Source organism: Macaca fascicularis, chromosome 4, assembly GCF_037993035.2.
Source record: "Macaca fascicularis isolate 582-1 chromosome 4, T2T-MFA8v1.1".
NCBI classification, from domain to species: Eukaryota; Metazoa; Chordata; class Mammalia; order Primates; family Cercopithecidae; genus Macaca; species Macaca fascicularis.
The window spans coordinates 6883048-6955136 of NC_088378.1; the positions used below are offsets into that span (position 1 = coordinate 6883048).

General features: G+C 40.8%; 2 long non-coding RNA genes across 2 annotated transcripts; both read left to right on the forward strand.

The window, feature by feature from the left end:
* Positions 1–20287: 20287 nt before the first annotated feature.
* On the forward strand, positions 20288–54901 carry LOC123573073 (uncharacterized). The gene is made up of 5 exons (XR_010586170.2): positions 20288–20703; positions 41156–41253; positions 42714–42845; positions 50602–50818; positions 52050–54901. It is a non-coding gene; the product is annotated as an uncharacterized lncRNA (long non-coding RNA).
* Positions 54902–56037: 1136 nt separating this feature from the next.
* LOC141410206 (uncharacterized) lies at positions 56038–59391 on the forward strand. Its single transcript, XR_012434391.1, has 3 exons — positions 56038–56306; positions 59016–59154; positions 59255–59391. It is a non-coding gene; the product is annotated as an uncharacterized lncRNA (long non-coding RNA).
* The last annotated feature ends 12698 nt before the right edge of the window (positions 59392–72089 follow it).

Consider the following 72089-nt stretch of genomic DNA (forward strand, 5'->3'; position numbering starts at 1 on the left):
CACTCAGTATTAACCATCACAACCAGGTATATCATTCCCTAACATTTGTTTCAAGAAAAGAAAAACAACAGCAACAACAAAAAACAATGTACATTAGTTGATGAAAAGAGTCAAATTCTGTAAAATATTGGAAGAAATTTATTCTGAGTCAAATATCAGCGACCGATGGCCTGTGACACAGCCCTCAGGAGGTCCTTAGAACATGTGCCCAAGGTGGTTGGGCTACAACTTGAACTTGGTTTTATACATCTTAGGGAGACATAAGTCATCAGTCAATACATGTAAGATGTACTTTGGTTCCATCTGGAAAGGTGGGACAACTGGAAGTGAAGTCTTCCAGGTCATAGGCAGATTCAAAGATCTTCTGATTGGCAATTGGTTGAAAGAGTTATTGTCTAACAACCTGGAATCAATATAAAGGAATGTCTGGATTCAGATAAGGAGTTGTGGAGACCAAGGTTTTACCAAACAGATGAAGCCTCCAGGTAGCAGGCTTCTGAGAGAATAGATTGTAAATGTCTCTTATCAGACTTAAAGGATCTGCTCTCTTAGTCTCAAGGTCTGTGTTGATATTAACACTGGTCAGCTGGACCTGCATTTGAAAAGAAGGAAGATATAATGAAGCACATTCAATGCCCCCTTTCCATCAGGGCCGGGATTAGTTTTTAGGTTAACTTTGGAATTCCCTTGGCCAAGAAGAGGTCCATTCTGATGGTTGAGGCGCTTAGAATTTTACTTTTGTTTTACAAACTGATTTAGTTAATATATCTTATCTCAATATCATCTCCTTGAATCCTCAAACATTGAGAAAAGTGCTGTCAGATTTTTTTTATAGTTGTAAGCAATATAAGAGAGATGAAGTGTTGCCCTCATCTGCACAGCTGCTCACTGCAGATCTGGATCTAAAAGGGGGTCCTGTGGTCCTGAGTTCTTTCTATGATGGCAGGGACCTCCCTGAGTTAGCCCCCAGGCTGACATTTTGATATGCTAAATAAAGCAACGCAAGGTACCCTTAATATCTGATGAAGAAATCTAAAATGTGAAAGTGGATCATATCTGTCAGTGACAAAGACAAATGAAACACTTTGTTATAAAAGTTTAATGGAGTAAAAATGAAAAATGTACACTTATTATTGCATAGCTCAATGGGCTTGTTGCAAAATTGGGTTTGCTTCCTGAGAGCCTATGCACTCCAATTGGGATCACAGCAAGTTGAGAGAATGAATTACAGGGAAGCATGGCCTGGGGAATGTACATCCCCTCAGTCCCTTCCTGCAGGCTCCTACTGTCAGAAACACGCCTTGCTGTTAAAACAAATAATTCAAAGTTATTGAAGTCCAACAACTTGTACACTGTCTAAAATTTTCAGCAGCTTCCAGGTTGGTGGAGCCGCACCTCAGTCTCACGTCATCCATACCCTTCATATCTGTTCCTTGGACCCCAGCCTCATGGCACAGCCACAGGGTCTCCATTCTGTAGCCTGGGTCCACCTACCACCAGGCATGTATGTGCTCCCGCCAACATCTGGGGATCGAACTGATACTCTCCCATGACAGGGGTAAATTCCTCTCTTTGGGAGAGGATTGGCACTGTTAAGAGAACAGCATTTGGAATCTGTCAGACCTGGTTTTAAATGCCAGTGTCATCAGTTACAAGCTGACCACGTCGCTTAGTCTTTCTGTCTTAGCCCCTTGTAAATTGTGGAAAACCATACTCACTTAAAAGATATGTTGTGATTAAGTTTTATAGTGAAGGAAAAGCACTTAGAAATCATTTATTATTATCAGATATTATCTAATAATGAAGTATTAGATAGTATCTTTATCATTACCAATGACATTGTGTATTGATAATATCAATTAATATATCAATTCAATGATATGATTCATTAAGTATTAGATAGTATCTTTATTATTATTATTTTAGACCCAGCTCAAGCCTTCCTTTTTCTGGAAAGATGCGTCCAGTATTTCATTTCTCCTCACATAGCACCTTAACCCACCTATATGAAATCACCTCTCATATTAACTCATTCAACAACACATGTGCTATTCACCTTCCACTGCACAGAGAGATCATAAATGCACAGATGTACTTTTGCCAGAATGTTGCACAGACCTTGACACATATTACATGTTCAACGCTTGCTGAGTTAGTAAATAAACACACAGGATTCAGAAAAATAAGCATAGATGTACATGTCCACATGAGTAGAAAACATCACAATTTTCTAACATTTTTAAGTGTTTTAAGTATATTTTTAAAACTTCACACCTTCTCCTCAGATGTTTCCTCATTGTACTACCTTGTTAGGGTAAAGGCTCAGCAAAGATACCACATTCCCAGGAACTGGAGTAAATGTTTTAATTGCTCAATTTTCTTTTCTGCCTTTTTTTTTTTTTTTTTTTTTTTTTGGAGTTAATTGCATTAACTTCTTCTTTTCTTACTAGCTTGCAATTCCCAGAGGATAACTCTGGGAAGTTTTTATGCAACTCTGTGTCTCCCACAGCATCTGGTACATGGCAATTCTCAGTTAAATATTTGGTGAAGAACTTGTTAACTGACTGAAAAAGGATAAGTGAAGAGTTAGGTAAGTTAGAAAAACAGAGTATTTGTCTGTAATTAGGTGAGTAGCTGACAGGAAAGCAATAGCAGCATGCTTTTGGCTCACTTATCTTTTACAAAAATCTTTTGACAGTTGTACAAAAAGTAAAAGAGTACAACGTTTTTGCCTACAAAATCTACAACACACTACGATGCTCTTTTATTATAAAAAAAAATACGCATTGCGTGACTGTGGGAATGGCCTCTTCTGTCTCCGCAGGATCTCCAGGGCGTAGGTCAAATGCTGGAGAACTATTTTCTGATTCTCATCATGCTTTCTTGTTAGGCACCAACGGGAATCTTTACAGGGAAAGTGTTTAGTTTTTGCTCTTTGAGAACAACATGTCTGTAGCAACTATTCTTAGAACCCTCCGTAGGAGGCAGAGATCCACCTCTGTGGAGAGTGATTCACTAATTATGCATCAGCCCTACCACAGATGATGAGGCTGAATATCAAAAAACCAAATCCAAGGAACCTGGAGGCTAATTGGGCTGAAAGCATTCCTTTGCTAAAGCCCGCAGGCAGGAGATGCAGTCAATTAAGCTCTAACCGGCAAACCCAGACAACCATGGCTCCCTTGGCCTCCCCAGCACTGCCAGGGTCCACATGCCAGCCGCGACACCAGGCAAGGTAACCGTGCCCCCTTCATTCCCTCGGCCATTTCCTGCTAAGTTCTGCTGCTCTTTCGCTGTGCTTTCCTCTTCCAAAATATCATTTCATAGCATTTTTTGCAACAAGCACTATTTGTGGGCCCCATGATAACTCCTGAGGTAAACAGGAAAGAGCATTTACCCTGCAGATTTGTCTTCTAACAGGGAAGAGACAAACATTGAAACACACAATTAGAAAGAGTTTCCAGCAGAGGATAAGAGACAAGAGAGGCACGTGCAGAACAGTCTAAGCCTTCACCTCCAGACTCAAATCCAGGGGTTAAGGTAAGGGCCTCCTTCCCTTTCCGGGGTCTTACAGAGGACCCAGGGCAATGGGAAACTTCAGGCAGAGCTTCCTTTTCTGCTCCTCTCACGTAAGCTTCTGTTTACATCCACATAAAGACTTGCTTTTCAAACTCACACTCTGCTGAAAGCATAGCCAGGAGCCAAGATGTAAGCAGGCCAGAGGACAGGTAAGGTGCCCAGAACATTCACTTACCCTGATGGAAAGTCCAAACAGCATTGTAGAGAGACAAACATATGTATTCACTCGACACTACGGTCCAGGTCCTGTTCTAAGCACTGGGGATACAGCACTGGGCTAAGTCAGCAAAGACCCTGCTGATATGAAATGTCATTCACAGGGAGAGAAGAGTGGAGGAAAATGGACCACAAACAAGTAAGTAAGAAAATGTAAAGGACTCCAGACAGTGTGTGCCATATAACACTATGAAGCAGGACGCAGTCTTAGCTAGAGTCCAGGGAATGTTTGCTATATTCTACAGCTTGATCAGAGAAGGTCTCTCTAATAAATGCTATTTAATTATAGCTGGGAAGGGAGAGAGCAAACCATGCCAGGAACTGGAGGAAGAATGTTCCAAGTAGAGGTCACAGCAGGCGCCAAGGCTCTGAGCTGGAGCCTGCCTGGAGTGTACAGGCAGCATTAAGAAGTGCAGTGTGACTGGTTGCTCAGAATAGACTGTAGGTGAAAAGAGAGGAAGAAGGAAAGTTTGAAAAGTAGGACACTTTGGCAAAAAGATGACAGTAGTTCAGATAATGATGGCATCAGTGGAAGTGATGAAAAATATTTGGATTCTGAATATTTTTGAAAGTCAAACTGAAGAGCTTTTATTGTTAAAATTGAGTCTGTTGACCAACCATCCGATTGACCTACAACTGAAGAGTTTCCTGTGACATGGAGTTTCAGTGCAACACTGTGGGAGTCCTGGGAAAACCGGAAGGAGCTGGTCATCCTAGGTGTGGGAACATGGAGGCATCAAAGGTGACTCTAGGGATTTGGCCTTGGCCAATGTTAGGATGGACTTGCCAATTAACAGAAATGGAGATGTCCAGGGGTTTGCAGGGAGGGCAAAAGAACAGGAGCAGAATCAGGAAGTGACATATGTTATGGTTTGGCTGTGTCCCCACCCAAAATCTTATCTTGAATTGTAATCGCCATAATCCCCACATGTCAAGGGAGAGACCAGGTGGAAGTAACTGACACATGCAGGTGGCTTCTCCCATGCTGTTCTTATGAGAGTGAGTGAGTTCTCACTGGATCTCATGGTTTTATCAGTGTTCGGTAGTTCCTCCTGCATTCATCCTCCTTCCTGCCACCTTGTGAAGAGGTCCTTCCACGAAGATTGTACATTTCCTGAGGCCTCCTCAGCCATGCTGAACTCTGAGTCAATTAAACTTCATTCCTTTATTATTGACCCAGTCTTGGGCAGTTCTTTACAGCAGTGTGAAAATGAAATGATACAGCATATTTAGTTTAAGATGCTTATTAAAGCTTCAAGTGGTTATGTTGGATTCAGAATGAGATACAAGCATCTGAATTTCAGGAAAGAAATCCAGGTAAGAGAAATAAATCTGAGTGTCATCAGAATATAAATACCTAGTATTTATTGTCTCAAAGCCATTGGGCTGAATGACATCACTGAGGGAGTAAATACAGATCCAGGAGAGATGAGAAGCTGGAGATCCAGGGCCCTCCAACATTGAGAAGTTGAAGGTGGAGTCAAATGGGGTAGCCCTGGAGCAAGAAGGGAATCCAGAGAGTAATGCCCCAGAACCTAGGGGGAGTGAGGCCTTTTACATGCAAGGCATGTCTTCCCCTTCATGATGTCATTCTTTGTGGCACCAACCTCCAAAATCCTTCCTGGGCTTGCCTGAAGTGACAAGGTGAAGCAAATTAGATACATGTGTTTCTAATCAGCCTTTACTTTGACGGAAGGTACCAAGTAAGATGGGGACTGGGAACTGAACCCTCAGCCATATCACTGTGGCAATCGGGAGAAACAACGTTGAGCTGATTGGATCTGGAGAAAATCAGAGGGAAGCCCATAATAAGGGGGGTGTTGTGCTGGAAAAGCAGCCAAGAGTTAGAAGTCGCCATCTCTGTGGAAGGATGGCAGGTGATTTGGGCTCTGTGGCTAACTATGCCAGGGACGGGTAGGACACTGTGGATCCGCCAGCATAGGAGGGAATGTGAGTTGGAGTTTGCAAAGAGGATGAAGCTAGAAATCTTCCTCTGCCCTAACGTAGGGTGAGAGGTGTGGAGAGAAAGCAGACACCGGGGCGACTACAGGGGAAGTCCTGTCCTCGGGGAGGAATCATGCTGCAGACTGCGAAATGCACATGCAATTTCAAGATAAATGTAGGAGCCATCAGAGAAATTGTCATTTATAAATAGGGAATTTGGTAGATTCCCTCCAGGCTGACAACAGCTTGTGTTCATTCTCCCTTGCTCTTAGGGTATTTTTTATTTTGAGTGCCCACTAAGTCCTTGATAGTCATTATTATATTTTCAGAAAAGCCATATGCACTAAGAATCATTATAATTTTAGTGATAAGGAGACCGAGACACAGCACTTTTATTTTCTAAGATTCTGTCTTAGCCCGTGGCAGAGGCAAAATTAGAATGCACAGCGGGCTGACCACACAGCCCATGCTCTTCTTCCCACGCCGCCTCGTGGGTCTGAAAGGTCTTGCACACCAACTCGCAGCACAGCCCTAGACGGAGCTCTAAGGGGCGGCTGCTCACGAGCTTTGCCCACATTGAACGTCAACAAACATCTTAAGAGTCAGCTGGTGTCCATCAGGTCTGACATTAGTAGACAGCATGGCATAGTTCATTGCTCTCTATCCAGACTGCAGGAAGAAGACAAAATGATTCATTAGGGATGACTGCATAGGAATAGCGAGGTTTTTATTGTACGTATTTTTGAACCACCTACAAAGGCCTTGTAGTGGTTACCGTATTAGTCAGGGTTCTCTAGAGGAACAGAACTAATAGGATAGATGTACATATAAAGGGGAGTTGATTAAGGAGTATTGACTCACACGGTCACAGCGTGAGGTCCCACCATCGGCTGTCTGCAAGCTGAGGAGCAAGGAAGCCAGACCGAGTCCCAAAGCTAAAGAACTTGGCATCCGATGTTCAAAGGCAGGAAGCATCCAGCATGGGAGAAAGATGGAAGCCAAAAAACTAAACCAATCTAGTCTTTCCACGTTCTTCTGTCTGTTTTCATTCTGGCCTTGCTGGCAGCTGATTAGATGGTGCCCACCCAGATTGAGGGTGGGTCTGCCTCTCCCAGTCCACTGGCTCACATGTTAAGCTCCTTTGGCAACACCCTCACAGATACACCCAGGAACAATGCTTTGCATCCTTCAATCCAATCAAGTTGACACTCAGTATGAACCATCACAGGTACTCACTCCCTTCTCCAGCTCCTTATGAGAGCAGAGCAGTGATCGTGGTGATTGAACACCTCCCCACAGCAAGGAGAGCAGAGCAGCCGATGCGTGGCTGCATCCAGCAACATGAGCCCTGATGTAGGTACCAGGAGCATCTCAGCCACTGCTCCCTTCGAAAACTGCAGACTTCTGATTTCTTCTTCCAAGCTGTAGTGTCCCAGTAAATAGAAACAAGAAGGGGACACACAGTCACCTAGCTTATAACTCAGCAGCAATTCTGCAACAGACACACTGGGTACCCCGGCCCTGGAAGGACTCTCAAGACAGCTGGGGCTCATTTTAAACCTTTTGCATACAAGGCGCGTCTTTCCCTTGGTGATATCATTCTTTGTGGCACAAACCTCCAAAATCTTTCCTGGGCTTTCCTGAAGAGACTAGGTGGAACAAATTAGTTACATGTGTGTCCGACGCTGTTCTCTTTGTAATGTTACTATAAGGAATTAGGGGTCTTGTTGCCAGGAGAAATGGGAGAGGAGTTTACCCAGCACAGGAGGGAGAGAGAGCTGCGCTTTTACTTGGGGGCAATTGCTTTACTTTTGTGCTTAAAAGGAAACAAAGCATTCCACTGTGGTGTTCATTTTCCCTCTCTCAAAGACAGTTGACCTCTACTGTGCTCCTGAATTTAACAATTTAAATCCATTTACTTCTCCCTGATAACCTTGATCCTCCTCCCCCTTTTCAGTTATAATTCATCCCCATCAATACATCTCACTCCACAAGAAACACAATTCATGTTGATCACTGAGTCATGTTCTGGATTCTGTTCCTGTCCCATTCTGAGGACCTACTTTTTGTACCTCTGTGATCTCAGATTCAGTGATGTTTCACACATTAAGAGCTGAGTTACTAGCAGTGCATTTGTTTTATGGAAGGTCGACTTCCCCTCAAAACGTGTTGCAAATTCTGGTCATCTGTTGTGTTTGTTTCCTAGGGATGCCACACATATCGCCAAAATTTTGGTGTCATAAAATAAGACTAATTGATTTTCTCAGGGTTCTGGAGACCAAAGGTCAAAAAGCGAGGTGTGGACAGGATCGCACTCCCTCCAAAGTCTCCACGGGAGGATTCCACCTACCCTTTACAGTTTCTGGTGTTGCTGGCAAGCCTTGGCATTGGGGCTTGTGGCTGCATCACTCCCATCTCTGCTTCCATCCTCACATGGCCTGCTCCCCTGTGGCTGCCTCTGCATCTCCTTTTCTGCCTCATATAAGTCACCTGTCAGTGGATTTAGGGTCCACCCTTAATCTAGGATGATCCTGTCTCAAGATCCTCACCTTAATCTGCAAAAATATCTACAAAGACCCTTATTCCAAAAAAGGCCACATTCTGAGGTTCCAGGTGGAGGTACCTCTGGGGGGACCACTCTTCAACCTGCTGTCCTGGTGTTAGTGGTTGACAGACGCCTACGCAATGCTGCAGCTCCTTGTGTGCTGAGCAGTCACCTCTGAGGTTGATTCTCAGCTGTGTTCTTTGTTCTCCTTGTCATGTCACACAGGTGCTTTGACTTCTGGAAGAAACTTTTATTTTTATTTATTTATTTATTTATTTATTTTTTTTGAGATAGAATCTCACTCTGTCGGCCAGGCTGGAGTGCAGTGGTGCTATCTTGGCTCACTGCAACCTCCACCTCCCGGGTTCAAGCGATTCTCCTGCCTCAGCCTCCCGAGTAGCTGGGACTACAGTCACTCATCACCACGCCTGGCTAATTTTTGTATTTTTAGTAGAGATGGGGGATGAGGTTTCACCATGTTGGCCAGGATGGTCTCAATCTCTTGACCTCATGATCCGCCCACCTCAGCCTCCCAAAGTGCTGGGATTACAGGCATGAGTCACTGCACCCGGCCTCTGGAAGACAATTTTAAGTCCCTTTTGGGAGAAAAAAAAAGTCACTTCTTGTGATATTGTTTGGCTGTATCCCCACCCAAATCTCATCTTGAATTGTAGCTCCCATAATTCCCATGTGTTGTGGGAGGGACTCAGTGAGAGAGAACTGAATCATGGGAGCAATTTCCCCCATACTGTTTTTGTGGTAGTGAATAAGTCTCATGAGATCTGATGATTTTATAAGGGATTTCCCTTCACTTGGCTGTCATTCTCTCCTGCCTGCCGCCAATTAAGACGTGCCTTTTACCTTCCGCTGTGATTGTAAGGCCATGTTCCCACAATCTCACAGTTCCCAGCCATGTGGAACTGTGAGTCCATTAAACCTCTTTGTCTTTATAAACTACCCAGTCATGGATATATATTCATCAGCAGAATGAAAACGGACTGATAACACCTTGCTTCAAAATCAAGCTGGAAATAGCAGGACCATAAATTCATGTATGCACATGCATGTATGCATGTGTGTGTGTGCCCCTGTGCAAGTGTATATGCACGTATGCCTGTGTGTGTGTATGCCTCTGTGTGTGTGCATATGCTCATACATATGTATGGATAAATAATAGGTGGATACGCATTATGGTTATTTCTGTACAAAACCATTAATTAAACATTCACCAGGAAGCAGAGGTTAGGGAGCTACCTCAGGGTGTTGCTGTTAATCACTTCGTTTTTGAGGTATCATGGACTGCACACTTCAAACCTAAAGTGCATGGAACCCAGATTAATGGTGATAATGGTGGGGGAAGCTTTTAAAATTCAGGAACTCAGAGGGGTTTCAGTCATCCGCGCTACTTGAGATGTCCGGGCACACATCATTAACATCATGTTTCTTTCTCGCACCTGCTCCTTCCTTATGCTGCTCATAATTCTAAGTGAGGTCATGAGAATCTCGTCGAATTTGATCTCTTGACATAAAGAACCCAGCTACCTGAATGAAAGCTGAACAGAGAGAGCTAGTAAGGAGGCTGTAGGAGTGATAAAATAATTTGTTCCCTTGAGAATGTGCACACCTTCTTGATTTTTTTTTTAAGTAAGTGTTAATTTGTACATTTGCACAAGAAAGTTGGCCACCTAAAATCTGGGTTATTTGATGAAAATACTTTTTACCATCAGCTATAGATTCAGTTCTGACACCTTCCATGCACAGTTTCACTCGAAGCCATATGGGTAACCGTAAGTGAATCACATCCATGAATCTCAGGCTTTAAAAAAAAATTCTGATAATTCACTTATTCAACAAATGTATGTTGAAAACTCCCCGTGTGGCAGGCACTAAGTGTTTGGGATACAACAGGGGATGAGACAAAGACCCTGCCTTGATGAGACTCACTGTTGGGTGGGAGGACCCAGAAAATAAACAATAACCACAATAAATACATGCATTGCATATATGACAGAATTATAGATGTGTTTTAGGAGAAAAAGATGGAATAAAGGTTATCAGGATTGCCAGGCTGGGAGGCATATGTAATTAAACAAAGAGCCCAGAGTGGAAGACTCTATGTGGACGGCTGTAGCAGCCCCTTCAACAGGATTATGGCGGTGATGCACTGTAAATGACAAAGCCACGTCTCTGCCCATCTGCTTCAGGTGATGGGGTATGGCTGACGGTGCACCTTGTGGTTGCTATTTTCTTTCCAAATGAATGTGGCTCCGTTGTCATGCGTTCCAATGGTTCCACTCACTCCCCCATTAATTGGCAATCATTTATTCAGTGCTTACTCTATGCCAAGTCTTTTGCCTGGCACTGGGAATACAGACAAATAAGATGCCCTTACCTAAAGGAAGAGTCAAATAAACCTATGACTACAAAGCAGCATGATGAAGTCACAGAGAAGAATGTGTGTGTGCTGAAGCATTTGGAACTCAAGGCGCCCAGCACAGACTAGGGAATCCATGAAATGCTTCCCCCTGGGTGAGGCATGGGCTGAGCTACAGGGCACTTGGTGGAGCCCACCAGGGGACAAGAGCAAGCGTGAAGGGACAGACAGGAGGGACTGCCCAGGCTGAGGGAGTGAAATAGGCAAACACAGAGAGAAGAGGGCTTGGGACAGTTCTGGAAACTGGAAGTCATCTGGAATGAACAGAACATAGAATATAATCAGGGAACTGAGTAAAGATGGAACTATAGAGGTGAAGAGAGAAGCTTGGTCTTGCAAAGTCCCTGAAGGATTTTACACAGGGGAATGATGTGGCTGGTGTCTTCTAGAAGCCACACTTTGGAGGTAGCAAGTCAAGAATGGATGGGAGGGAGGGAGGCTGGAAGTGCGAAGGCCAGCTACCAAGTTGGATTTTTTCAAGCAGTATCCACTGACTAAGATCGTTATGTTGCCGAGGGGTTAGAAATCATGGATGCTGCATTGATCCAGGGTTGGAGATTCATGAGAGTTGGGTGTGATGGTTGAGGACAAAGGCAAGACAGTGGTTGAGGTAAAGGATTGCAAGTCTCTAGGCCAGGTATGAAAGGAAGCTCATATGGAAAGAAAAATGGGTAGTGTGGGGTGTGTGGGGAGTTATGGACCCTCATGCCTTTGGCATAGGGATCTGGAAGACAACAGCAAAATTATATTTTGCAGGCAATGGGAAAATGAACTATTATGTTTTTGTAGAAAGATTTTCAGGCAGTGCTGGAGACATCTATATTAGTTTATTATGGCTGCCATAACAAAATACTGCAGGTTAGGTTGCTTAAACACCAGAAATTAATTTTTTTTTTACAGTTCTGGGAACCAGAATTTCAAGATTAGTGTGCCAGCAGGTTTGGAAAATCCAAACACTCTTCTCCTTGGCTCTCTGGTAGCTCTTTCTTGCTGTGTCTCTTATGGTTTTTCCTCTGTGTATGCAACGCCTTGGTGTCTCTTTCTTTTCTTACAAGGACACCAGTCTGGATTAGGGTTCTGCCCTTATGATCCCATTTCACCTTAAGTACCTCTTTCAAGGCCTTATCTCTAAATACAGTCACAGAAAGAATTGTGGCTTCAATGTATGAAATTTAGGGTGACCCAACTCAGTCCATAGCACTCTGTGCTCTGAACCCCCAAATTTATGCCTTTCTCATATGCCAATACAAACACTCCCAGCCCAACAGCTCCCCAAAGTCTTAACCCATTTTAGTATTAACTCTAACCCCAAAGTCCCATCTAAATATCACCTAAATCAGGTATGGGTGGGAAATGAAGTGTGATTCACCCTGAGGCAAAGTTCCTTTCCCGCTGGTAACACATGAAACCAGACACATTATGTGTTCCAAAATATAATGGTGGCACAGCCATAGGATAGACATTCTCACCCCAAAAAAGAGAAATTGGAAAAAAGAAATGGGTGACATGTCCCAAACAAGTTCAAAACCTAGCAAGGCAAGCTCATTAGATTTTAAGGTTCAAGAATAACCCTTTTTGGCTTGATGCTGTGCCCCATGGGCCCCTTACGGTGGAAGCTCCACCTTCTGCGACTGCAGTGGCAGCAGCATCCCCAACGGGTTTGGGTGACAGCCTCATCTGTGGAGTGAGGAGCAACGTTATCCTGAGGCCCCAGGTGGTGGCAGCCTGGCCTACTGACCCTGAGGAGGTGGAAGACAGTCTTGTCCACCAGGCCTGTGTGCTCTGGGCCTGTGGTGGGAGAAACATCCCTGAGAATCTCGGAATCACTTTTAGGGCCGTGTTTCCTTCTTCTTGAAGAATAACACATGTTATATTAGTCTGTTCTTGTGTAGCTAATAAAGACATACCCAAGACTGGGTAATTTATAAAGGAAAGAGGCTTAATGGGCTCACAGTTTCACGTGGCTGGGGAGTCATCACAATCACAGTGGAAGGCAAATGAGGAAAAAGACACATCTTATGTGGCAGCAGGCAAGAGAAAGCATGCGCAGGGGAACTGCCCTGTAAAAAAACGTCAGAGATTTATTCACTATCACGAGAATAGCAAGGAACAAACCCGCCCTCATGATTAAATTATCTCCCACCAGGTTCCTTTCAAAACACGTGGGGATTACTACATTTCAAGGTGGGATTTGGGTGGGGACACAGCGCCAAACCATATCACATGTCCACAGCTAGATAGCTCCATTGTGCCATCCTGCAGAATTCCGGAACTCGGACAGCCTTCCTTCATTTTATCTAACCTCTGCCTCCTTCAGTGCAAACTGGCTATATTTCTGCTGCTATTACCGCACCTCTATCCCTGAATTCCACTGAGATGACTGCATAGCTTCTTGAATTACACCTATAATCTCTTTATCAAGTGATTTTCCAGCCACCCTCTTGGTGTTCTGTCCAGAACATGCTTTCTCATTTTTTGCGATATGGATAGGCTGAGGATTTCTCAAATTTTCAAGTTCTGGTTCATTTTTGCTTAACAATTCTCCTTCTTCATTTTCTCTCCTCTAGATTGTACTATAAACAGTAAGGAAAATCCAGGCCATAACTGAACACTTTGCTTGGAAATCTCAGCTAAATACTCAAGTTCAGCACAAACAAGCTCTACTTTCCACAGAACACTAGAACACAATTCAGACAAGTTATTTGCCAGTTTATACCAAGGATTATCTTTATTCTAGTTTCCAATAATATGTTCCTCATTTCTATCTGAGACTGCACCAGAATAGGCTTTAACATCCATATTTCTACCAACAGTCTCTCTCTACAAGGCAATCCAGGCTTTTTAAATACACTCCTCAAAACTTACCTATGCTCTACCAAAGCCACTTCCATATTTTTCAGTATTGGTTACAGTAGCATCCATGGTACCCAAATCTGTATTACTTGGTTTGCCTAGGGTTGCCATAAAAAATACTGAAGGCTGCATTGTTAAGCAACTGAGATTGATTTTCCTATAGTTCTTGAGACTAGAAGTCCAAGATCAGGGTGTCAGCAGCTATGACTTCTCCTGAGGCCTCTCCTAGGCTTGTAGACGGCCACCTTCTTGCTGTGTTCTCACATGGCTCTTCCTCAGTGTGGATGCACTCCTGGTGTCCCTTCCTCTTTTTAAAAGGACTTTAGTTCTATTGGATAAGTTCCCACCTTTGTGACCTCCTTTAACTCTAATTACCTCTTTCAAGGCTCTATCTCTAAGTGTAGTCACATTGAAGGTTAGTGCTTCAACATATGAATTTTGGGAGAACACAATTCTGTCCATAACAATATCAATGACTACACAACACCAGAATGAAGAGCATATACAAAATTCTGTTTTTAGCTGATGAACAAAGGTTCAGAGAACACTTCCTGTATATGATGCATTCACATACATGACTGAGAAGTGTGCAAGTAGGAACTTCTTCAGGTGGCAGACATTCAATCAAAACTGAAATCCTGGAGGCAAAAGAATGTAGGAGCCAGAATTTGTCCTACAGGTTCTTCCCCTTCCTAGTGGCTTACAGTATGACTTTTTAACAGTCTCCAAAAACAAGGATGGGGAATAAAAGTTGAGATTTGAACAGGAAATAAAGTCAAGTTAGAAACACTTACTTAATGCAAAGACTTCCAAAAGAAGGAATTCATTGGCTGAATCAGGAAAATCTGTTATGCAAGACTGAAGAGGGGCAAATGAGCCTGTCACATCTTGACTGTGGACAGGCGGGGAAAGGGGACTCTCCTCTGAGGGTTGCTAACCCCATGCCATCCTCATGAGAGTACAGGGGCTGCATTCACATGTCCTGAGGGCCCCACAAAATCCCAAGGAAGTTTAAAGTTCTTCTATGTGAAGACATTCTAAGGGATCTTGTGGATCAAATACAAATCTCTCTGAAAATATATTCTTTAAGCCCAGGTATCTTAGAACTCATACAGTTGAAGTTCCAGGGAACTCAAAGTCAAATTCAAAAAGCACTGGCCTCATGAGGACACAGATTGCCATGAGTGTGATTTATGTGAAATGAAAATTCACTTATTCTAATCAGATATTAGAATTTGTTGATGCAGATAAAATACTATTTAATATTTTTAAAGAAATAAAAGTAAACGTTAAAGGTAATGATGAGGGAACCGAAAATACTATTTAAATAATAAGAGTCATTTGAAAAAGAGCCAAATACAAGTTCTATAAATGAAAGATATAGTAGCTAAATTTAGAAAAAAATTCTGGGCAGAAGTATGGCATAGTATGTGTAAAAGTGACCAAATAATTTCCTTACCATATCTATGTTCTCAGGTAGTCCCTTTTCACATTGACTCTGAGTGTGGCCATCTGACACACTTTAGCCAATAGAACAAGAGTCAACATGATTTAAGCAGAGACTAAAAAACAGCTTACACATTAGGGTGATTCTCTTGATGTTACTGGGAATCCTGCACCTACAATTGTGTCAATGAGCCCAGGCTAACCTGCTTGGTGATGAAAAAGACACAGCTGAGTGATGCCCAATACTCCAACTAATATAAAGCCAACCTCCAGACATCTGAGTGAGGTGTTATTAGGCACATGAGACCCAAGGGAGCTACTGGCTGACTACAGAAACCAAACAACCTATCTCAGACCAGGGGAACAACTCAGCCAATCCAGAAGACTGTGATGAATGCTAAACATTTGTTGTTTTAAGCCACTGTTTTTGCATAACACACCAGACACTAATGGATACAACAACCAACATATGAGACAATCAGATCAGACACAGTTGAAGAGAAGGTTAGTGATATAGAAGATCAGAAGAAAGTATTCAGAATGCACCATAAAGAAACAAAGAGGTGAAAAAATGAGAGAATAATCCATGCAGGATAGAGTGAGGAAGTCCAACATATGTCTAATGAGAGTTCCAGAATGAGACAATAGAGAACGTAGGGACAAGAAAATATTTGGAGATATAATGGCTGATAATTTTCCAGAATTATTGAATAACACTGATCCTTAATGAAGCATCAATTTAGGAAGTCCAGTGAATTCTAAGGAGAAAAAAAAACTGAATGACATCAGCACCTAAATGCATCATGGTTAAAGTGCAGAACACCTAAAGAAAAGGTCACAACAAATCCCAAATTGAGGAAAGGCTGCAAAATCACTGAGTTTTACCCTTCAAACATGTGAAGGTCATAAAAGACAAAGAAAGATCAAGAATACTTTCTAATTAAAGGAGACTAAAAGGCATAATTAAAAATTAAAAATAACTAGAACTGAATTCTAATAGTAACGCTAATGAAGACTTGTGGGATTTGGCTAAGCAGATACTTAAACACTGCTCTCCTTAAATGTTTTACTAAGAGAGAAGACAGGCTGTAACAAATGACCTAAGTATCCACCTTATCATGCAGTTTTTTAAAAAATTAATCCATAGAAGACAGAAAAAGGTGATCATAAATATGAGAACAGAACTTCATGTAATGGACAAGAAGCATCAGAAGAATCAGCAGAATCCAAAATCTGGTTTCCAAAAAGACTGCTAGAATTGACAAATCCTTGAAAATATTAATCAAGAATAAAACAAGGCAGGAAACAGTGGCTTACACCTGTAATCCCAGCACTTTAGCAAGCACAGGCTGGAGGATTGTTTGACCCCAGGAGTTTGAGACCAGCCTGGGCAATATAGCAAGACCCCATCTCTACAAAAACTAAAAGTTAGCTGGGCGTGGTTGCATGACTGTAGTCCCAGCTGCTCTGGAAGCTGAGGCAAGAGAATTGCTTTAGCCCAGGAGTCTGAGGTGCTACGTTTGCATGATGGCATTCCGGGCAGGGTGACAGAGGGAGAATTTGTCTATTAAAAAAAAAAAAGAATAAAACAGAATGCACAAAATAAGCCATATTGGGAATTTTTGAGGGGCATATCTCTAGATATAGCTAAGATTAAAATAGTTATAAGCAAACCTATGAACACTTTAGGTTGGTATATTAGAAAATTTAGTTTTAAGATTTCTAGGAAAAAATCAAATTACCAAAATTGATTTAAGAGCATAAAGAAAATATGATCATTAAAGAAATTAAATAAGTTCTTAAAAATCTTCCCCCAAACAAACAAACAAACAAAAAGACCCACAAAGGTTTTATGAGGAAATTCTAACAAACATTCAAGGAACAATTATTTCCAAACATATGCAAAGCTCTTTTAGAAAATAGGATATACATATATCATCTTTCCAGTTCACTTTTAAAAGCCATTGTAACCCCGATTGTTTCAGTAAAAAACAAACAAACAACAGGGGAATGGCAATAAAAGGAATTACAGGTTATAGTCACTTCTAAGCATATATACATGAACTTTTTAAGGGACTGAATCTTACTCTGTTGCTTAGGTTGGAGTGCAGGGGAATGATCATACTCACGGCAGCCTCAAACTCCTGGGCTCAAGTGATTCTCCCATCTCAGCCTCTCAAATGGCTGGGACTACAGGTATGTGCCACCATGCCTGGCTAATTTTTTTTTTTTTTAAATTTAGGGACAAGGGTTTTGCTACATTGCCCAGGCTGGTCTCCAACTCCTGTCCTTAAGTGATCATCCTGCTTCAGCCTCCAACACACTGGATTTATAGGCGTGAGCTACCATGCCTGGAAGCATTAATCTTAAAGAAAATAGTTAACCAAATCTGGGGATGTATAATCCAACATACCCTGGCCATATTTGGTTTATTCCACAATGAAAGATTGGTTCGTTACGGAAACATGCTAATGTAAATCTCTTCATTGCAAGAATAAAGGAGAAAAACCAGAGGAAGAGAGAGTTTCCTGGGAAGAATTAGGCATCTTAACCAAACATAAAGGAACAAATCCTCCAAGTTGAAAGATGATGGAAGAAGTAAGATAATGAGAGCTTGGTCAAAGACAGGAGGGTCTGGACACTGTGGGAATGAGGCTCTGGGAAGGGATGATTGTCCCAGTGTTTTGACTTTAGAGAATGACAAGAAAATAATGCATGAAAAATGGAATTGCCTCAAGTTTCCCAAGAGAGTTCAGACTGAGGACGCATCCATCACAGTCAGGTACCTGACTCAGTGTTGCAGGAATGTTGACATCAACAACCGGTGGCCGGTCTGGTCTGTAGGCCCTGAGAAGATGCGCAGGCTTAAAAAATATTTCTTGAAATCAGCCTTTACTCCTGAGAGTAAATTCAAGATTATACTAGATATTCTCAACATCCAGGGAGTAGGCCTCTGTAGGTCCAAGACACTTTTACTAATATGTGGCATCTCTTTGAGAAAAAATTCCTCAATTCTCCCTGTGGTGATTACAGTCCTCAAGTGACACAGCCCCAGGTGTAGTGACTGTCTAACAAGAGACACCTGAAGCCACTCTCCTACACATCTATTGATGAAGGAATACCAGATCTTTAAGGAAAAAGTACCTACAGGAATGAGAGCCTTAATTCATGCCAGTTTACCTGGAATATGCGTGCTGATCACCCTGAATATCGTTAGGAATATTGCTTCAATTTTCAGCACTAAATCTATGCAAAACAATTTTCTGAAATGACGGTGATAAATACGTTACCGGAAAAAGTTGAACATTCTATCTCCATTTGGTATTACACTGTTGAATATAGGTTCCCAAATTGAAAACAAAATGACAAACTTGTATTTTAAAAGTTGCATATTATAAAGTGTCAGAAATTTTTAAGGTAAAAATTTTCTCCATCTGGACTTAGGAAAGTAAGGAACTATCTTTCTTCTTTGGTACCATAAGCTTTTAGTCTTTTGTGTTACAATAACCTTTATTTTATGAAATGGTGGTGACTGTAAGTGATAGATTTTGTTTAATAACTTTCTTGACAAGGTAAATAATGGCCAGTTTGTGCTGTCATACATTTGTAATTTTATGGATGCCTGAAACAGAGAATCTGGGAGCAGAAGTCTCTGCTTTTATCATAGCACGTATCACAACTGATCCTATTAATTTCAGTATTTGTCTCCCCCGTGAGTTATGGTACCCCTTGAGGATGCAAATTGTGATGACTCCTACAAGATCTGAGTGGATGCTGGCACACCAGAAATGCAAAGTCAGGCCCTTTCCACAGAACTGACATCACATGCGTGCTCCCGGTGGGCCCACTGGAGGAAGTCTGGCACATCTAGTGGAGAATGCTGGGCAGTTAGGAAAAGGGCACGTTATAAGTAACTGTAATAAAGAGAGTCCTTTATTATATCTCTTGGATAATCACAACGTTGGTGGGGGCGGAAACAATCAATCAACTGTACTTAAGACAATCTTTTGCCAAACTGTGAAAAACGTTCTTCCAGTTCCCTCTGAAAGCCTGACTCCCAGAAATGTCGAGGGCATGCCTCCTGGGACCCTCTTCACATCCTTCTCGTAGGAAACGCACTGTCGGGTAGCAGCGGGGGTTGCATGAACCCACCGCACTGTGGAGGTCGCGTGCCGCCATCTCTGCAGCTGTTGCTCTTATCACAGGCTGCCTTCCTTGTATAACTTTCCTTGGAGTGGGCTCCTGTGCTCCTGGGAGTCCTATAGGCAAAAATTCTCGAAAATGGGGATGAAATATCCTTGACACATTTCTGCTTGTAGGCAGTAGCCGGCCAGCAACTCCTTCTTTAGCTGTCTGTTGATACCCTACTTTTTCTAAATCCAGAGGCGGACACTGTGGGAGACATTTACCATGCGAAGCGACATCGATGTTTCATTTTCTGTGGTGAAGAGACCTCCTTTCCACTGGGGTCAATAAGAAACATATATTTACATAAAAGCTATGAAAATATACCTGCTTTGCTTATGTATATTTCACAGATCACACGAAGTGAGATCTTCTTTCTATAAACTTCTGCCTCTTTTCTCTGAGCAAAGAAAAGCAGCTTTCCTTTAATGACATCAGTTCTGGTACATTTTCGCCTACGCTTTGCTCACAGTCTTCAAGACTGCAGCTCCTGACGGGGCTCCCAGATGGCTTCATCCACTCCCACGCTGCTTGTGGGATGGGATGGCCCTGAGCCAGATGGGTCTACAGTGTATCTGGGAGTCATGTTCCTTACCTTCTGTCCAGATTGGTGGCATTCTCTCTCTCTCTTTTTTTTAACTTCTTAAATTTATTTTGTTCTCCAAGTAGGTAATGTACATTGGTAGCATCTCAAACAATACGAGAGTACACAAGGTCGTGAAGTTTCTCTTCTGCTTCCTCTCCCATTTACTAATTCCCAAAAGTCCTCTCCCATAGGTCAGCATGGGCACTAGATTTTTAATGCATATACAGATACAGATATATGTGCCACTCCTCTGTAGACAAATAGCCGGCACGGTGACAATATTAGGCATCTTGCTTTCTCATGTAATGATAAGTACATGAGATGGTAGCAGAGGCAGCTAGGTGTTCAGCAAACATATTCTCTCCTTTCCTAGGAAACAGTCACGGCTCAAAAGCAGCTGCTCAGCCAGAATCACATTTCCCAGCCTTCCCTGAATCTGAATAAGGACATATGACCGGTTCTTTCATGTAGAATGGGAGTAGAAGGCATGCGCACTTTCAGATCAAAGGCTTTCGGAAACAGCTCTGCTTCTACCGTGCCTCTGTTCCATTCCATCAGCTCGATGCAGACAATGAGGCCTTAGAGGACAATGGGATCAGAAGAGAAAAAGGATGCAGTCCCCACAGGAGAGCTGCCCGCCAACCAGAAGAACTAGGGATCAGCCTCCATTGCATGGATGCACTGCGGGCCAGTTGTTTACAGCAGTCTCGTCACCAGGTTAGAAATCGCACCCCAGTGGTCACACAGAACATCCTTCTTTTTGCTTCTATTTTTGCAGCTGTTCACTAGTCCATTGGAAAGGTGGCTCACGGTTGCTTCAGACTGCCTGTCTCTAGGATATTGAAGTGGCTTCCAGCTTTTTGTCGCTCGAAACGATGCTGCTGTGGCTAGAAGTATACATAGATCATTTCGTGGGTGAGTATCTTCCAGAGAAATATTTCATGTTGAAATGTAACATCTTATTTTAATATTTCCTTTAAATATGTATGTCAAATAAGGCCTAGGCACTACTAAAATTAATACAAACTATATACATGTTATTCAGTTCCTGTTCTGAAGGGATTCTATAAATAACCAAAAAACTAGAAGGCGACATCACCCAGCCCCATCTTGCTTGTTTGAAGGTCACTTAACCAGCAGCCTCAACTATTTGCATTAAAAATGAATCTACTTGGGAAGTTAAATAGTTGTCTGGTCTCTCATTATGGATGACTTGAAAAGTCATGTGTTTCATGATGAATTAGTTCATCAGTTGTCACCTGGATCCTCATTTATCCTTACTTTACACACACTCTGAAAAAACAGTCTGGTCATGTGACATATTTAGAACTCACCTTAGGAGAGGGAGAAGAATGGAAGCTCTGCAGCATCACTTTGAGCAGGGAGAGAAAGTGATGGAAAGAGCCAAGGAAGCATAAAAATCAAGCAGAAGTGTTCAAAGGCCCAGGGCGCAGGACGATTTCAAGTCAGGGCAAACATTGCCTTGCTATTTGCTGGCACCACAAAATAACTCACAGCCAAAGGTAGGAAGGAGCCTGAGTCATGAAGGAATTACTCAAGTCATGTGTTGTAGGCTAAAAAGAAGTATAATATTTTAATATTTTTAAAAAGTGAAGCAAGTAAAGAGCAAAAAAGAAGTATTGTAATTTAATACGTTTTACCATGCTGAAAAGGAAGCTTTGATGTCTACTTAGAAAATATGCATGTCTAAAACAAGTCATTTCCTAACAAGCCTAAGTAGATCAAGTGTGGGCCAGAGGATATCAGGTCCTGATAACTCAGAACCCTAAAGTGGGCAGTATGCGGTGAGCCGCTAAGCCTGGGAGGAAAACAGGACAGTGGGAGGAACGTCACCTTCCTGGAGGAAGAGAGAGGAGTGCAGTTTCCTAGTGGGAAGGCAAACAGCTTCCTGACATTTGTGCTCTTCCCTGGGCTTCGTCATTGTGTGACCCGCGTAATATCCTTAAACATGCCCTTCTGACTACCACCTGCACTGCATGATGTCCCAGTGTGGACTGTGCCGGCTCATTCATCAGGAATGGTATTTAATCAGGGCTGCAAGTCAACCAGAGGAGACTCATTAAAGTCACCGCAGGACAGAAACTCAGGCTCCCAGCCTTGGCCTTACCCTGAGGCTGCTTTTTCTTTCACCTGCCAATTACTTTCATCCACCTCCCACCTTCCGGTTCCGAGCTAAACCCAGATTAAGCTGGTTCACTCCTGGGAGGAAAGACCTTGAAGTAAGCTCCACTGACACGACTGGGAATCAGGGCAGGTGCCCGTGCTCAGGGTCACTGCTGAATGGCCATCAGCGAGGCAGCTGGCAATGGCTACTGGAGGAAAGCCTGTCCCACTGGAGACAGTCATGTCCCCTGGCTCCCCTCACCCAAGCATGGCATTGGTTTAGTCCTGTTTCTTTCAAGAAGCTTGTGTTATTTATTTCCTCTCCACACGAGAGTGCAATATTCTTCTCCACCTTGTATCACGAACTGCTGTTTAATGTTGCACATGAAACAGCCCCGGTGTCTCCCCCATCTCCCTCAAAGTGGGCTATGGAGACCCCCACTGCTTTCAGGCAAGCGAGGACAACTTTGGATGAGTTGTGCTCCATAAAGAATGCCATGAGCCAGGCGCGGTGGCTCATGCCTGTAATCTCAGCACTTTGGGAGGCTGAGGCGGGCGGATCATGAGGTCAGGAGATCAAGAGCATCCTGGCTAACACAGTGAAACCCCGTCTCTACTAAAAATACAAAAAAATTAGCTGGGTGTGGTGGCAGGCGCCTGTAGTCCCAGCTACTCGGGAGGCTGAGGCAGGAGAATGGCGTGAACCCGGGAGGCAGAGCTTGCAGTGAGCTGAGATTGCGCCACTGCAGTCCAGCCAGGGTGACAGAACAAGACTCCGTCTCCAAAATAAATAAATAAATAAAAAGAATGCCGTGATTAAAATGGCAAACAAGCATGTTCTGTCTGAGTCTGTCACACGTCCTCAAATTATGCAAAGAAACACATGGATTAGAACCCCTTCTTTGATCTGGAATTAACAAATTCAACTTTCTGATTATGCTAATCTGGTAAGAGTTTAGCCTAGAGCATATGTGTTTGGATTCAGAATATTTCTTATTTACAAACAAAACTAAATTTAATTTCCCCTTTCCACTTTCTGCAGACATTTTTGCAGGTTTTGAAAACTTGTTTGAGGACACTGAGAAAGCATTCAGCATTGCCTCTGAGGCTGGGATTTGGCCCACATTGATTTCACACCATTACTGAATTGGTATAAACACATTTATTGGAATCATCTCATCAAGAGTCACACTACAGAACCAATGATCCTACCCCATCCCCCTATTTTTTAATCCAAAACATACACAATAATATCTTGTCAACCACCATCCTCAATGTAAAACTAGTAGCTATATTTGTATTGCATTAAATGGTTTACAAACATTTTCTCAAACATTATTTTATTCTAATGTTTGTTCACTAACATAAATGGAATTGGACAATAGCTTCACTTTATCATTCCAGGGTCAGTTTGATCAAGATGGGAATACCCTAAGGCCCTTAGTCTCTTATGTCCAATACAAAATATCAGTTCCCCTGAGAAAGCGTTTTTCCTGTTTGGGTCCAAGGATCACCTGCATCAATATCAGCTGGTGAGTTGGGGGGTGACGTCACTGATTAAAATGTGAAATTCCCGCTGCAGCAGGATACTGTATCAGTATCCCGCTTCAGGTGGGGGCAGGAAGTCTGCATTCTGAGTCTTTTCCTGAGTGATTTTTGGCTTACTGAAACGTGCCTTATTCATTCTGCACAAATATAATGACTATGTAACTGAAGTCCTTTCTCTCTTCACTCCTGTCCTTTCCATCAGTCAATAAGGTTTTCAAAAGGCCTGTGAAAATACAGTGATAGTCTCTGCAACTTTCTACTATGACTACTTAAGATTAAAAGTGTATTAAAAATGGAAGGCAATTCTAGGAAGGCATCAGCCATACTGTGTATGGTAGAGGATAGTGTCTTCAGAGGTCCAGTGCCGGAAAGCTTGCTGTCATTTTTCGGTTTAAGAAGGTTTAGCAGAAGGAAGGGATTAAAAGTAGACTTCGAGAGGATGGTTAGTCAGGATACGGAGATCAGGAAAGAGGAGGACTTATGCAAAAATGGAAAAGAACAAGGCAAGTTCACAGATCAATCCGTGGTGTACTACAGACGGGGCCTCTCCTGAGTGCAAAGAGAGTGAACGTTGTCTGTATCAAATTTCCAAACAATAACAAACTCACACAAAGCCAGACTGCTTTTTAGTATCACCAGGAGTGTATAATTGTAAACTACTTCAGTGCTAAAATACTCTCTTAAAACAATCATCTGTTGGTCCAAGTTCTGTTAGTATTAAGCTTTAATAATCTGTGAACTCCAAAGAAGCATATTTTTACTATTTATCCTTAATGTAAGTTGTATTCAACATGATGGTTATTTCAGAGCGCTCAGCTACATGTGTCAGTTTGGAGAGTGAGTTTGCAAAGTTTTGGGATAATACAAGCTTACTTTGGACTCAGTTAAAGTCTTCAAACCCTGTAGTAAAAACAGTAGATTTATGATAAAAAATGAAAGCATAGTGGGGAAAAAAATGAAGCAATTTAATTGAGTTGCTCCAATTCTGTTATTCTGGGATCACTTTCAGTTTTCATAGCATTTAAAATGTGAAGCAGGCCAGTGGCTCGCACCTGTAATCCCAGCACTTTGTGAGGCCAAAGCAGGAGGATTGCTTGAGCCCAGGAGTTCAAGAGTAGCCTGAACAACATGACAAAACCCCATCTCCACAAGAAATACAAAAATTAGCCAGGCATGGTGGTGCACACCTGTAGTCCCAGCTGCTCAGGGGGCTGAGGCAGAAGGATCATTTGGGCCCAGGAGGTTGAGGCTGCAGTGAGCCATGTACACCACTGCACGCCAGCCTGGGTGACAGAGAGACCCTGTCTCAAAAATAAATAAATAAAATAAAATGTAAAGCAGTGGGACAATGCAAACTCGGGGGGGTAATATTTCGGTTTGGTAAGTGCAAATTTCAGGGATTTTTTTTGTTGTTTGTTTGTTTGCTTGCTTGTTTTGAGATGGAGTCTTGCTCTGTCAACAGGCTGGAGTGCAGTCGCGTGATCTTGGCTCACTGCAACCTTCAACTCCCTAGTTCAAGCCATTCTCTTGCCTCAGCTTCCTGAGTAGCTGGGATTACAGGCATGCACCACCATGCCCAGCTAATTTTTGTACTTTTAGTAGAGACAGGGTTTCACCATGTTGGTCAGGTTGGTCTCAATCTCCTGACCTCATGATCCAGCCACCTTGGCCTCCCAAAGTTCTGGGATTACAAGCATGAGCCACCATCCCCAGCCAAATTTTAGTTTATGGATGAAATATTTTAATGAATTTGAATAGTACCAGTCTTGAACAAAGTACAATGAAACACAAAGTTTTTAAAATGTTTCTTAAATATCAGTGCACTGAAATTTCTGGAATGCAATTAATTGTGGCTGCAACAAAATATAATGAAATGGATATTACACAGTAAAGAAATCAAAATTTGAAGAGGAATACCAGAAGAAATGACCAAAGTTGCTAGTCTTCCATGGCCGGAAAAAATTAAATAGTCAGTGCTTGGATACTTTGATTATTTTCAGCAAGAAGTAGACTCTCATTATAAAGTAGTAAATAAAATAATGTCAATTCAAAGAATCAGTCATTTTCTCTGATTTTTGAAGAAAAAGGAAATATTTGAAATTTTTAACAAAAAAAGTAAATTAAAATATCTCTAAAAGTTTTTACTGGGTACTATGGTTTGAATGTCCCCTTCAAAACTCATGTTGAAGTTTCACTGCCCTTGTAACAGTATTAAGAGATAGAAGTATTAATAAGTGATTAATAGCAGTATTAATAGGTGATTAGGCTGGGAGGGCTCCACCCTCATAGATGGATTAATGCTGCTTTCATGGGAGTAGGTTCCTCATAAAAGGATGAGTTCCCCCTTTTGCCTCCTCATTGTGCCCATGTGGTGCCTTCCACCATGTGATGATACTGCAAGAAGGTCCTCACCAGATGCCAGCCCCTTGATCTTGGACTTCCCACCCTCCAGAACCATGAGCCAATACATTTCTGTTCAGTATAAATTACCTGGACTATAGGCTTCTCTTACAGCAGCATAAAATGGAATAGACAGTAAGATTTTTTTTCTATGAAAAACTGCAAGAAACAGACCTGTAAAAAAGAAAGACATGGATAGTATTATTTTAATTTCTGGAATTTATTATGTAATAGGGAATTTATACTATGTATTTATTTAATTTATTTATTTCTATAGAGGCATTTTAAAGCTGCAAGAAATAAACTTGGAAAAAAAATAAAGACATGGATAGTATTTTAATTTCTGGAATTTATTGTGTAATCTCTGCCAAACATATCATTATTTTTGAAGACTTTTGCTATATCTTTTACTTCAAGTGAAAGAAATTTTAAAATTAATAAAAAGCATTATTCAATTAACTATTAATAATGATAAATGAACAGATCCGGGCCTACTCTCTGCTGAACGTGAATATGCAAACAAGATTAATTTGACAGAGTTGTTGACAAATTGGCAAAAGTTAATGCTCTAACAGAAATTGTAATTTGATTATTCTTTCCTGTGACAAACAGAAATTGTTATCATTTCCCTGCATTATGCCACTCATGTATACCTCTGAGAAAAGTATATTATGTTTTGTATTTTTAAAGCTTTGCAGAATTTGTATCATACCAAATATGGTTTGGATCTGTGTCCTCACCCAAATCTCATGTTAAATTGTAATCCCCAATGTTGGAGGTGGGGCCTGGTGGGAGGTGATTGAATCATGGGGGCAGTTTCTCCTGGTTTAACACCATCCCCTTGGCCCTGTTCTTGTGATCATGAGTGAGTTCTCACAAGATCTGATGGTTTAGAAGTATGTGGCACATCCCTGCTCTCTCTTGCTCCTGCTCCCACCATGGGAAGTGCCTCTCTCCGCCTTCACCTTCTGCCATGATTGGAACATTCCTGAGCCTCCCAGAAGCAGAAGCTGCCATGCTTCCTGCACAACCTGCAGAATCATGAGCCAATGAAACCTCTTTTCTTTATAAATTACCTAATCTCAGGTATTTCTTTATAGCAGTGTGAGAACAGACTGATACAATACCATATGTACTTTTCCAAAGCTATGTTTATTAATTTAATATGATGTTTGTGAGAGTATCTATGTTGATACATGTAGTGCTAGTTCATTTATTTTCACTTCTCTCTCATGTTCCATGGCATAAATACATCTTTTGTATGCATCCTCCTGGAAGTGATTATTTAGATTGTTTCTGAATCATTTCAGGGGCAATGAACACCCTTGCATATGCCTCCCTAGGTTTATGCCCCTATACCTACAAGCAGAACGACTCAATCAGAGGATGTGTATTTTTTAAAATCTACTAAATATGCCATATTGAACTTCAAAGTACTTGTTCAAATTTATATTCTTACAAGCAGTGAATGACAGTTTCCGCTGCAAACCTCAACAATAGTTGTTGCAGTCAGATATTTAATTTTTGCAAATAAGAATGCAAAATGTTCCATCACTGTGGTTTGATTTTCGTTTCCCTGATTCCTAGTGATATTGAGCATCTTTTCATGTATTCCTTCGTGAATTCAGTTTCTAAAGCCCTTATTCTGTAAATCTCACTGTTTCTCCACATCCTTTAACAATTATATTCTCAGATTATAATTATACAAATTGATATTTTTAAATTCATGACCATTCTGCTTACCAATGTCCAGTAACACTTGAAGATATGAATAATTCATTTAATTTAATTATATGTTAATTACCCAAAGTTGGTCATTTCACAACTCTTCACATAGATACTTACTATTGGATTTAATATAACTTTTTCATATCAAAACACAAAAAATAATTCTAAATAAATTGAAACAATTAAATGTACAGAAGAATATATGGAGAAAAGGGAAAAAGAACACGCTCATTGCAGATCTGTGTTCTATGAAATCCAAACTTCTTATCCTTGTCTGCGGACCTCACTTTTCTAACCTCGTTTCCTTGGAAGCTCCCCTTTCTCATGTGAAGAACTCTCTGGCATCTCCCTGTCCCTAGAACGCAGCCAGCTCAGCTTCCCTCCCAAGATGTTCCTCTGACGCTTCCCTCTTCCTGAAATCCTCTGCTTGGATTATGATCTCCAGGCCTGATTTCTCAATTACATGAACCCCAAACTCCAAACTGACTAATCTCTCTCACACATATACATTCTCTTCAGATTCTCATTACATTTTTTTTGTTATCTAATATTCTCTTGTTTATTTTTATTTTTCAACCTTTTTATTGTCTATTTCTCCATACAAAAACACAGTGCTGAAGAACAGGGCCCCTGTATATCCCTAGTGCCTCAAACAGCACCTGGGGTGCTGGTGTGCCGTAAGTATGATTTGAAGGCTAGGCAAAGGCTGGATTAGACAGCACACACTTTTCACATTAAATATATTAAAATCCTTACCAATCTAGGAACCCATACGAGTGATGACCACACTAAACTTTTATGACTAGTGCAATTCAATTCAATTTGCTTCCTACATTTGGAATGCCAGATATTGGTTTTTAGGCTGAAGGTAATTCTATGATATCAGACTAATTGAAGAGAGTTTGAATTACAAAAGTGTGGTTACGGGTTTTATATAGACAAGAAACATGTGTGTAAAAATTAGGTTGCCAGAACAGAGTTTCAGCAGAGTAGGAATTTCAGTGGTACTCTTACCCAATCACAATGATCTAGTAAGAGCTGTTCAGGTGCTACCTGCAGGAAAAATAGCCCAAAGTCACAATCATCTGATGAATAATATTCAATTAATTATGATAGCTCAATCTAGAATGCAAATGCCACAGAAGGTCTGGGAACAAAATCACCTTCAAGGCAACTTTATTCATACTGTAAAAGAAACTTTGCAACACAGAGATCTAGAGACTGGTCAGTGAGTTGGATTTTTGTCGATATGTTTGAGTGCTAACAACAAATAAAACTAAAAGTACCTTTCTTGGTCTGTTCAGGATGCTATAACAAATTATCATTGGCTGGCTTATGAACAACAGAAATTTATTTCCTATAGTTCTAGAGGCTGGGAAGACCAAAATCAAGGCACCAACAGATTTGGTGTCTGGGGAGGGCCTACTGCCTGTTTCATAGATGGCACTTTCTCATGCATCCTTACACGGTGCAAGGGGCTAAGCTAGCTCTCTGAAGTCTCTTTTATAAGGGCATTAATCCTATTTATGAGAGCTCTGCCTAATCACCTCCCAAAGGCCCCATTTTCCATTACCATCACCTTGGAGATTACGTTTCAACATATAAATTTTGGAGGGATGCAAACATTCAGACCATAGTAGTACCATTAGAGATGTGGATTCTTTACTTAGAGGCTTTTTAGGATATGAAAAAGTGGCCTCTTGCTTTAAATGGTACACATTAAGCATTAATAGAATGAATGTAATACTCTGTAGAATCAAACCACGCTTTTCAGAGTCTACTAATTTCAAAAAGGCCTTCATAATTTAGAGAGCTATTTGTTGACTCTTATCTTTGCAAATACTTTATTCCAGATGTGACTAATTAGTAGTATAAGCAGGTTTGCTGGGGAATGTTTATATTACTTAGGAAAAAGCATAATTAGGAAAGAAGCTACAAAGAATATAGCCCTGGGAGCAGTTGAAGATTGAATGATTAGCATTTTATCTCGATCATTCCCTAAAGACCTTATGTGGGGATAATCTATTATTACTATTATTATTATTATTGCAGTCTTAGTGTTTATATATATGCATTTCCATGGTGCTTATATGCAACCACACACAATAGTGACATATAATATTTGTTTAATGTCACCGTTAAGAGCACGTTGGTGCTATTAACAAGGAAACTGAACCTCTACAAAGTTAAGTAACTTACAAAGGTCATTTTTTCCATATTAGCTTACCTAGAAGTTGTCACTTCTGACTCAAAAGCCTGAAATATTTCGACACAGGTTACCAGAGAACTTTGCCTATTTGCATATTTTATTGTCTTTCTCAACTCACAAGAAATTGGAATCTTTCAATACTTCCTAAATTACTGTAAAAAGAGGGCATAAAATAAATAGTTTAAATCATACCCAACTTCATCAATATCAGTTGAGCATAGGGACACTCACTTCTGATTTCTAATTAAAGAATTGTTCAGGCTCAGCCTACGTTTCTTCAGCGAAAGCATCCCATTTATATTTCAGAAGCCCTCATTACAGACGATCAATTTTGTAATTGTAAATCTTGGTGCTAAGAATCTGCTAGAGCAAAGCCCATCTATAGATGGTAGATATGAAGTATTCTAAACTGAATTCCTTGAGGGCTATTCCTCTCTCTATCTTGTGAACCTATCTCAGCCCATAGATCATGGCTGATGTAACAGCTCGGGGAGTGGGGAGTGAACAAAGTATTCAGTGCATGATTTGTAATAACGGGTTGCTAACCAATAACTGGTCGTTATTGACATAGGCTGAGAATAAATTCAGGTTATATAATTAAGTAAGGCAAATTTGTTTCTAATTAATATCTGACAAGTATTTTGGATTATACACAGAAATGACTAAAGCAATAAATCCCAGCATTTCTCCCTCACGCCACATGCCCCCAGGAGGACAAGTTTATCCCGCATGGAGTCCTCAGATCTTCAGCGAGAGCTGCCGTTCTGTTGTCATTTTTACTTCACAGCCACTTTCATTTTGCATACTACAAATTTAGTAAAATTCAGAACAAGCTTGTTGTTTCACCTGTCCCAAAATTTCAAACTCATAAACTACAGACATTTAGGATGCTTTTTAAGCCGATTGTGTTTTTGAACAGAAAAATAAAGCTACTGCATGGAGACAATTACGGTAAAACTAAGGGAGACAGATATCTATTATTTAAATGCGCAGTTTAAAACTACATATTGAAAGTTACAGCCCATTAATGTAAATTATTTTGTAGTGAAAATATCTAATTATCTCTTCCAGATAACAAATATAAATGTAAATGTTTCAACCTCATCATAATAACCTGTGGGAAGAGAAGCTGCACAACCGCAAACCCAGAGTATGCCCAAAGTTGAACTGTCTATGAAATTCACCCATTGTGTCTCTAGTGTGCTGTTTCCAGGTGCCTCTTTCATAGAACAAGAAGAGAAAAATGTATTAGATTCGTGTGTGTGTTGAAATTACATTTTTAGAAGAGCAATTATTTGGTGTGGTATATAAGGACAATGATTTTTTTTTTTTTTAACTCATCACTATTGTGGTTCTTAGTAAAATGCATTTGCAAACGTAAATATGTAAATTTATTTTCAGGAACTTTTTTTCACTCACTTATTTCATGGCAGAATTATTAACCTTTCTATAGTTAAAGACAAATAGAATATTGCAAGCTTCAGATTTAAAATATATACCGAAATAGATCATTTCGTAATACAAATAAGGATCTTGAGACCCTTGGAGGTGTGACTCACTCATGTTTTATTTATAGGCATTCTCTCAGACTGGGTGCTGGATTTGTTTTTCTTCTTAGACATGTCTCAACTCTATTGTTGACATTACAGCAGTAACACCTGTATCAAGAAGACTGAAATCCTGGGTTTGCTGCCATGATCTCTAAAGCACTGTTTGGTTATAAAAATATTTTATTGTTACCAGATGAAGAGGGTGAAGATAAGAGTTTCTGTTTTAATGAGAGTAGAAAAACTTTCCCATGTACATAGAAGAAATGGAGTAATTGGTTCACTCCTCCTTCCTCCATTTTAGGGCGTACTCTTTTGTTTAATTAATTGGGAAACAAACTTATCATGAATTTTTACAATAACATGCTTCAGTTTCTCCAGTGCCTTCAGTTTATCATGAAGACTGTGGATTGATATATGTCAGGGTCTTAAATTGTTTGAGTTCCTTTGGGTAGCAAGAAACAGAGGCCCTCTGGAGTGACCATAAGATTAGGAGTTCATTGTAGAGATACACAAAGGACAGCAATAGCAACGACTCCATCTGCACAGCAGAACCATACAGGAAAGTCACACAGCACAGTCTCACAGAAGCTGGAATATTGTTACAGGAACTGGAATGTTGGTTTAAGACACACCACAGTTTTAGTAGCTGTGTTCTTGTCACGCCATCTCTAGTTCTTGCCATTAAGCTTGTGCAACCACTCTCTGCCTCTTCTGCTACCACTCTATGTCTACTTCTTACTAGTTAATTCTCCCTAGAGTGCTGATCTGATGGACCTGGCAAATGACCCACCTATATGGGGGTTCTCTAAAGGGAGAGATTTTATCCCAGCTTGCTTTTAAGTCAGAAACCCATCTTCAGCTATTTGACCACAACTAGGTGCAAAGGACGAAGATACAAGGGTTGTAATCCTTCAGAAGACAGCTTTACCTAATCTTCAGTAATGATATTACTGAAATGTTAAAGTGTTTGTGTTTCTGGTACGTGAAGTCTTCCCCAAAAGATTATTGAAACTTACAAGTACTTCACATTGCCTCTCCAGTACGACTCATTACAATTTCAATCAACATCTCCGGATCTCTAACTTGCCATATATCCACACCTATTCTATCAAATTGAAATAATTGTAAAAGGTACCTGAAGGTCCCGTGTGTTCTTATGCTCTGTCTTTCCATATCTGCTCCCTCTGCCTAGAATGACTTTCATCATCTCTTCTACTTGGATAACTTCTACTCATCTTTCAAGATTCAGCTCAAGCACAGTAATAACTGTATTTTGTTTCTTCCCTGTCCAACATATTTTCCTCTTTATTTTGGTAAATTTCCCCTGGAGAACTGCTGTTTCTGTACTTTCAGCCTGCATTGTTTGGAGGAAGCTTACCCCATGCCTTGACCCCAAGCTTAAGAGGATAATGTTGATCAATCAGTACTTTGTATTCTTTTAGCTACATGTTTGGATCAAGAGTGGACATGTGACCCAAGCAAGGCCAGGAATGTTCAATCATCTGGGACCTTTTTATAGAATTACTATAAAGGCTTGTTTGAGTCTATAAAGTTGACTAACTGATTTAATGAAACCTGGAGTTTCTAGTGTCAGTACTTTTCACTACATGGGGATGGTTGATGTGTGAAAAACAACGGCAAAGTAACTATAGTTGAGAGAAGGAGAGTGAAATTGAGAACATAGTGGGGTACCTGGATCAAACTGTAACTAAATGTAAATGTCAACCCCCACCCTGAAATTTGCCTTTTTGTAAAACAATAACCCTTTTTTTCCTCAAGTGAGATTTACCTGAGGTTTTTACTACCTGTGATATACATGTGATATAGAGATGTAATTAACACAAGCTAGGTTAACCTGGGTGCTTTGGTTTGATTAAGAAACATCTCTAGTGATTCTTTTTGTCAGTGGTCTTAAATGTCAAATAATTTGGAGAATACTGTTCCTACAACTTACATTTTTATTTTTTCTTTTTGTAAATACAGGTTATTATGGAGGTTATAATAAAGATCATACCAGTAAAAAAAAAAAAGAAACACAATTGATGCTTATGATGGAACTTCAATGTTTTTTGAACTAAAATTAATACATTTAACAATTTGTAAAATGGCATTATTAACCAAACAGCTAAAAATGTATTTGTGTTTCTCTGATTAGCCATACTCTATCATGTGGCTGTGACTGTCTTTTTCTTCCCTGGACTGTGAGCTCATGGAAGGCTGGAAAAGGCCCATTTATCTTCCCATGGTCAGTGCTCACTGCATTGGATGGCATATTGCTAGCATTCATTAACTATTTGATGAGCAACAAAAGAAAGACAGATAAACTTTTAGCTGTTTGATTAATAACAGTATTTTCTGAATTGCTAAATATGTTAATTTTAGTTCAAAAAATAAATCCATGTTCCATTATAACCAGCACAACTGTTTCTGAATCAAACCTAAGATTTTTCTCTCTTTTCAAAGTGCTTCCACAGAAAGTAAAAACTTGATGAATTTTGCCCCATATTTTCTTAGTAGAGTCTAACTATCTGTTTTAACACTTCAGTCTATAGATCCTATTTAGTGGTTCAACAACAATGAACAATTTAATAGAGAGAGAAATGAGGTTGATGAAGGAATCAAGGTCCGGATCATGGAGGGTCCCAATTTCTATGCTAAGCAGTTTGGATTTTATTGTGTAGGCAATTTGGAGCCACTGGGCAGTAACCATGCAAGATTCACATTTTAGAAGGCTCACCAGTGGCAGGTTCAGGATGTGGAAAAAGGGCCAAGAGTTCCGAGGATCTAGAGAATGCATGAGAGCCCAGCTGCAGGTTAGCGATTGTCCACACTGAGGCAGTGGCAATGGGGGTGAGAAGCAGGTGGAGGCTGAAATTTGGGGGCTGCATGTAGCGGGCAAGAAAAATCAAAGATGACCCCAGGTTCTGGCTTGGATGACAGTCATTCACTAAGACAAAAAAAAAAAGTAATAAACATAGATGAGATAAGTATATCTGGAGAATAAACTAATTTGATTTTGGACACATTAAGTTCAAAAGAAAAAAGAAGGAGAAAGAACTGACGAGAAAAAAAAGAAACACAGAAAAAAAAAATCTTGTGGGCCTCCTTAATCTTTATTCTGGCAACAGTTTTTAACCTGACAGCTGGAGCTGGGTGCTTTGCTCTTCTGCCTTGCGAATGTCCTGTCCACCCTGCCCAAGCCCTGGGAAGGCAGGACTGGCCTCTGCTGAGCTTGGCTTTCAGACACCTCCTCTGAGGCATGGCGTTCATTGTGAGCTTCTGGGCAGTTCTTGTGAGCTCGAGCTATAAGGAAGCTCCTTAAATGACGTAAGTAGGTTGCTGAGATTGGGGAGGGAAAAAATGTATCTCACTTTAGGGTATTCTTGAGTGGGTTTGAAAAAAATGGAAAGAATATAGAAAAGTATTTTATTTGTGAGGCCCAACAATAGAATTTCCTTAATTCAAAATGAATCTCTGTCGCTGTGTTAGTTTCCCTCTGCTATCTAGTGATAGCCACTGTGCACGGGGTGGAAGTGCTCCAGACAGACAGACTGCAGGAATCGGTTCAGCAAGGCTGGGGATGGGGCCAGGTGCAAACCCCAAATTACATTTGATCACTTACATCTGATTTCTTCCCCTTTCACCAATAGATGTCCCTGTAGCAAATGAAAGGATTTTGAAAGGAGTCCAGGGGTGTAATTAAGTGAGACAATACAGATGCCAGAATTTAAACACTGCCAGTTTTATGTAATTTAATTAATACTGTGGAGAGGGGAAAAATGCTTGCCTGTGCAGTATTTCGTGAATAAAGAGCTGCTGACGAAAGGGCATCATTCTGACAGAAACCAGTGAAATAAAGATTTGCTCCATAGATGGCTCTATTTGATTAGAAAGAACCACCAAATCCAGAGTCCTGTTTATTATTTTATGTCTGACATTTTACAAGTCTGGGTAATGTAATTATCTGTGGAAACTCCAACAGCATGCCAGTTGTCCTTTACAGGTGTACCTGTCTTTGCGGACAACCTTTTTAGGCATCCATTACTTACAGCACCTGCTTCCCTTGTCGGCTCACTACACTTGCAGGGAAGCCAGCCTCACAGATGGGAATGGAAGGAGGAAAATTTGAAATGAAAGCATGATGGGCTCACACCTGTAATCCCAGCACTTTAGGAGGCCGAGGCGGGTGGATCACCTGAGGTCAGGAGCTCGATACCAGCCTGGCCAATATGGAGAAACCCTGTCTGTACTAAAAATACAAAAATCAGTTGGGCATGGTGGCGGGCACTACCTACTCCGGAGGCTGAGACAGGGAAATCATTTGAACCCGGGAGGTGCAGATTGCAGTAAACAGAGATCTCACCACTGCACTCCAGCCTGGGCAACAGACAGGGAGACACTCCGTCAAAAAAAAGGAAAAAGAAAAAGGAAGGAAGGAAGGAAGGAAGGAAGGAAGGAAGGAAGGAAGGAAGGCAGGCAGGCAGGCAGGCAGGCAGGCAGACGATGTTCTTGCTTAAAAATACAAATATGCTGGTATTATTACATCAGCTTTTATTTACCTTTTTTTCAGCCAAGACATTTTGATAAATACATATTTCATCTTCCTCAGGGAAGTAGTGGATAATGCTTTAGATGTAGACTCAAAATCAATTTTGGTAATGACTGTGGGTATAGCTCACAGCTCCCCAGATGGAAATCAGGGGACATGAAAAGAGAAAGAAGGTCTGTGATCAGCCAAACACTCAAACAAGACCCTGATGTCTCAGGTGGTTCCTCATTTACAGCTTATGGATGTGAATGAGGGAAAACTATTTGAAATTTCAAAGAGTTTGGGGTTTTGAATTTGTCTTTATTTAAAATGTTCCTTTTCTCTCTTTGTACATCATAGTTCTTTTCAGAACTTCCATCCACAGCACTGTGTTCTGTAAATGAAAATGAGGGAGAAATGGAAGGATTCGATGCCAAAAATCTAGCAGGGCTACCATGCCCACTGAGACATGAATCGTGTTTCTTCACTCTGCACTCACTGTCCTAAGATGGTTTCTGATTGATCATCTGTGTATTTTCATGAAATATGACCAGGTCTAAATGGTATAGTCAGACTAACAGTTTCAGTTATAATACAGATTCAACATAACCAAGATAAAATATTAGGGAACTTGATCCATTTTTGAGAATTCAATAAGATGTATGCCATATAATTCAACTTTAATCACATGAAAACACACTCCTTCTGTTTTAATTAAACACATATATACAGTACACTGGGATAGTGCTCAATGTACCTGAAGTTTCAGGAAATTTAATCTCTGGAGAGGTCCATGGCCAAGGCATGAGCCAAGCCTACTGGAGGCGGTCTCGTCTGAGAAGTTGTTTGGTTTACCCATTGTTAAGATTGTTAAGTAACGAACCGCCCCCAAAAGTCTGTGGCTTTTATTTGTTCACAATTTTTTGCATCATAAGTTTAGGCAGGGAGGGGGAGGACATTTCTTTTGCTCTTTGAGACATAGGCCACGGTCATTAAGTTATAGTTAGATGGCTTCATTTGCAAGTCTGTGACCTTGGAGGAAGAGCTGCAAAACCTATCTCTGTTTCCCACTTGGCCAAACTTGGGTTCTTGACACGTGACTGGATTCCATAAGAGCTCTCCCAAGAGGAGCACAGGTGGAAGCTGCAGATAAAGGCCTAGCCACAAAGGTGCCATCAGCATTCTTGCTGCATTCTCCTGGTCAAATCCAGGCAAAGGGCCAGGCCAGATGCAAGGGAAGGAAAATAAACCCCACCTCTCCATAGGAGAAGCAGCAAGAATTTGTAGTCATCTATAATCTACCAGAATCTATCCTTTGACCATAAAATATTATATTCTCTGATGTGCAAACTACACTTACTTTCTCCCAAGATTCCATAACTCGCATCTCATTATGGTGTCAGGGTCTAATGCAAAGACTAGGATCTCACGATCTAAGTTGGACACAGGTAGACCCATGAATTAAAAAGACAAGCCAACTGCCTTCCACACACACAGTATCTGCAGCAGACACTACAAACCCGCAGGGGGAAAGGGGAAGCATGTAGCGATTGGAACGCAGCCATGCCTGCCCTGCAATTCCTCCTGCTCACTGAAGAAACCCTAGATCTCCCCGCTGGGAGCAGCTCTCCTCCACACGTGGCTTCTCCCTTCAAGCTTTTGGTTCTACCCTCTGAATCACCTTTCCTTTTCTATAAGAAATAGTCTATGCTTTCAACTAGGTAGTTTTCTGACAGCCCTCAGGACATTGGGGGAAAGGAGACTTCTTTCCATGTTGCACTGTCTTGATCTTTTTCAGGCTAAACTGATTCAGCTTCTTAAACAACTCTGTGGGATTTCAGGATATAAAATTATCATCCAACCCACCAGACAAAAGTTCTGCCTACGTATCTCTGTGCTACGAGCCTTCTCTCTGCTTTAGCTATAAATCAGAGTTCCATGGGCAAATGCTCTTAGGAGTCTTAGGAGAAACTTGTCTAGCTCAGGAGGAACAAGCACCTTTTAACACATTCTCTGATCTTAACAAAGGGTTTTGTATCCATGTCCTTGACTCGACCTGAAACCTGAAGCCATGTGGTCCTGGCGGCATGCGTCTTTGATTTTTGTCTGAGCCACCTCTTACTTTCAGAACCTTCTGCCCACTGGACAGGCTAGAAATGAGAAATAGTTGTATTTTCTAACCCAACAAAATCTAAGTTGGAATACTTTCTTTAAATCCTACTTAAAAATCCATTTCTTTTTAAATCAGTCTTTCTCCACACTTTATTATCAAGAACTCAAAGAAGCCTGCTGGCACTTAGAACATTCTGCCTGGGAATTTCCTTAGCCAAATTCACAAGTTCATTAGGTCCATGTTGTATCTTCTATGTTTCTGCTAGTATTAGTTTTGCCAAATGTTCTTCAACTACAGAATGCAGGTCACCATTTTCCCAGGCTTGAATGGCAATTTTCTTACCACCTTCCCGGTCTGCAATAAATTTTCTTGCTATTTTTTAAGTTTCTGTCCAGCAAAGCCAACACCATCTGCTTTGGGTTTGTTATTGAAGCATCCCACTTCTTTTTTTATTTTTTTAAAAATATTTTGAGACAAAGTCTTGCCCTGTCACCCAGGCTGGAGTACAATGGTGCAGTTTTTGCTCACTGCCTCCCACTTCTGATACCAAATTCTGTTTCACTTTTTCTATTGCTACTAACAAAGCACCTCAGAACATCGTGGCTTAAATTATTCATGATAGTTCTTCATGTGGCCAGGAAGTTCTCCCACTTTATGTGGTGTTATAGGAAGTGCTGGGATGACTGGAGGGTTCAGAATATTCTCACTGTCATGGCTGGCAATTTATACTGATCCCTGGCTTGGGTTCAGACTGCTGTGGACTAGGGCTTCTCCAGGTGGCAGTTTGAGCTTTGTCCTGACGTGGAGGTTGGGTCCCAATAATGGACATTCCTTGAGGTGAATGCAGAAGCTACAGCTCTTGTGAGGCTCGTCCTCAGAAGCCACACAGAGTCATTCCCATCACATTCTGTTGATTAGAACAGGTCAAGAGTAACCGAAAGCAAAGGGAGATGAAATAGTTTCCCTCTTACTGTGGAAAAGACCAAGTGACATTGCAAAAATGTATGTTGGATGGAAGATGTGGTGTAATCATCTTTGGAAAGAGCTAGGGATGAGGTGATTGAAACGCAGATGTTATAATACATAGTATTATAACATAGTATTATATGTATTATAATGCTATGTATTATTATGGGATGAGGTGAATGGATTCTGTATGTGAGAAGAACGTGAATCTGGGGGGATCAGCAGCCACAGTATTATGGGTTGAATTGCATCTGCCCCAAATTCACATGTTGAAGTTTTAACTCCTCATACTTCAGAATGTGACCTTATTTGGGAACAAGGTCATTGAAGATATAATTAATTAAGATGAGGTCCTACTGGTGTAGGATGAGTCTCTAATCTAATACTGTTGTCCTTATGGAAAAGGGAAATGTGGACACAAGTCTCTGGACGCAGGGAGAACATGATGTGATGATGGAGGCATAGATCAGGGTGAGGCAGTAGAAGCCCAGATACTTCAAAGATCACCAGCAAGCCTCAGGGAGCTGTGAAGAGGCCTGGGACAGATTCTCCCACACAGCCCGGGGAGGAGCCAGCCCAGCGGACATCTGACCTCAGACTTCAGAACAGTGAGAGAATAGCTTTCTGTTGTTTCCACCTCCCAGTTTGTGGGACTTTTTCACAGCAGCCTCAGGAAACTGATACAGTCAGCTATAGGCCTTGTTTTGAACCTCTATCCAGGTAGAATAGAAAAAAAAAAAAAATTAGCCAGAGTCTTTGGAATTCTTCAAGGATTCTGGTTAATCAAAGTGGCTAGAATTTTCACCCAAAAAAACACTCAAATATTTTCTTTTCTGAGGCAGTTTCTGCCACCTTTTATTCCAAAATCATATGTGGTATTCTCATCAGGAATAATCAGGAATCTGGCACACGTGTGTGACTCTGTGTGTGTGTATGTGTGTGTGTGGTAGTTTTTAAAAGACCACAAAGTGTAGCCATTCTCAATCTCCTACATTAGAAAGGCTTTTTCACTGACACTACTGCTGGTTCTGATTTAACGCTGCTGCGTGTGACAAGTGCTAAGGCCTCAACTACCTCTCCTTTAGAGAAAACTCCTCCAGAGAGCCAGGATCGGCCAAGTGGGTGCATTCACACTCACAGCTTCACGTGCACAGGTAACTGGTGGCCACTGTTATTTTGGGAAATAACAGGAATTTTTGTACTGTCTTATTCTGGTTTCCCAAGTAGCTGTTTTGCTAGTTTACCAAAAAGTGCTGCTGTTATCTCATGCCCATGCAGTATGCTAAAACTCCAGTATAGATGTTGGAATATGTATGAGGAGATGACGAAGATTGATCTGTCCATGGAGGACTGAAATGTGAGCATCTGCTGTAATGGCACTAAAAGGAATTAGACTCATCAACTATAGTGATTCATAATGATAGCTGTGTTTGCTCTTAGAATATTAAGGGAATCAACCATCCACTTAATTGCCAAAAGGACTTTTTTTCTTTTTTACCCTACAACATTGCTCTCTCTCATTCTCTCAATATGTAGATTTCTATGTAGATATAGCCCAAAATGCTATTACTGGCTCAAGCATAAATGGAGCAAAGAAAAATTAACATGAGCTAATATCTTTGATTAATGCTAGTTTCTATGTCTGAACTTAGGAGCATAAATATCCCTTTAAAAGTAATGCTGTCTTCAAATAAGATCAAATCAAATTACAAGGCACTTTGTTAATGAAAAGTATCGATCTATATAGCATTTGGTCCAAACCATTGCCAATTTTCAATTTATGTGATATCCCTCTTAGCAATGAGCCTTTCTTCCTTGAATATACAGAGGTCCTTCTCTTTCTCCTTCACTAGCTTCTCACTCCCCTCCTCCTTTCAAGCTTCAGGCCTCAGTTATTTTCTCATTACATTCCCTTGTTTGGCAATCCTATTTATTTCTAAAATGCTAGCAGTCACTTTTTGGCCAATGACTCCCAAATCTTAATAAGGTGCTACCACTCTTTCCAATGTACTTACCCAAGTAAACCTATCTTTTCCAACCTGATGGGGTTTTTGCTCTCTACTTTTTCATTCACACAGTTTTAAGCCTCTACTCAAGCCTTCCAAATCTTACTACCCTTAGAAATCATGCTGAAGATCCAGGTCACAGTTCCTAACTCCTTTCTGGTTCATGATATGCTTTTTCCTCCTCTTGTACACCAGAATGCATCAGCTACTCATGTGAATATTGGCCCTACTACACCTCAGGAAGTAGAATTCGATGACTGAACACGACATTTTCAGAGAGTACAGGAGGTGAGGTAAGTTAAGTAAGGGAGTTGGAAGGAAAGTAAACATGGGCCAGCCAGGATGACCCAATCAATTGTAGCAACTATTAGGTGACAAGTATCTCTGGAAGATCAGACATCCTGCCTTAGAATTAGCTTCACCATTGAATTAGACCACCATGTGGCACCTCATATGTTTTATTGAGAATTTCTATTTAGATCTAGTGATCTTACTTAGCTTTAGCCTGTTTATATTTTGTCTCCCCAGTGAGATCATAACTCTCAAAAGGTTTAATGAAAGTTTTCCAATACTCCTGAGAGGGTATAGATCTACTGGTCAGTAAAGTAATACAGATTCACCCAGAAGATATTCCATTTCAGCAGTGGCTACTTGGATTAATTTCATCAACCACCAGACCTAGTAATTGAGGTGCCATCATAACTGGAGTGAAAATATTCCATTAAACTAAGTGAGTAATAGTGGCAAGCAAAAAAAGTGAAATGGAAAAGCTATCATTTGTGGCTATTTGAACCCACTAGTTAAATGAGTGTGCTGAAATCATGGACTTCTTTATCATCATAACAGATAAGAACGTCTAGAACTAGCTCAGAATCTCCGTTGATGGCACTGCCATAAGGACTGTTCCTTGGCAGCAAGTGACAAAGATACTGGTTTAACTTTACTTCTGGAGTAGAACACAATTTCGTAGAAAGCCCCCTTCAAAAACTGTAATTTTTATTTAAAAATAAAATATAAAGTTATCTTCCTGGACAAGTAGTAATGTCTTTGTGTGTTAGGGCAGCCGATGTCCAGGAACAAACAAACAAAAATGTTAATCAACTTACAACAAAGATATAGTACCTTTGAAAGACCTTAGATGGAAATTAACTGTAGTAGGCTACAGCTCCCATTTCTGTCTGAGAGGAAAGTAGGTCTTTGAAAAACAGACAAGAATGTGCATTACAACTTTTGTACATATTTGTTTTTTCCTCCCCACAGATATATATGGTTTGGTTAATTGAATAAAATAAGTTGTATTATGTGGTCAACATAATAATAGTCCACTATAAACTAAACCTTGTTTACAGTTTACAACTATTTAAACTATAAACTAGTTTATAGTTTACATGGATGAATAATAAGAAACAGAGAATCAGAAAGTGAAAATGACTAACAACAAAGCTTTTCCAAGAGAATAGGGAAATAGGAATGGAGGGAGGTGGTCATCAAATGAAAGCCACCGAGATTTCCAAACCCTGCTTCTGTTTCTACACCAGTGGACTTCTTGAATATTGGATGAAATGGATAGGTTTGGGGGTCCAAGGATCGATGTCAATAACACCTTACTCAATGTAGACATTGTGCTCAGCAGTCAGGAATATTGAGGTAGTTTCTCACGTTTGTAATTCGAGAAGATGTGTGATTGTTGAATAATTATACAATGAATATATATATCACTTGGCTACATGTTCCCTGTATCTTTCTTAAACAGTCTGTTAGGCTGGAATTCCCACTGCAATGATGAGTGATGATTGTTACTATGACTCGGCTGAGGCCATGCTGCACCCTGGAACGATCCCTTATGGTTTCAGAGGCTTGCTGAATATCAGGTGCCAGTGAGCAGGTAAATCTCACAGACATATGGCCCATTTGTCACCTGAGGCAGAGGGACTAGATCTCCTTTTTAACTCTCATAAAACATGTTTTGGGACCTAGACATTTTTGATGCATAAATCTTGGGCACTGAAAGTTCAATTTTGTTCTCTTGACTCTGCAGTTATTTCAGGCCATATGCCACTGCTGCTATTTCCAGGATGACAAATTAAGGGAGTGAGGATGATGGGGAGGAGAGGGTAGCCAGTGAGTTCACACATAGGAAACAATGGTATTTTTACATTAAATGTTTGTCATGCTTTCATGTCGGGGATAAATCACTCTAACAACCAAGGAACAGAAACCACTGCCCAAAGACAGAACCCGCAAGATCAGTGAGTTATGAAGTCATCGCTAGAAATGATCAAGGCTGAAATTCTTTTCACAGTACTCAGTATCTTCTGCAGTTGTTATTGTTGTTCCTCCTGTGCTGGAAAATCTTCAAAAATAAGGAATGTGCGGGGGTCACTTCATCCCCACTTAAGACACCACTCTGCCTTCTCAAAACATTTTTATTTTGTTGAAACAAAATCTTCCCCTTTCCAACTTTCATTTCTCCATAAAATAGGAATAAATTCTTGATAAAAATTTGAAATATTCCTGAAAAAAATAAACTTTGGTGATAAGAAAAGAAAAATGGATAACTAAAGTACACAGAACTCAAAAGGATTTTTTTAAACTGGGAATCTCATTAATGATGGACATGGACATCACCTCATAAAGATCTAGAGCTTTTTTCAACAGATCATTGCAGAAATGGAGCAGGGGGAAGCATCTCACCTAAGTATGGTTTATGGGAGATTTAAGTGTGCAAGCTCCCTAGCTGTACCCACAAATTTAGAAATAGAAGGTGAGGTGATTCTGGCTCTCTCCTATACAGAGTTCATTAGCAAGCCCCTGCCAGAATTAACTTTCCTTGGCTTCCTTGTTAGACTAACATTGTTTCAAACCTTGAAGTTAACCCGAAAAATTGGTTTTCAACCCAACTTGTTTTTAAAATGTCATCTTTTCTCCCTCATCTTGGCTACCAACCCTTCCTTCAATGGCTCCCACTTCAGAGGGGTAAAAAAAAGTTTCAAAAAATGCATACTCAAAGGTCCCACCACAAATACAAATTCCCACCCCCCGACCAAACAAAACGAGAAGAGAAGAAAGACAAGAAGTGAAACCCAGTGGATTTATTTTATTCCAGGTGCCTGGTTTTCATGAGTCTGGCCATGACGGTCAAGTCTTGTTCTGTTTGGCAGAACATAAGCCACTGGATATATGCCATATATGTGCTCACTTGCAGAACTCAGGAGGGCAGGACAGAGATGAACTCCTCTTGCCTCCTTTGAAGAACACCCCATGCTTAATGACTCAGCCCTCTTAATGCATCTTAAAAAGCATCATCTGTAGGCTTACAGTTTAAAAGGTGGGAAATACAGACCTGTGAATAAGCTGGATTACTATAAGCCGGTACTCACCATGTGATCCCTGGGCCAGCAGCTTCAGGCCACCTGTGACCTCGTGAGAATTGCAGACCATCAGAAGGCCCCTAGACCTCCTACCTCAGCACTTACAGGGTAGAGCCCAGCAATTTGTGTTTGGGCTGCACTCCAGGAGATTCTGATGTTCCCGCAAGCCGGAGAACCACTGCTCTGGGCCACAGGGAAATTGCAAAAAGCCTTTTCAAGTGGAGTCTAGACTGCTCTTTCCCCAAAAGACAGGAGTTACACAACTCACAGAAGCACAGGATTTCCCAAAGGAGGAGGCTGGAATTAAAAGTTGGAAACCTCACTGCAAATTGCCAAACTTTAAATTTAAATTCTGAGTCTTAATTTTTTATGATAACAAAGCTTGCTGCCGTGGGAATAATAGGATGTAGTTAACTGCCCTCAGTGGCAATATTTCATCTAGGCTTGATGGGGCAATTTGAAAATATCATTAAAGAGACAAGTTGTACAATAGAGCACGGCAGAAGTGTGATTATCTTAGGAGATTAAACTCCCAAACATCATGTGGCTTCTAAATGTGTGTCTCCTATCAATTTAAAACTCATGGCTAATAGCTGAGTTTCCTAACTACCATTTCAGATACATAGGCACCTGCGTCTCCACACATACTTTCTAAAGAGTTTTGAAAGTATCGAAAAATCTTGAATATTTTATCTTTCAAAATGAAGATTTTTTTTTTTTACTAATTTTGACACATACTATTAGGAGGAGGAGGAGGAGGAGGAAGAGAAGGAGGAGGAGGCAGAAGAGGAAAGAAAAGAAAGAAGCAGTCTAGAAACATAAAAGAGTACAAGGAAGGTAAAATTCACCTGAGTTTCCATAATTCAGAGAAAAGCATTATTTCTTGTCATTCATATCTTCCAGAGAGAGAGCTAGTGTATGAGTCGTTTTGCACACTGCTGATAAAGACATACCCAAGACTGGGTAATTTACAGAAGAATTAGGTTTATTGGACTTACAGTTCCATATGGCTGGGGAGGCCTCACATTCACAGTGGAGGGTGAAAGGCACATCTCACATGACAGCAGACAAGAGAAGAGAACTTGTGCAGGGAAACATGCCTTTTTAAAACCATCAGATCTCAAGAGACTTACTCACTAACACAAGAACTGTGCAGGAAAGACCCGCCCCCATAATCCAATCACTTCCCACTGGGTTCCTCCCACGACATGTGGGAATTGTGGAAGTTACAATTCAAGATGAGATTTGGGTAGGGACAGAGCCAAACCATATTATTCCACTCCCGGCCCCTCCAAAATCTCATGTCCTCATGTTTCAGAACCAATCATGCCTTCCCAACAGTCCCCCGAAGGTCTTAACTCATTTCAGCATTAACTCATAAGTCCACAATCCAATGTCTCACCTGAAACAAGGCAAATCCCTTCTGCATTGCTTCACATCGTCTGGCTGCAAATTTTCCAAACTTTTATGCTCTGCTTCCTTTATAAAACTGAATGCTTTTAACAACACCCAAGTCACATCTCGAATACTTTGCTGCTTAGAAATTTCTTCCGCCAGACACCCTAAAGCAAATTAGTTACTTCCTAGATACAATGAGGGTACAGGCATTGGGTAGATACAGCCATTCCAAATGGGAGAAATTGGCCAAAACAAAGGGTCTACAGGCCCCATGCAAGTCTGAAATTCAGCAGGGCAGTCAAATCTTAAAGCTCCAAAATGATCTCCTTTGACTCCATGTCTCACATTCAGGTTATGCTGATGCAAGAAGTGGGTTCCCATAGTCTTGGGCAGCTCCACCCCTGTGGCTTTGCAGGGTATAGCCCCCCTCCTGGCTGCTTTCACGGGCTGGCATTGAGTATCTGCAGGTTTTCTAGGCACATGGTGCAAGCTGTCAGTGGATCTACCGTTCTGGGGTCTGGAGGACAGTAGTCCTCTTCTCACAGCTCCACTAGGCAGTGCCCCAGAAGGGAGTTCTACTCCAACCCCACATTTTCCTTCCACACTGCCCTAGTGGAGGTTCTCCATAACAGCCCTACCCCTGCAGCAAACTTCTACAAGGATATCCAGGCATTTCAATACATCCTCTGAAATCCAGGTGGAGGTTCCTAAACTTCAATTCTTGACTTCTGTGCACTCACAGGCTCAACACCACATGATAGTCTCTAAGGCTTGAGGCTTACCCCCTCTGAACCCACAGTCTGAGCTCTTTGTTGGCCACTTTCAGCCATGGCTAGAGCAGCTGGGACACAGGGCACCAAATCCATAGACTGCACACAGCACAGGAACCCTGGGCCTGACCCATGAAACCATTTTTTCCTCCCAGGCTTTGGGGCCTGTGATGGGAGGGGCTGCCATGAAGACCTCTGACATGTCCAGGAGACATTTGCCCCATTGTCTTGGGGATTAACATGCAGCTTCTTGTTACTTATGCAAATTTCTGCAGCTGGCTTGAATTTCTACTGAGAAAATGGATTTTTCTTTTCTATCACATTGTCTGGCTGCAAATTTTCCAAAATTTTATGCTCTGCTTCCTTTATAAAACAGAGTGCTTTTAACAACACCCAAGTCACATCTTGAATGCTTTGCTGCTTAGAAATTTCTTCCGCCAGATACCCTAAATCAAATAATCTCTCTCAATTCAAAGTTCCACAAATCTCTAGGGTAAGAGCAAAATGCCACCTGTCTCTTTGCTTAAACATAACAAGAGTCACCTTCGCTCCAGTTCCCAACAAGTTCCCCATCTCCATCTGAGACCACCTCAGCCTGGACCTTATTGTTCATATCACTATCAGCATTTTTGTCAAAGCCATTCAGCAAGTCTCTAAGAAGTTCCAAATTTTCCCATATCTTCCTGTCTTCTTCTGATTCCTCCAAACTGTTCCAGCCTCTGCCTGTTACCCAGCCCCAAAGTCACTTCCACGTTTTCAGGTATCTTTTCAGCAATAACCCACTCTCCTGGTACCAATTTACTGTATTAGTCCATTTTCACACTGCTGATATGGACATACCTGAGACTGGGCAATTTACAAAAGAAACGTTTATTGGACATACAGTTTCACATGGCTGGAGAGGCCTCACAATCAAGGTGGAAGGTGAAAGGCACGTCTCACGTGGTGGCAGAGAGGGGAACAGAGTTTGTGCAAGGAAATTCCCCTTTTAAAAACCATCAGATCTCATGAAACTTATTCACTATCATGAGAATATTGCAGGAAAGACCCGCCCACATAATTCAATCACCTCCCACTGGGCTCCTCCCACAACACATGGGAATTGTAGGAGTTACAATTCAAGGTGAGATTTGGGTGGGGACATAGTCAAACCATATCAGCTAGATAAATAGATTAGGGGTGCATGAGTAACACAACAAGTGGACAAAATTAATCATTCTATACGTGCTGTTCTTTAGCTTGGTTTTTCTTTTCAATACATGCCAAAGACATCATTTAATAACTGTATATGTGCATCATCATTTTTAATTGTTACACAGTGTTTCACTGGTATATATGGCATACATGCAATGATTTATGTAATAAGTTTTGTTTCGCTATCGTAAACAATGCTGTACAACTATGCCCAGGGACTTTGGCATACCTATGCACCATTCTTGGGAAATGACACTAGAAATTGGACTTGTAGGCCAAATGACATGATACTTTAACATTTTGATACATATTTCCAAACCACTCTTCAGAAAGATGGTACCTGCATCTGCTCCCTCCAATAGTGCAAGAGCATGCATGTTTCTCTGAAACCTCCGTTTCACTGGGCTCTGACAATGTTCTGAATTTTTGCCAATTGAATGAGCAAAATAATCCATTCTTAAAATGACTTCTAGCAAGGGCATCTTTTTTCAACCGTTTGTGGGACATTTCTAGTTTCCTCTTGTGTTCAGACATTCATTACTTAGTTATCAACTTGCAAAAATTCTTTATTAGGGCTATGATTCTTTGTAATACATATTCATAATATTATTATATTAGTTGTTTTTCAGTTGAGTTTGTTTATGGGATATTTTCTATTCCAAAAAATAAAGTATTTATACATTTTACATATCAATGTTATTTTTACTTTATGCTTTCAGACTTCTGTTATTTTTTGAAAGAAAATCTTTGGTCACTTGTGATTTAATTTTGTCATAGTGAGTATGATAGGTTTCTAGCTTTAAAAAATAAAATGTGACCAGCTGCACCAATATCATTTAATACATAATCTATCTTTTTTCATCAGTTGAAATAGTATGTTTATTCCCAGCCTCTTTATCTACATTGATAGATTAGTGGAATCATGGCTAGAAATTAGCCAATCAGTTCATGTGGGAATCACACTATTTAAAGTACTAGATATATTTTAAATACCACGTATGTTTTATATAGCTACAGATTATATTTTGTATATACCCAGCTTCCCACTCAGTAATCATTACTCTTCTTTTTTGAAACAGCCTGGTTATTTTTGTATTTTTTTTTTCAGGCAAAGTTGAGAATTGCTTCATCAAATTAAAAGAAATGTCAATGGGGATATGGATTTGGATTATATTGACTGTTCTGCAGTAGAATGTAGTTGTCGTTATCAGAAAGACCTTATGTAATTTTGTTTCAAAATATTCCCAGATTCTCAAGGTTATTTTTAATTGAATTATAAATGGGAAATTTTCTTCCATAATGTTCTATAGCTGGTTACGTATATGTGTACAGGAAAGATGTTGACTTTAATATTAACTTTCTAACTCCTCATCTTCCTGAAATCTCTTACTTTTTCTGGCAGTTTGTGAGTTAATTTCTTATTTTCCAGCTGTACAATCATATAATCTACTACCACAGAAAAAAGAATCCCACATCATTCTTTATCTATACTTAATTTCACCTTGTATCTCTTCATTCCTGGCTTTAAGGGGATGCTACTAGAGCTGACCATTATGCTTATGGTGGCTTTCAATTCAGCTTGCGATTTTATCGCATGCTATCATTGATTTCTTCTTTTATAATTTTGAAAAGTAATATATATACATATTAAAACGTAGGCTAGATACAGAATTTTATCAAATGCAATGTTAGCACTTATTAGAAGAAGCACAAGGCTTTTAAGGTTAATTTTATTAGTTGAATCTTTAGTGGCAAAATACCCTTTCTTTCTTGGAATAACTCAGTGATCATCCATTTACTGTCAACTTATTTTTAAAATATTTAATTAGGAATTTTAACTTCAATATTCACATATAAAACTGTCCATAGTTTTCTTCTGGATGCTGGTTTCTTTCTTTCTTTTTTTTTTGTTTTTTGTTTTTTGTTTTTTGTTTTTGTTTTTGTTTTTCTGCTTTGTCGCCCAGGCTGGAGTGCAGTGGCGCGACCTCGGCTCACTACAAGCTCCACCTCCCCGGTACACGCCATTCTCCTGCCTCAGCTTCCCAAGTAGCTGGGACTACAGGCGCCCTTCACCAAGCCCTGCTAATTTTTTGTATTTTCAGTAGAGACGGGGTTTCACCGTGTTAGGCAGGATGGTCTCGATCTCCTGACCTCGTGATCCACCCGCCTCGGCCTCCCAAAGTGCTAGAATTACAGGCGTGAGCCACCGCGCCCCACCAGATGCTGGTTTCTAAAAGGTGTGGGATTTGATTTTCTGTTGAATTTATAAAAAATAAATGAGATATCTTCTCTCTGAAAAATATATAGAGGAGATATTTCTTACTTAAAGACTTGAAACAATTCACCTATGAAACCATCTAGGCTTGGCACATTTCTGGAATGTTGGCTCCTTGACAATGTTTTAAATTTTTTTGATGCTATTTGGCTTGAGCTGTCTATTTCTTCTTAAGTCAATTTTGACAATTTATATTTTCTTATTTTTTTATGTATCATCCAGATTTTAGTTTAGAATTGTACAGAGATTTTTTCTCAATTAGTGGTTCTTTCTGTTCCTTTATCATTTATTGTATCTTGTTTTGTTCGTTGTTTCTCCTAAAGAACCAGATTGTGTATGTGTGTACCCATTTTGCTATCTTTATACCTTTTAACTAATTGGTTTCTCTTTCTATTATTATAAATAACTTATTTTCTGCTAAGGTGCCCTGAGTACAGCTGTGAGTATATTTTATACCTTATATATTTATCTTTCTCATTATAATTATCTTCTACACAATCTATTTTACAGTTGTATTCCTTTTTCTACCCTGTTTGTTTTCTAATTTTGTTTTGCTTTTTCTTAGGAGAGAATTTTAACCTGCTCAGAGTTGAGGACATCTTAATTGTTTCTTCTTCTGGTATGCATTCACAGATGTATCGCTGGACAACACATCTGGTTCAGGCAACAAGAAAACCTACATTTCCTCCTCTTCTAGAAACAGCATTCTGGTTTTCTCCAGGACCAAGGGTCAATCAATGTGCCTGCCCAGGAGTCACTAGCCAAGGAAGAGACACATTCGAGTCAGATAAGCTGATGCTCTGGGTCAGGACTTGGAATTAGGAGTGCCGCAGGTCAAGGAAGGAAAGAGGTAGGAATTGCTTTCACCCATGAGGGCAGGACCATGGAGAGCTAAGGCCCCCTCAGCACCCAGCTCTGACTAGAGCGCCTGGGCTTTCTAGCCTCTCCCCAGCCTGAGGCATCTTCTCATGCTGTTTCCTCTTTCTCACTCCTCCATAGTGCCTCCTTCACTCCAATTGGACAGCTGTACCCAACACTCCTCCCAAATTACTTATTTGTTGTTCTGCACTGGTGTGTCTTTATAACTTTACCTGTACTTTCTGTAAATTTCCAAAATACCTGAGTCAAATTATTGGAGTAGGGGGGTGGAGGAAAGAGACTACACCTATTCTCCTCTTAAATTTGTAGACATTTCTCATCCTTTTCTAAAATTTAAATTCGGTAAGAACTTTGTAGTTAGATGATGATGATGATGATGATGATGATGATATTTACATTAGTAAGTCACCTGCTTCCTTTGGTAGCTTGTGGGATTCTTTCTGTAATCTGCCAAAGCTTCACCAGAACATGTCTTGGTATTGGAAAACTTTATCACATTATTCTGGAATATGATGAATTCCTTTAACCTACAAAAGTTCACGTACCTTTGTTTCAAAAGACATTATTTTTTCTAACATATTTAAATAGTTTTTGTTTAATCACTGGATTTGTTTGTTGATTGTCAATCATCAGAAGTTTCCGTATTTAAATCTCTATTGTCGATATTCTTCTAATTATCATTCCTCATTTCTCTGCATCTTGTGTGACTTTGTCAAGAGAACCCATCCACCAATGCAGTGTTCTGCTGGTTTCACTGTTAGTCATTTCCAGTTCATTTTTAAACTCCATACCATTGTGGTTTTTCTCCATAGTTACTTAACTCAATTATATCAGGCTTTTTAAAACTATTATTTTGTTGTCATCTAATTTCTTTAAGAATCTGTTGTAGATTAATTGTCTTCCTGTTCCCTGGGAAAAGTGTTTCCTCATCATTTGCAGGGTATTTTCATTTGTTTGTTTGTTTATTTAATGTGGAATTTTTTAACCTATCCCTTCTGAATTATTTTATTATTTTATTTTATTTTATTTTAAGAGGCAGGGTCTTGTCCTGTCACCCAGGCTGGAGTACATTGTTGCCATCATAACTCGCTGCTGCCTCAAACATCTGGGCTCAAGCAATCCTCCCACCTCAGCCTCCTGAGTAGCCATGCCACCATGCCTGGCTAATTTAATTTTTTTTTTTTTTTTTTTTTTAATTGTAGACATGGGATCTTGCTACGTTGCTCAGGCTGATCTTGAACTTCTGATCTCAAGTGATCTTCTTGCCTCAGCCTCCTAAAGTGCTAGGATTACAGGAGTGAGCCACCAGGCCCAGCCCTAATGTTTGGTTTGATTTGGTTTGGTTTACTCACTTTCGTTGGGGGCGGGGGGGTCTACCTGCTTCTACTATTTGCCTGAACTTAGTGTAAGTAAAACCCCCATGAATCCTCTGCGGCTTCTCATGAAGCCCCATTGAGGTCTTCCCCCGAGCTCTTGATTTGGAGGACTGGGTATTGATGCTGCGTATTTTCTGTCCAGCTGTGTAATTACCTGAGGGGATCTAGGCCAGGAGACAGCTGGGGCCCGAGAGGCTTTGTTTCTGTGTTTTTCCTCAGAATTTACTGAGATTCTGCTCCATAGGTCAGCTCCCAGGTGAGGGACTGGCCTTTCCCATGGAAAATCAACCCCCACATTTGAATGTGTTTCCCTGCTTTTGAGCTGTGAAGCTGGTGATGACAAAAGAAATCAGTAATGCCCCCAAACCTGTGGACATTTGGTTTTGTGAGTCAGTGTGTATTCTTTCTCTGGTCACCTTTGATCTGAGACTGCAAAGAATTATGGCAAATCTTAGCTCTCTTCCTTCGGAAGCCAAGTCAGAGAAAAAAATCTATGCTATATTTGGCTATATTTGTTTTCTTTTTCTTCCACTGTCTCTGCTGTCACCCTACACAGGGAAACTCAACAGCACAGGGTACGCCTTCCCATCCCGTGGTCTGTGTGTCTCTCCCTCCTAGTTAAGGGGTCCATAGAGTCTTCATAACCTCCTGCATTGAACCCCTGCCTGACCTCAACACTGCACCATGGTGTGTCCGGAATGCTCGCCACTCATCCAAACTGTATGGTTTCAAGTTTTCAGTTTGAGAGTAAGGAATTTTGCTTTATTCTTAGTTCCTTGCATTCATGTCTGAGGACATTATTTTTGTGGGTTGAAGAGAAGAGCCAGAGGAGTTTGCAAACATGTAATTTAGCTGACATATTTCCCAGAAGTTCTTGTCATAATCGTTTAAATTAACTCCATGTAAGCAGATTTGACTCCATAACAAGCAATTTGAATATATGCATGACCATAGTAATCACTTATCTCCAGGGGTCCTTTAGTATAAATATATGACACCTTCTCTGAAGTCATTTTGGGAAGAACTGGAGAAAGAATTCATTTGACTGAAAATCTAAACACTTAAATAAGTAAAAGCAGAGGTTACGGGTTTTTAAATCATGCAGTCATAGGCACTATCCTCATGTTTATCAAATAATGTCTAACAATTATATTCAGATAATTGGACTTACTTCCAGCACATGGGTAGAAGATTTGAAACATGTCCTTGTGAGGATAATTGGAATTTTTCTTAATACAAGATTTAGCCTTAATTATCTACATATATTTATATGGCCCTTATTACTGCTAACAACAGAGGATCTTATCACTTCCTACCTGTGCAGAAAGATGCAGAACAAAGGCTAGAAGATTAGCACATGAATTTTTACTCTGTTCACTTCAAGGCAGAGTTACCGATTTGACAGGCGGTAGAGTAGTTTATGTTTTCTGAGATCCTTTCTAATTATTATTTTGATGTATACCTGTGCTTCAAAAATGCAATGTAAGTACCTAACTGTACAAGGTATCAAAAAGATATATTTGCCTGACTTTTGGTAAATTGTTAAACAAACGCTTTCCCAAGGACCAGATCACTCTTCTAAATCATTTCTCCTAAAGCTCCCTTCAAGTGCCCCTCCCTGCCATGTATGACAAATTCAACAAAACGAGCAAGTTAATGCCTTTTTTCTATCTGTAAATGTTGAGATTGAAATAGACTGACTTAAATAGCAGCATTAATTTGGTGTGCTCTGGGAGATTAATGTAAGTGAGCCCTACTTCTCAAGGACCACAGCAATTAGGTTAAAGAGTGTTATGAGTAGAATCACCCAGGTGAGAAAGACATTCAAGAAAAGTGGCTGGCTATTACTTCCTTAGGAAAAAGAAACTACAGCCAGGCGCAGTGGCTCATGCCTGTAATCCCAGCACTTTGGGAGGCTGAGGCAGGTGGATCACCTGAGGTCAGGAGTTCAAGACCAGCCTAACCAACATGGCGAAAACCCGTCTATTTAAAAAAAAAAAAAAAAAATTACAAAAAACTAGCTGGGTGTGCAGGAGGCACAGGTTGCAGTGAGCCGAGATCCTGCCATTGTACCCCAGCCTGGGCGACAAGAGAAAAACTCTGCCTCAAAAAAAATAAAAAGAAACTAAGAGATACTGTTCATCCTGTTGTGGAATTCAGAGGGCAGACAAATTGGTCTATGGCCCTGCCTCTCAGTTTCCCAAATGTGGAGGAGGTAATACTTCCCTGCTAGTAAATACACAACTATACATTGTATGAACCACGGAAAAAATGTTTAAGGTCTTGATTAAAGCAAAACCAGGAATTTAGTTAAACGGTGTTTTGAAACTGGTTTTATAGGTATATCAGATGAAACCAGAAGTTATGTTTAAGAAATTCTGTTTAGGCCGGGTGTAGTGGCTCACGCTTGTAATCCCAGCACTTTGGGAGGCCGAGGTGTGTGGATCACCTGAGGTCAGGAGTTCGAGACCAGCCTGACCAATATGGTGAAACCCCATCTCTACTAAAAATACAAACATTAGCCTTGCATGGTGGCGTGTGCCTGGAGTCCCAGCTACTCAGGGGGCTGAGACAGGAGAACTGATTGAACCCAGGAGGCGGAGGTTGCAGTGAGCTGAGATCGCACCGCTGCACTCCAGCCTGGGTGACAGAGCGAGACTCCTCGGTCTTGAAAGAAAGAGAGAAAGAGAGAGAGAAATAAAGAGAAATTCTGTTCAGAAGTTATTATATTACACTTAAGTGTTCATGTGTTCAGGTCTGTACTAGGCAAGATACAAGCAATATAATGAATTGAAACCCAAGCAATATAATGAATGAAACTTCATATAAATATTTATTCTTTCTCTTCTGAGCCCTCCTTTGGGTTTTGGAATCTGTGGATTTCGCATGCATGGAGGATAGGGATGAGCACAGAGAGGTCAGGTTACTTTCTGCTTGTGTCTGTGTGACTCAGCCCTCTCTTTTCTAGTTTCCTAAGTGGACGCAACAAGAGGAAAATCAAGATTTCAAAAACAAAACTGTAAACATATCTCCTCTGAAGAGTATTCTTGGCATAACCTAGTTTCCGCCGATGTTAACAGAGCGTTTCATAGTTTGCAAAGCTTTTTAACATAGGTATAGTCTTGTCCCATATCTATGTATGTATATAATGTCCTATGAACACAATTTGAGCTGGACGGGGTTGGTGTTCTGACTCCAACACACAGATGAGGGAACTGAAGCCAAAACCTCAGTCTGAGAAAATGGGCAGTTGGAAGGAGGGACCGCAGAGGTCCCCTGACTGCAAGTTCCTGCCTCATTCCATCAAACTTCATGGTCTTCCCTGGTTTGAACACCCACATCTATAAAAGCTTTCCAGAGGGCTTCTCAGGTCTAAGAGGAGAAAATGTAATCTATACCCTCTCTCTTTTGATCTCATCTAATACTCTCCTTTAAATACCAAGGTATTAGCAGATAAACCATGTGGAAATGGGTAAGTAGATGAATTGCTTCTTGCACTGCATTACATGAGGGATTGCAATGGATTAAAATTTCATCATTTATCTTCCCCAGCCCCCAAACCCCAGAGTTATTTTTACCATTTCATTTAAGCCAAGCGGATATGCTTACATGACTTACACTCTTTGGCTATAAAATCCATTTGCTTTGTCCATTATACTTTCAGAATGATTGATGCAGTACAAATACATAATAAAAACTAATAATTACACAGAAAAAAAAAAATCTCCTGCCTAGTTAAGGCTAAACTTAAAGTGAAACGCAATGAACACATTTTAATAGTTTTTCTTATCATTGTTTTTTATTAACATGTTAGAATTCCCAGGGCTTTTCCAGGACAGAAGAACAACTGGATTGGCTGAGTGAGTTACACACCCAACCTTGGGTGAGGCCATCTGCGTTCATGCTGAGTGCCACATTCACTTCTCCTCTCCCATGGATTTTTACTGAATAAATAATGCCTTGGGGATACTGTCCTTACCAGAGTCCTTTCAGCAAAATGACTTCTCCGGCATTTCAGGAGGAAGTGTGGACACTGTTTCCTCTGATACCTCTGCGATAAAGACAGCATAAAGAAATCAACAGGTATCACACTGTTGGATATATATGCATAAATCTAGGTGTTTTGCAGTCATTCTCAGCCTTGAAAGTGGAGTGAGAATGGACGTCATCTCTCTTACATGCTTGCATTTAACATTTCCCAAAAATTAATGAGTCATGCAAACAGAAAATTTTTTTCTAAGGCAGAATGAAAGTGGAAGATAGGAAATGTTTTCATGCTGGCATTCTGATTTATTGTCGATGAGGAAATAATTCTGGGTAAACTCACTGTTTTCAGACAATATTGTATACAGAAAGGAATTAACCAAATGTGGACTTAAAATAGGCACCCAGTGGCTCACGCCTGTAATCCCAGCACTTTGCGAGGCAGAGGCGGGCGGATCACGAGCTCAGGAGATCGAGGCCCTCCTGGCTAACACGGTGAAACCCCGTCTCTACTAAAAATACAAAAAATTAGCCGGGCGTGGTGGCGGGCGCCTGTAGTCCCAGCTACTCGGGAGGCCGAGGCAGGAGAATGGCTTGAACCCAGGAAGCGGAACTTGCAGTGAGCCGAGATCGCGCCACTGCACTCCAGCCTGGGCGGCAGAGCCAGACTGCGTCTCAAAAAATAAAAAATAGGTACCCAGAACAACTGTAAGTACCTCAGTTATGTAGACATGGGGCTCCAGCCCCATGACAGCTGGAAGCCATACAGCAGCAGGAAGTATATATAATTGAAATTTAACCTCGCCGTTTTATATGGTTTGGATTCTTGTCCCCTCCAAGTCTCATGTTGAACACGATCCCCAGGGTTGAAGGTGGGACCCAGTGGGAGGTGTTTGTGTCGTGGGGAAGGATCTCTTATGGATGGTTTGGTCCCCTCCCCGTGATTATGGGTTCATGAGAGAGCTGGTTGTTTAAAGGGCCTGGGCCTCTCCCTCTCTTGCTCCCTGTCTTGCCATGTGATGCACTGGCTCTCCCTTCGCCCTCTGCCATGATTGTAAACTTCCCAAGCCCTCATAGAAGCTGAGCAGATGGCGATGCCGTGGTTGTATAGCCTGCAGAGCTGTGAGCAAATGAACCTCTTTTCTTTATAAATGACCCAGTCTCGGGTATGCCTTTAGAGCAATGCAAAACTGACTCACACACCATTATTCTCTCCCAATATCCTTTTTGTTTTTCCTCTTGATTTAGACCTAAAGGTTTCCTGGCCCCTAAAACCGTCTGACTAGTAGATTTCCAGACTGGAAGAAAGCATTTCAAGCTAATTCTCTATGAAAAGTAACTCTGGAATCTCTACCTCCCTTCTGTTTCTAACACCCATTCTGTATATATGAGTACTATGGTCAGGTCCCTGTCATTCCATTTCTTTGGAGACTATCCTGAGTTTCTACAGGGAAATTTGAAATACCTTATATGGATGTGTTTCAGAGCCTACATCTGCCACCTGATTAATGCCTGCTCTGCCAGGGCGGGACACAGTGAGTTTCATCAGGAACACACTTGCCTTACTAGTAAGAGAATGTGCTGTAAGCGGGGCAGGTTAAAAGGTCTCTCTTGCTCTTTTACTGTTTTGAGTTATTTCATTCTACGTTCACTTTAATTTAAGCTTTCCTCTTCCTAGGAAAATTACTATCAATTTCTACAGTTCTTGAGAAACCACTCCCAAGGGTGGGGGAAAAAGCTTTCTTCCTTCCTAAGTGCAATTTACTTTCAAGTACTTTATAGGTCGGTAGGCTTGACACTCAATCTGCAATTTGTCTTTTTCACAAATGTTAATTTCAAGTATTTGCAAAAGTTGTGTATTTTGGGAAGCACTCATACATTTTTAAAGCAGCCGGCAACAACAAAAGGAAATCACCTGTGTCTGTAAATATAGCTGCTGTTGCTGTCACAGATTCAGTAACAAAAAGAAGAAAAACAATTCCTTTTCATCCCTGCCAGAAGATTTTCGAGTCTTGAGTGTTTTTTAAGGAACAGTATAATGAGTTACAATTGCAGTCCTTGTGCCCAAACGTTAAGTCTCCATGGCACCTGGAAATGAAGGCACTGCAGAAACAATCCTCCAAAACTAAGGAGAAATCAGCTTCACATTTTTCCCAAAAAAGAGCTCTGCTGTTTCTTTCTTTCACTCGCAAGAGACGGAGAGGCAGAATGGATTGAAGAGAGAAGACTAGCTAATTTGGGAGAACCCAAAGATCCCAGGTAGCATGTCCTTTGCTATAGTTAAAATACAAGAAGCAGAGCTGTGAGCTCACTAAAGTGTTCGCCTCCAGCCTTGAATTTGCAAAGGCACTAAAAAGAGAAGTTACTATTTTACTGCCATTGATTCAGTGCCGTGATGAGATTCCGGGTTATTGCCGGATTTATTATACAGGGGTAAACTCAACTAGTAGCTAAATTTAGAGAACTCTCTTGCTCTAATTTAGCATTTATGACCTGTCACAAGTGTACTTTGTTCATCTTTTAATGCATCACCCAGAAATATAACTTCTCATTTAAAAATGTATTAATCTCACTACATGGTAATATAGCCGAAACAGTTAGAATAAATATGAAGTATGCATAAAATGCTGGTGAGCTGTCGCCAATTAAACAGCTGAAGCATTAATATTGTTTTCCATGTTGGCTGTGTCTGTAATTAGGTAGGTTTGGGGTGTCTGCTCTTAAGGCTTTCTACCTTTTCTTCCCTTAGTAATCTGATGTTCTAAATTCACAAGTACTTAGACTTTGATAAAATAAATATTCCTACAGATGAAGAGTCAGTTTACAGGATGAGGGAGGAGGACTCTTCAAGTGGACATCAAAGGCGGTGATGCCCTTGTTCCCTCGTCAAGACCTATATAAGTAACTGGCAAAAATAAATAAATTGAAACAAAGCAAGTGTTCAGTGGTAAGTATACATAAATACTATGGAGCTATTAAAATGAATATATAAATTAAATCTCTACCTGTTAACTGGAATTTTTTTGTCTTTTTTTTTTTTTTGACAGAGTCTCACTGCTATCACTGAGGCTGAACAGCAGTGGCTTAGTCTAAGCTCACTGCAACCTCAGCTTCCCAGGCTCAGGTGATTCTCCCACCTCAGCCTCCCAAGTAGCTGTGACTACAGGTGCATGCCACCACACCTAGCTAATTTTTTGTATTTTTTTGTAGAGATGGGAGACTCAGCATGTTTTCCTGGCTGATCTCAAAAATCTGGGCTCAAGCAATCCTCCCGCCTTGGCCTCCCAAAGTGCTGGGGTTACAGGTCTAAGCCACTGTGCCCAGCGAACCTGAAGAATTTTAAAGAAATTTTTATTTAGCAAGAAAAGCAACATGGATGTAATACACTGCATTCTAGTAAAACGTTGGTCCTCACCCCGACCTGCCTTCATACATTTGGATGTCAGCATGGGCGTGTGGAGCAGCAGTCAAGGACAAATGTTTCAGGTTTGAGCTGGCCAAAAGCTGAGTGAAGGGAGGAAGGAACAAAGATAAGCAACACAGAAAGAATAAAGCCACTAAAACAGGAAAACTTTCATGACGCAGTACCACTTGTGTAAAATTGCGCATGTGTGCACATACACATAGATGTGTGCAGACATATTTGCCAAAATAGTCACTGTAGTTATCTTAAGGTGGTACATATTTAGGCACTGTTTCTTTCTTTTGATATTTTTCTGTATTTTTTAAAATCAGCTGCATTACATATTAAAACAAACGATTATTTCACTGTGACAAAAATAACATAATAAATATTCTCTTTTAGCAAAATTCTGTTGCTTGGGCATCTTTATAAGTGTAATACATAATCAAATATGTAAAAATAGAAAATCATCCAATAGCCAAAAATATCTGCATTTTAGTCCAAATATGCAGACGTCTCCAAACTTTTATTATAGCACAGGGAGTTCTCATGAAAAGTACCTAAAGCATAAATTTAATATCTGGTTATTTTGGTCATTTGGAGAAAGTCAGTCATTATAACAAAAGCAAAGGTAGATAAGATGGTATAGGTTTGAACATGTACATGGTATTCAGTAAAATCAACAGTCAAATGCACACATGCACACACGCCTACATACAAACATGTATGAAAACACTGATTCAAAAGTGAGGACCATAGAACTGTACACCCTTACTTCTCAGGTGTGTTTCTTAACTCTCAAGGGCCAAAACTTCCTTATCTGTAAATTTGCAGGCGGGAACAAAATCAATGATTTTCATACCAAGCTGTTTCATGGAAGTGCTTAAGGAATTTTACAAACCTTTCCGTTTAAACCAAGTTTGACTAGTTTTAGAAATGAAAATAATAAAAACAGTATCACAGGAAAGTGTCGTTTGTTACAATTTAGCAAACTAAAGGCCATTGACACATAAACTTGCACTGGTCAATTAACTCATTTTTTATAGGATTCAGGAATTGTTTCTCCAAATGTTTTCCTGTGATATATTCAAAGTCCTTGTAAACCTATCATTGTCAGAAAGCTTGTAGCCCTGTACGAGTCCTTTCTTTCTCTTTGTTATTACACCTATGTCAAAATGCACAAAAGTGCACTATCTACCCCACGGGTGCCAAGCACTGCTGGATGCTGGGCTCAGGTCACACCATGGCACAATGGCAACTTTTCATAACAGCAAATACAGCACATGGGCCCTGTTCAGAATTTCAGAACTTAAAATCAACAAGGAAACTTTAAAGATGAGTCTCAGTAAACACATACATTAAATGTAAATCACATACATTGAGTTGATTAAATTATTACCATATTAGGAACTTAAGCTGAAGTGTTAGCAATGGAACTAAAACTTAAGTTGCATAACAAATCAAATAGAAGCGAACGGTTTAAATTTTCAACAGATATTGACTAAGGAATCTGTGATTTAAAAAATAAGATTCCTAAACATCTCAAAACGTCGGAAAATACTTTGAAGCCTATTTTCTGCCAAGTAATATGAATGTATTAACTGGTTAAGGAAAATAGTTACTGACTTTCTCCAATTTGAACATTTTCCAGATGAGAAATGCAGAGGTTTTGGATACCATACTCCCCTGCTCTAAGAGACACTTTTCGTTTTCACATTTGAAGATCCCTGTCACCAGGATTCATCTCACAGCTGATGGTGCCCTCCCTCGGCCGTCGGCTTATGCATAGGCACCCACGGGGCTCACCAGTGTCCCTGGTTATTCTCTCTTCCCTGGACGTATAGAACAAGTCAACATAACCACCTCTCTGATGTCAGGGGTTGCTCGGAGACCAACTTTGTCCAGTGGGATATGTGGAGCGGCCGTATCCACAGCTTCAGATGGGAGCTTAGATTTAGGCTTCCACAGCCCAGGCTTCATCCGCTCAGTGGCCAGCACTGCACAGGCAGAGGTGAGCCCGGGGGGCCTCTGGCTGGCTTTGAAAATGATGTCACATATCACCCAATCCTAGAATTCAGCCTCTACAAAGCTTCTGCATTTAACCCGTTGGACAATTAGTCAGTTTCAGAACTGCTTCTACTGCTTTGTTAAGGGTAATAATAAGACAACTACGGGCCGAGCGCGGTGGCTCAAGCCTGTAATCCCAGCACTTGTGAGTGAGGCCGAGACGGGCGGATCACGAGGTCAGGAGATCGAGGCCCTCCTGGCTAACACGGTGAAACCCCGTCTCTACTAAAAAAAAAAAATACAAAAAACTACCCGGGCGAGGTGGCGGGCGCCTGTAGTCCCAGCTACTCGGGAGGCTGAGGCAGGAGAATGGCGTGAACCCGGGAGGCGGAGCTTGCAGTGAGCTGAGGTCCGGCCACTGCACTCCAGCCTGGGCGACAGAGCGAGACTCCGTCTCAAAAAAAAAAAAAAGACAACTACGACTGTCCGGGAAGGAGGGAGAAGTAGAAAGAAGAGAGACAGAGATTGAAATAGCCTCAGCTTTGTAGAGGGAAAGGAAACACTGATAGCATGTCATGCTATTTTCTTGGCTGGGGAAAAAAAGCAGTTTTAGATTCAACAAATATATTTTTTTAAGTTTCTACTATGTGCCAGGCACTAGGTTGGGTTATAGGAATATAACAGTGAGATATGGAGGCCATTGGTTTTCTCACAGAGCAGAGAGTGCATGAGGAAAGATGGGTGGTTAGAAGTCACACGTGTGCTATGATAAGCACTGTGCTGGAGGAACAAGAGCAGGAGCCTTGCCTGCAGGGAGTGGAGGCCAGGGGCACGTCCTAGGAAAGCCACTATCACACAGAGACCCGCAGGAAGAATGCTTGGTGCTAAAGGGAGATAGAAGGAAGATTTCTATCAAAGGGAAGTGGACATAGACTTGACTAGTTAAAAAAAAAAAAAGAAAAAAGAGTATGGTCCTTTTTGGAACTGGGTTGCGAGAACCCACAGTATGAGGAAGACATGGATGGTTGTTAAGTGGCTCAGCTGTCAAGAGAGAAATCTGGTTTAGATGCAAATGACTTAGGTGCACTGACACTAGACTTTTTAAAACTCTCCCAGAGTTTCAGATTTCAAAGAAAAAAGTTTGTGAAGCAAATTTTAAAAGGAGAAAAATGTATCTCTCTAGAGAATTGCTCAAAGATGAATAAAGAAGTGAGTTTTAAAGTTCCTTATAATCTACAAAGAATGAAAGCAGATCATTTCCAAAGCTTAAGTTGATGATAGACTTTTTTAGTAACTCTCAATCAAAGGTATGCCACACTGAAACAACACAGTTCTGCCTATCTTAGTCCTAATTATCTTAAATTTCAGAAACTGTTGGATGCAATAATTCTAGGAAGTTTTTTCAAATAAGATATAGTAACAGTGTAGTGGAACTAGAAGTTTGAAAGCTGATTAATACAATTGGCAACTGCTACTTATTCCGAATTACCCCTTAGAGAGTTGTGAGTTAACCACATCTTAAAAGTGCATACCTTTTGCATATTAATATATGACTGTCCCCAATCCTAGTTAGCATCACTTAAAAAGTAAAAAGTGTGACTATGAAAATTGCTTTACAATTGTGAGCTAACAGAAAGTGTGAACTTTGCATACTTTCTTTTACAGATATTGATATATTAAATATTTAATGATTACTTTTCCAGAATGATAACACAATTAGGTGATAAAATCATAACAAATCTAAACCACAGTCACTCTAAATGAGCTGCTTTCAGCTAATAATAACAAGTGTGAAAGGAGTCAGCAAATTTTGAGAAGCTGATTAATAACATCATTAGCAACCAATATTGACAACTGGCAATTTCAAACTTTAGCTAGCAAAAGTGTATTTGCAGGTCTTCAACAAGGTAGAAATCAGCTTAGCAAATATTCAACAGAACCACAAATTGTTTTATTGAATCTTTCCTTCCTTCCTTCTTTCTTTCTTTCTTTCTTTCTTTCTTTCTTTCTTTCTTTCTTTCTTTCTTTATTTTCTGAGACAGAGTCTTGCTGTGTTGCCCAGGCTGGAGTACAGTGGCACAATCTCAGTTCACTGCAACCTCTGCCTCCCAGGTTCAAGCAATTCTCATGCCTCAGCCACCATGCTATAGCTGAGATTACAGGCATGTGCCACCATGCCCGGCTAAATTTTATATTTCTGGTAGAGACAGCGTTTCGCCATGTTGGCCAGGCTGGTCTTGAACTCCTGACCTCAAGGAATCGGCCCTCCTCGGCCTCTCAAGTGCTTGGATTATAGGCCTGAGCCACTGCACCTGGCCAAGTTTTTCATATAACATATTTTAAAAGAGATTATATCTTTTGGTAATGAAATCAGATAGACCCATAGGCCTCAAATCCAAAATACCATCAAAATCCCCTAGGAACTCATTTCAAATGTAAATTCTAGGACTTCAGAAGATGGTACTTATTTTTCTCATCAATTCGTATGTCTTCCTGACAGAATACATTACAGATTAAAACAGACACACACACGCACACACAAGGAAAACAGTCAAACAGTACAAATTCCAATAGCGGACCAGAAATGTGAGTAATACCTCCTCATTATAAAATGGACAGGCTCACACTGAGAAAGTAACAGAGAAAACCGAAGTCTTCTTATGGGTCTTCCCATGGGAATCCCAGAGAAACTGTTAGTTCAGAGTCAACAAATGTCAGAGCAGAGATGGACTGCCATGAAAAGACCCAATTCCCCCACGTGCTCCTCTCTTTCTGTTTTAATTGAACAGTGTCAGTAGCTTCTGATACCAGTCCCAAAAATTTCACTGTAAAGAAAATTGTCTCCCATCTAAGGAGGGCTTATAGGACCTGTGAGAAATGAAGGGCAGAGTCTGAGGCAAAAATCATGCTCCAATTCCAAGGTGAAGCTTTCCTTGCCTTGGTGAGTTTAGAATTACATCCAGAGGAACAGAGCGTGCAAGCCAATATCTGAGCTCTTGCAACCACTATAAAGAAGGAGCACAATCCAAACACCAAACACCACCTTAGGTAGAATTCATGGAACAGACATATCAAGAATTTAAAATAGGATAATCCTTATCCTCAGAGGCAGACAAGAAGACAGTAGTAAGCAGAAGTCAAAGACCATTTGGGAAAATAATTGCTATGAAAACATGTAATAATTTACAGAATGCATTGATGGGGAAAGTAACAGATAGCACCAGGATGAAATAGAGAGCTGGAAAATTGATGGAGAAACTGTCCCAGGATTCAGTAGGACAGAATCTAGTAGATACCAGAGAACAAAGCTCAAACATATGGCATGTAGAAATAGACTTGCTGCACGGAGATAATAAAAACTTGAAGCATAGAGAAAAAAAATCAAGGAAGGAATAATAGGAATAGCTTTCCCCGGAATTAAAAATGAAATTTCAGATTTCAAGATTTCTTGAATTCTAAGTAGGACAAGGAAGGTTCATACCCTTCCTTGTGATATCAGAGTGAAACTTAAGAACAAGGATTTTAAAGATCTGAAGTCATCCAGAGAAATATTAGATGGATGGGTAGACAGATACATAGATAGGATAGAGAGAGAGAGAGAGAGAGAGAGAGAGAAAGAGATAGATAGATAGAGATGATAGATGATAGATAGATAGATAGAGAGATAGATAGATAGATAGAGATGATAGATAGATAGAGATAGATAGATAGAGATGATAGATAGATAGATAGATAGAGATGATAGATAGATAGATAGATAGATAGATAGATAGATAGATAGATAGATAGATAGAGATGATAGATGATAGATAGATAGATAGATAGATAGATAGATAGATAGATAGATAGAGATGATAGATAGAGATAGATAGGTAGAGATGATAGATAGATAGATAGATAGATAGATAGATAGAGATGATAGATAGATAGATAGATAGATAGATAGATAGATAGATAGATAGAGATGATAGATAGATAGATAGATAGATAGATAGATAGATAGATAGAGATGATAGATAGATAGATAGACAGATAGATAGATAGATATAAAGACAGACAGCAGATACACAGATAGGTATACATACATATACAGACAGTCCCTGACTTATGATTGTTCAACTTAAGATTTTTCAACTTATGATGGTGCAAAAGCCATAGGCATTAAGTAAAGCTGTACTTCAAATTTTGAGTTTGATCTTTTCCCAAGCTAGCCACATGCGGTACAAAACTCTCTAGATGCTGGGTGACTGCCGCAGGCCCCAGCTCCCAGGCAGCCACAGGATCATGCGGGTAAACACCTGCTACTCTACAGTTTACTGTGTTGCCAGATAATTTTGCCCACCAGTAGGCTAATGTAGGTGTTCCGAGCATGTTTAAGGCAAATTAGGCTAAGCTATGATGTTCGGTAGGTAAGGCGTATTAAATGCACTTTTGGCTTACAATATTTTCAACTTAGAATATTTTCAACTCACTATGAGCTTACAGGGAGATAAGTCCATCTTAAGTTAACAAGCATCTGTACTTAGGAAGAACAGAAAACTGCTTGACATGAGTCTGCCAGCAGCTCCACTTCATGCGAGAAGGTAATACAGTGGTATTAGCAAAAAATTACAGGAGAAAAAAAATTACCCCACCAAACCCTGAAGCTCTGTTTTGAGTAACAGTAAGAAAACCTCTTCCCAATCAGTCACAGCACTGCTGTCCTCACCCCTACATTCAATCCCTTGTCAAATCTCTTGATTCTCTCTGGGAAGACTCTCGAATATGATTCTCCCTGTTGTATTTCCAGTGCTCAGACTCTGTTTTATACCCAGATAACAACTCCTTCAAACAATCAGTTGCAAGAGTCTCCTAGTTCATTCCCTTGCACCCAGCCTCATGCCCTCTAAGTTGCTCTCAAAATTGTCTTTCTTTCAAACCATTCTTATTATCCTCCAACATAGGAATTACCTGCTCCCCCAACACGCACACACCCTAAGGGGCTTCCCTGGCATAGCCAGCTGTACTTTATTTCTCCCTTTCTTATTCTCCCTGTAGGCTTTCTGATTCTGGGTTAACGTGGAGTGTAATTGACCTTGTATTATAATTATTTGTTTAAATATATGACTCCCAACTAGATTGAGAGCTTCAAATGAGCACGAAGCTTAACTCACTTTTGGATTCACTAAAGTGAATGAAGTCTCTCCGTAATTTAGCTCAGTCGGTGCTCGGTACGTGTACGTAAATATTTTTACATGGCAACATATCTAAGAAAGACACCAGGAGTTTTTCCATTTGGGGTATCTATCTCCATTAAGTCCTGTGCAAAGATAAGAGTGTCTCTGTAATAAACATGGCCCAGTGCAGTTGAAAAAGAAAGATCTGCTAGGGTGGTCACTCATTTGCATGCAGGGGACATGGGAACATGGCAAAGGAGACGCTGTAAATCACCCCAGAGCTGGGAGACAGGGCCTCTCGGCATGCCTGGCTCAGAATTATTAATTAAAGCTTCCTCAAGGATGGCTTGTTTGCACATCAGTTGAGCTAAGCCACACTGGTATCCCTGTAAATAATAAGACAGCCCGATTAGGCCTACCCATTAATTAAGTGTCTTTGCTGTGAATAAACAGTGAAATCTTTCAGTCTGAGAGGGCCTATGGCGCAGTGATAAATGTGCAGCTGTTGACACTCCTGTAACACAGTCTGACATCTCCATCAGTTCATCGGAGCTCCCTCCCCAGGGACACAAGGCGCGTGTCATGGGAAGATGACATTTCTGCCACACTTGGCCCCTAAAGTTATGTCATATGCAAGTTTACAAATAATCTGAGCTGGGAATAAACAAAAGGGAAAATCGTTCAGGCCCTTAACTGTGACCCTCAACTGTCACATTTAATTGTCTGAGACACTGGTGTGTTTTGGGTACACAAATTTGGACAACAATAATACAGTGCTTTTACTTTTATGAGAATGTAGAAGTCTGTTATTTAAAAAAGTGATTTGGGGTCCAATTATAGACTCTTCCAAAACCGTAGGCTGTTTTCTAACTTAAAAAAAAGTTTCAGCAAATGCCTTCAAGCTATTGAAGACAGGAACTAGTGTGTATTATGTTTACACCATTCGAAAAGTAGTTCTCTCACTGCGTCAAGCACTAAGTTCCCTTCTATTTTGCTGCCCATAGAAGGGCTTTGTAAACTGCAAAATACACACCAAATGGAAAGGATTGGTTTTTTATTGTAATTTTCCCATGAAGCTCTATTGCTAATGGGTAGGTTACAGCATCGGTGAATCAAGTTAACCTTCTAGAACCTAGAACCAAGGTTCTCAAATTCCTCCAACATTCATCTCTATTCCAAAATTTTCCAGGAAGCTATTAGCAAGAGCCAGTAGGATAGGGGAGAAGCACCGCCGTGTTCGTCACTACAAAACTCCAGAACAAATTCACTGAAAGCTTTTGTTAGGGGATTTGACTTCCTCCCAAGGAAGATCGTTGCCTTCTGTTGCCTTCTGCTCTGTCCCTAGAGCCCAGATCTCACAGTTTCTAGTCCAGAGTCCAGATAGAGTTGGCAGAGAAAAGTGGGAGGTGCAAAGACTACTCACCCTGGTGTTCCGGATGAAAGAGATGAAGGGAAGAGAGGACAGTCAGCCATGCAGGCCTCAGGGGCTTGTTCTCCAAACAGGGCAAGGGCAGGAAATGCAGAGGCAAGTGAACTGAGCTTCTGGGACTCTCACCAGCCTTGCCTGGGCATAGTCTGCATCTGAGATTCTGTCCAATCAGATGAGCCACCTGTCCTCAGAGAGGTAACTATCAGGAGTGGGTAAAGCTGGCCTGATATGACCAACCTCGCATTAGAGTTTCTTACATTCATCTTTTCTGTCCCCCACTAGACTTAAGTTCCTTGAAAACAAACCACACATCCCTTCATCTCTGCACCCCCTCCAGAGCCTTGCAGAGTCTTCACTGTCATCACATTCAAGCGCAGGCTGCATAAAAGAATGAAGTAGGAATGGAATGGACGGTTAGTGTGCTGTGAATATGGTGACACTCAGTAGATCGCTGGCCACATGGACAGTGGAAGGGGATTTTCACAGAGCCACCAAAACCAATATTCCAGGTTCACCTAACATAATGTAACTGAGAATCCTTGGTTCTAATTTGAGACACCTGATACGTAAAGGAAGAAGCATGATGGAGGCCCCAGAGACCGTATTTATTACTCAACAGGGCAGGAACTTGGGAAAAGGCACTGGTGTCCAGGGGAAGAGTTCAGGCCAGTGAATGAAGCCCCATCATGAGCCAGGAACTGAACTAGTCCTGGCTGAAAATGCAACCACAGCACACACTTCTGCTCTCAAGGGGCTTAGGGTTCAGAGGAGGAGAGACTTATATAATACATGTGTGAGACAAAATCACAAGTGCGAGAAGCCATGTCTACTCATTCCTGCTTGTCAAGATAATTTCCCACAGCCCCTGACTCTGTGAGGCCATGCACCTCTTCGGGAAGATGCTCTGAAGACAAAACAGGATGGAGCACATGGCCCCTACATCACTTGCCTGAGTCACTATACTCCTTAAAAGATGAATGACCCTAACCTTGTCTTTTCCTACACAGAAGATAACGTTTGACAGGGTTAGTGACTATGCCTCTGTAATTCATAACTAAATGTATTTTAGTCATCTATAACCAAATATACTCTTGCACCCAGACTTTGACGTGATTTTGCACGTACTGAACCTTCACCGCTCGTCCATAAACTGTGAGCTGAAACACCATGTTGGAGCCTCTGACGGAACTGCTCCCGGGCTGTAGGTCTCCATCTACAGTCTTCGGTAAGGCTTCTGAATAAAACTAACTTTAATTCTTTAAAAGCTTGATTTGTTATTCTTTAGTCAACACATAACAACCCAAAGAATCATTGCAAAACACAGGCTGGAAGGGTGAGGAGTGGGGCCATTGCTTTTTTTAACTGAAATGATCTGAGGAGACGTTCATGGTGTTAGGAGCTGAATGCTGAAGGATTCTGGGACATTAAGAAGAGGAGGTAGAATTCTAATTGGGGTGAGAAGCAATATAAATAACAAACAGAATGTGAATGTCACATTAGGGGAAGACAGAAGGAGAAGGAAAAATAAGAGCAGTCTCCTTTAGTGCAGAGTAAAGGATCAGAGACAATGTAAAGAAGGGTAAATTGAGGTCAGACTGTAGACAGCCTCTGATGCCAGGTGAAGGGGCTTCGCTGTATACATGAGCAATGGAGTGATAGGATGGGAATCAGCCTAAGTGTGCAAAACGAAGCAGGGGGAGAAGGATGGGCATTGGAAGATGGTCAGGAAGCCATTGCAGTAACCCAATGTGCATCAACCGAAGCAAGAATAAAGTTCATGCTATGGGGTTGAGAGGAAATGATGAAGTAAGAGATCTTGAGAGGATGAGCTCGCTGGCTCACGCCTGTAATCCCAACACTTTGGAAGGCCGAGGAGAGTGGATCATCCGAGTTGGGGGTTCAAGACCAGCCTGACCAACATGGAGAAACCTTGTCTCTACTAAAAAATACAAAATTAGCCAGTCATGGTGGTGCCTGCCTGTAATTCCAGCTACTCAGGAGTCTGAGGCAGGAAAATCGCTTGAACCCGGGAGGCAGAGGTTGTGGTGAGCCAAGATCACGCTATTGTACTCCAGCCTGGGCAACAGGAGGGAAACTCCATCTCAAAAAATAATAATAAATTAAATTAAATTAAAAATTAAAAAAAAAAAGACAGACTTTAAGAAGAAAGAACCAAAGAACCTGTCACAGCTGGAAGAGTGAGGAGTGAAGCCTGAACAGAAGTCTCAAGTCTATGGGCAGGGCAGGCAGGCTCGGGGCGGGCAGATGCCCTCACACTCTCACATGGCTGAGGCATCGACCTGGGGGCTCATCCATGTGCTTGTTCACGGGAACTTTCCCTGCACATACCCATTTGTTAGACTTGGAATATACATTTTAACAAACATTCCAAAGACAGACAACCCATTACAAAGGGGTTGTGAAGACCAAAGTTTGAAGCCTCCAAGTAGCAGGCTTCAGAGATAACAGTCCTTGGATCACTCTTCACTCTGGAATGTCTTGGAGAAATTTTGACTTAAATTGTGAGTTATAGGAAAATATACTATCCTATCTTCAAAAATCCCAGAGACTCTCTGGTTGACACACACAGAACGCATAGGCAGGCACTTGGACTTCAGACTTTTCTGTCCCTTCCATCCCAAGCAAATGCCCCCATCTCTGTCTTGAGCTGGGCCCTCCTTGGCTTGGTTTCAAAGTGGCAACCTGGAAGCTAACCTCTTCCAGCCAGCATTAATGTTGGTGTCCTTCAGAAAGAACCCCACCCACTTCGTTGCGGTTTTTTTTTTTCTCTTCACATTAAGTTGTCCTTATCTTAATAGACAACAAAAAATAGGACTTCCATAGACTTGTGTGAACTCAAAAGTATCTGAAACAGTTCTTAACCAATTTAGAAAGTTTGTTTTGCCAGTGTTAAGGATGCACCCATGATACAGCCTCAGGAGGTTCTGACGACATGTGCCCAAAGTGGTGGGGTCCAGCCTACTTTTACACATTTTAAAAAGACATAAGACCTCAATCAATGCATGTAAGATTTATATTGGTTTGATCTGGAAGCGTGGGGCAACTTGAGGCCAGGGCTTCCAGGTCATAGGTAGATTTTAAATGTTTGATTGGCAGTTGTTTAGAAGAGTTATTATCAGTGGAAAGGAATGTCTGGATTACAAAGGGCTTGTGGGGACCAAGCTTTTGTCATGCAGATGAAGTTTCCAAGGAGCAGCCTTCAGAGAGAATAGACCGTAAATGTTTCTTATCAAACTGAAGGTCTGTGCTGATGTTACTGCTGCAGGGTATAATGAAGCCTGTCCAACCTCCTCTTCCACCATGGCCTCAGCTAGATTTTCAGGTTAACTCTGGAACGCCTTTGGCCAAGACAAACGGTCTATTCAGAAGGTTGGGGGACCTTAGAATTTTATTTTAGCTTTATACTTGCCACCAGAATTTGCTGGCTTTAGGAGTAACAATTTTGAAAGGATCTTTCTGCAGAAAACAACCCTGTTTCTTCAGTCACAGTGGCAGGAAGATGGAAGGGGTGTGGGCCCCATGGCATCCTTCCTATCCCGCTGGGGACCCTGTGATCATGCCTCAGTTCTTTAGTGCAACTGTCTCAAAGCAAATAAAGTGGAGGGATAAGCTTGATTCTCAGGGGTGCCAGTTCGACTGAATTTTTACAGGAAGAAATGTGAAACAAACAAACAGAAACAGCAAAAGAATACCTCCAACCCCCTGACACAAGTGGACCTAAGGGTTTGTTGGGTAGAGGAGGACAAGCTCTCAACCTCTCTCACCTCACCTCTCAAGGCCTCACTCCAAACCTGACCTTTATCCAAAATTGCATCTCATCCTACTGAATATTAGCTGGAGCTTATATTTGCTAAGGTAACATTAAG